Source organism: Eretmochelys imbricata, chromosome 11, assembly GCF_965152235.1.
Source record: "Eretmochelys imbricata isolate rEreImb1 chromosome 11, rEreImb1.hap1, whole genome shotgun sequence".
Taxonomy (NCBI): Eukaryota; Metazoa; Chordata; order Testudines; family Cheloniidae; genus Eretmochelys; species Eretmochelys imbricata.
The window spans coordinates 14,189,189-14,261,277 of NC_135582.1; the positions used below are offsets into that span (position 1 = coordinate 14,189,189).

Consider the following 72,089-nt stretch of genomic DNA (forward strand, 5'->3'; position numbering starts at 1 on the left):
ACCACACCACACGATCCATCGTCTACAGCCAAGCTCTGCGATACAACCGCCTTTGCTCCAACCCCTCAGACAGAGACAAACACCTACAAGATCTCTGTCAAGCTTTCTTACAACTACAGTACCCACCTGCAGAAGTAAAGAAACAGATTGATAGAGCCAGAAGAGTTCCCAGAAGTTACCTACTACAGGACAGGCCTAACAAAGAAAATAACAGAACGCCACTAGCCGTCACCTTCAGCCCCCAACTAAAACCCCTCCAACCCATTATTAAGGATCTACAACCTATCCTGAAGGATGACCCAACACTCTCACAAATCTTGGGAGACAGGCCAGTCCTTGCCTACAGACAGCCCCCCAACCTGAAGCAAATACTCACCAACAACCACATACCACACAACAGAACCACTAACCCAGGAACCTATCCTTGCAACAAAGCCCGTTGCCAATTGTGCCCACATATCTATTCAGGGGACACCATCACAGGGCCTAATAACATCAGCCACACTATCAGAGGCTTGTTCACCTGCACATCCACCAATGTGATTTATGCCATCATGTGCCAGCAATGCCCCTCTGCCATGTACATTGGTCAAACTGGACAGTCTCTACGTAAAAGAATAAATGGACACAAATCAGATGTCAAGAATTATAACATTCATAAACCAGTCGGAGAACACTTCAATCTCTCTGATCATGCAATCACAGACATGAAGGTCGCTATCTTAAAACAAAAAAACTTCAAATCCAGACTCCAGCGAGAACCTGCTGAATTGGAATTCATTTGCAAATTGGATACTATTAATTTAGGCTTAAATAGAGACTGGGAGTGGCTAAGTCATTATGCAAGGTAGCCTATTTCCTCTTGTTTTTTCCTACCCCCCCCCCCCCCCAGATGTTCTGGTTTAACTTGGATTTAAACTTGGAGAGTGGTCAGTTTGGATGAGCTATTACCAGCAGGAGAGTGAGTTTGTGTGTGTATGGGGGTGGGTTTTTGGAGGGGGGTGAGGGAGTGAGAGAACCTGGATTTGTGCAGGAAATGGCCTAACTTCATTATCATGCACATTGTGTAAAGAGTTGTCACTTTGGATGGGCTATCACCAGCAGGAGAGTGAATTTGTGTGGGGGGGTGGAGGGTGAGAAAACCTGGATTTGTGCTGGAAATGGCCTAACCTGATGATCACTTTAGATAAGCTATTACCAGCAGGACAGTGGGGTGGGAGGAGGTATTGTTTCATATTCTCTGTGTATATATAAAGTCTGCTGCAGTTTCCACGGTATGCATCCGATGAAGTGAGCTGTAGCTCACGAAAGCTCGTGCTCAAATAAATTGGTTAGTCTCTAAGGTGCCACAAGTACTCCTTTTCTTTTTGCGAATACAGACTAACACAGCTGTTACTCTGAAACCTGAAAACTTTCTCACTTAATCATGGACCTTTGAGCCCCTGTGTCCATTAAGAAAGGAATAATGTGTTTGTCATTTACAGTTACATGTATCCGGGGGTCTTTTGCTGTTGTTTTCTCCTCTTCGGATTTAAGCTGGTTTATTAGGAGAGGAGATTGACCCCCGCAAGCTAGTTTCCCTGCTCTGGTAACTCTTGCAGTTGCTGCAGCAATGGAGTATACCGGGTATCTGCAGGTGGGGAAAGAGGAGAGAGCTGCAGAGGTGCACTGGGAGTAGCATTAGTTGTCTCCCAGTCAGCTCTTTTAAAGGTGGTGAATAATTTTAGCCGCTCTGTGGGCAGTCCATTTATCACATCTCTGGGATAACCTAAAGCCAGACATTGTCTCCACAACTTGGCTCTAAGCTCCTTTTCCTCCTGGGTTGGCTCTCGCTTGTTTTTATGTCCTTTAGATGGTGCCCCCTTGTTTCCCTGAAGGGAACGTATCTTAGCTTTGCCTGTCAGTGCTCTGATGTCTCCGAATTCTCTAAAGTATGACACCAGAAGGTTTAGCAGTGCCCGAAAGGTACTGTTATGTGCTGCAGCTTCTGATCTAAGGGACAGTGCCATAGCCCTGTGGTTACTCGGAACTCCCTTAAGCAGGGGTCTGAGATCATCTACATCTACCTGACCCTCCCATGGGCTCTCATAGGCTAACTCTTGAGGGTTTTGGCCAAGCATGCTAATGACAGCCACAGTTAATAGAGCTGTTTTTACCTCATCTATGTTGGTCCAGTGCATTACTGTGGGTTCATCTCGGTCTGCTGGGTAAATACCTCTTGCCCATCGACAAGCCAGAGACCAAAGTGTTTTAGGGGTGTTCCCTTCTGAATGTTCCAGGAATATTCCTGCACCTAAGTTAAGGCGCTCAGTTTCTTGGGCTGTTAGGCGTATATATCCACCCGCAGTGTCCCAGAGGCGGACCAGCCACTCTATTATACCTTCCTCAGGCTTTTTAGCAAAATCTCCCTGGATTGTTTTTAACTCCATGGGAGTATATTGGCGGGTGGTAATTTTGGTAAAGTGTGTTGGACCTTTACTCCCTTTTCCCTTTTTACCTCCCTTCTTTGTTTTTGAAGAGGTGGATGGATAATTGTCATCCCCTTCTTCATCCAGCTCTGCCCCACTCAAATTTTCCTCATGTTCTTCTGATTTGTGATGTGTGATAGCTGGTCTTAATTTTACAGAGGGACCTTCCTCCTCAGAGGAGGGGGACTCATCTGCTGAATCCCAAATGTCTCCATCCCATTCCTCAGGGTCTAGCCAGAGAGCAGTCTCAACTTTAGCCCGGTTGATTCTGCGTGTTTTAGTCTCCAGCTTTTCCCTTCGTTCTATCCCTTCTTTCTCAATTAAGGGAAGTAATCTTTTCTGAAGATGTTCCATATCCCTATTCAGTGTTCTTACTCTGGTATCTAAATTCTGGCATTCCTTGCGCAGTGTGTCCCTTTCCTGTTGTAGCCTATTAAATTCTATTGCCAGACTATGATAATCCTTACAGGCAGCTTGCCAAATGTTAGTAAGCAGCCATATACAAGCACCTTTTCCTTTCCCTTTCTTCATCTTGCAGGCAGTTCTCCAGTTACAGAAATGCTGCCAGATCTCTGCTGCTTTTTCCCCAATATTTCTCCAGCAGTTCTTTGCTCCACAGAGGATTTCCCCATCCCTCTTGGGTCAAACTTTTCTCTAGCTCAGGGAATTCTGTGGTGTTTATCATGACTGGTTTCATTGTGTTACTGTAGTGCAGCCTATACAACAATCCTGTTCGTGACACCAATTTCTGTTAGCCGACGGCCAAGCATGTTTGGTGAGGTGCCAGCTATGCCCGTTTATACCATCCGTGACTTTAACCGCTAGGACGCACTGTCCCTTCGCGGCGGGCAGCCTGGGCTAGGCTGACGGATGCCCCAAGAGTTTGCCCCGTGGAGGCGGCACAACTCAACGCTAGGCTCTTAGTACTCTCACCTAATGGCCAGGCTTTAGAGCCAAAACGGCTGAGGTTCTTTAATTGTGTTGGCTGCTTTACAGTAAACCAGAGAAAACAAGTCAGGCTTATGCATAAATGGTTACCAAAATTTATTAAGCTAGATTCTAATCATGTGGTTACAAAATTGCTAGTGCCTACTTATTTAAATGTAGAGATGTTACACACACAAACAAGTTACAAAACTGAAGCCACAATCCCAAAGAAAGAAAACAAAGTATAGAGCTCTATTTCAAAATATGTGTACACTAAAGATAGGAGATCAGGTGTGGGTGCTTCTTACCCTCCTTGCATCTCTCGATTCCAGCGGTGCCAAGCCAGGATCGGTCACTCAATTCCACGGAAAGACGAATAAGGGACAAGGCGTAGGGACACTCTTAGCTGCAGAAGCCTTGGGAGGCTGTCACCTATCTGACCAGCAGATAGATAGTGAAAAGCACTCAAAAATCATGGTGCTGTAGGTCCCCTACTTATACCTCTGTACTCCTTTATTCTCTTTCTCCTTTCTTATGCCAAATTGAGGCTGGTCTGTCTGGGTGACGCCAGCTTTCGCAAGAGTAGTTTACACTTGCAAGGGAGAGAAACAATAAGTGTTGACTACTGGACATTTCTTTTATCAGGGTAAATATTTTCCCACCTAGGATGTTGGTGTGTGTGCATCACGCTATTTAGTAGGGGCTAAGAGCCATGTCTGTCACAGGGCCTCTGCCTGCTGTGAGCTTAATCGTTGTATCTGCTCCCAGAGGCACATTGTAGCAGCACACCTGTGCTTTCACAGCTTCAAAGGCTGTGCTGGAATATATGTTAAGTGCCCTGTTCCGGCTTCCTCCTGTGTTTCCAGCAATGCTGGTCTGAGGGGGGGTGGGGGCTGGCTGTCTGGCTACAGTGACTTACTTTGTTCTATCTGTTATTACTTGAAACCACTTAAATCCTACTTTTTATACTTAATAAAGTCACTTGTTTATTAATTAACGTGGAGTATGTGATAAATAGCTGGGGGCGCAAACAGCTATGCATATCTCTCTATCAGTGTTATAGAGGGCAGACAATTCATGAGTTTACCCTGTATAAGCTTTATACAGAGTAAAATGGATTTATTTGGGGGTTTGGATCCCTTTGGGAGCTGGGTGTCTTGGTGCTGGAGATGGGAGTACTTGCTAAGCCGTTTTCAATTAAGTCTGCAGCTTTGGGGGCGTGGTTCGGACCCTGGGTCTCTGCAGCAGGCTAGCGTGTATGTCTCAGCAAGACAGGGTTCTGGAGTCCCAAACTGGCAGGGAAGACAGGCTCAGAGGTAATTCCAGCACATCAGGTGACAGTCCCAAGGGGGTCTATGTGACTGAACCTGTCACAGATGCCTTATATCGGTTGTAATAGTAGAAAGGTGCCTTATGGGATATTTCACTTCCCAAAGCAGAATGAGCAATACTGGTATAAGCACTTTTTTACCAGTATACCTGACTCCACTCTGGGGTAGTAGGGCTGCTGTAACTTTAACAGTCTAGTTAAATCAGCAAAACTTTTCAGTGCAGACAAGGCCTTAAACGAGTTCATGCGTAATCAGATGTGTCATATTAACCCAGTGGCAGCTCTGGTAAGAAAAAGGCAGTGTGGTACACTTTGTGTGCATGGCAGCCATGTGACCACGATGTTAATATGCATGGAGCTCTCCTGCTGTTACACTTTGGCTATGTCTATACTACAGCTTAGGTTGGCATAACTGATGTCACTCAGAGGTGTGGATAAGCCACCCCCCTGAGCAATGTGAATTACACCAATGTAAGCGCTGGTGTGGACAGCCACCACTGCTCATTTGGAGTGGATTAATTAAGTCGATGGGAGAGCTCTCTAGTGTTGCCATAGCATAATTGTAATATTCTCTTGTGAGTGAAATAGAAACAATTGGAAAAAATTAACTTGGATCAAGAAGAACTTTCTTTGGTTGCACTGGTGCCATGCTAGGGTGGACTCCGACTTTAAGAAATGTTAGGTTAATGAAATTCCAAAACAAAGTTACAACAGACGTTATTTCCAAGGTTGATCTGTGTCCTGGCCAGCACTTGCTGTTGCTTCCCCTTTTCAAACAGTTAGCATCTTCTAGACTTTAAGGTCAAAAGTGACCATCAGGATCATCTAGTTCTCTCCTTTAAAGTTCTGTTTTTATCAGTTTCCTTCTCCAGGGTACTACTTATTTGCCACACTTTTGCCTAATTCTTCTTGAAGCAACAGACCACCATGACACAAGGACATTATAAGCAGCTGTGACTGAATTTCAACACAATAAGCCTAGTTTTCAAATGTGGGAGATTTAGTAGGATGTCCATATTCTGCACTGGGAGGCTGGACTTATCACGGAGACAGAGATGGGCACTTAACTCATCCAAATGTGATGGCTGGACATCCTGGGAGGATGCCCACAGTTGAATATGGGGTTCTTACTCAACTAGAGCTGGGTGCCTAATATGATAATGGATTTGCAAATGTTTTGGGCAATGGAAGCCAAGAATTCAGTTTACAGTTAACTTGTGGGGTAATATCAGACAGTGTTTGTGAGTATTTGGATGGCTGTTGTATAGCTGGGAAAAAGTTTGAAAATCCCGAATGTTTTGCACATTTTAGCCTGGGGATGATTAATCTAAAGATTCAGACCAAAGCGAACTATTCACTATCTGCTGTTATTAGTCGCTTGTTATTCTCTTGTTTAAACATTCAATTGGGGAGAAGAAATAATGCATTGTGACGCAGATCAAGAACCACACACCACGAGTAGCCAATAATAGATGATGATACCCATAGGCTGAAATTTGTTCCCATAAACTACTAGGCATTTACTTACAATTAAGACATTCATAGAAATAAGGATTGGTTCATGAACAATTTGAGAGTATTAAAAAGAACTAGATCTTCAACAAATGTTATACCCAACCAAGTGGCAGGATTCAGAAAGCAGGGTGAAGTCTTGGAAGTAGAGGTGGTTATTTTCCAGGAAATAGATTTGATAGACAAAGGCAGTAATTATATTTTTCTAAACACGGGTCCCACTAAGTAACATGACCTTTTCCCCTTTAAAAGTTTATCTGCCACCTGGAATTTAGAGGCAAAAGGGCTTCCCAGAAAAACTTTACAGGGGATATGAAACCGACCAATGTCAGCTTTTCAAAAGGCTGAGGAGAGAGGCATCATGCATAAAGACAGGAATTTGGGTTGAATTCTGCATAACACATATTATGAACTGGGAAGTCCAGATCTGAACATTTCCTTAACTTTTAAAGATTGAGTTCTGATGTGGCGAAAATAAGAACTGCACAAGCAGAAACAAAAATTAGATGAGCATGTGGGAAAAGAAAGAACTAAACGTTTGATTAGAAATCACCCTCTCTTCTGGGGCAGGGGAGTTTTTGCCAACTTGTCTTTGTTTGTTAAGCTCATGTTGGATACCATCATTCAATCACATATGCCTGTCAATAAATATTTGCTGCATTTTGACAAAGGCAGGGTTTAATCACTTTGATTTTGTTACGCCTCTCTCCCCATCTCTACTGAGCTTTCAGGGGCAAAGACCTTGTATCCATAGTTGTCTCTAAAGCATCCACTAGAACAATACTGGTGCTATATAAATAGTCAAAACTACTAATTGTGTGAACTTCTTTGAAGACCATGAGCTTAGGCCTTGAAAATAAAGTTTTAACCCTATTTTTGGCACAGCGTTTGACTGCTACCCCACATACCCAACACAAAGCATGTACGACACATGTAAATGTGTACTGGGATCTGGGCATATGTGAAAAGCTGTATGCCCTGTTACGAACAGAAAGTGAAGAGTTTTAAAAACATGTACACCTCTCGGATACAATGGTGATGAGCGCAGTCCCAAAGCCTAGATACCGACCTTAATACAGGCAATCCTTATGGCCCGTGTTCTACGGAAGGACAGACGAGACAATCACACTGCTGCCTTCTGGCCTTGGACTCTGTGGAATCTCCTGAATGAGAATTCAGCCTTTGGAGAAGGAACTTTAAACTCCAGCTGGGGCCCTATAAGAGCCATTTCTTCAGGAGGTGCACTGAGCCTGTGCCTCCAATGGGAACTGGCCTGAGTAAAAATGGAGTGAGGATCTCAGGATCTGGCCTGATCATTCTGAGGAACCTCCTCTCCGATGTCCGATTAACAAAATCAGAAAGCACAAGGACAAAGAGGTATTGGCTGATGCAACAAGCACAGATACTGTTTGTAAGTCCCTTCATTGCAGAGAGTGAGGGAGGCTTGATACATGTGGCTTTCTATTACAAAATGATGGATGAATTAATATCACACAGATTCACTGATTGCAAACGGAAACCCTAGGAGGAGCTACTTTAGTCCAAGGAGCATTATTTACCACACTGGTGAGACAGGCCAACTCCCTTAATTTATATATGTCATAAAAATAAAGGGAAGGGTAACCACCTTTCTGTATACAGTGCTATAAAATCCCTGCTGACCAGAGGCAAAACCCTTTCACCTGTAAAGGGTTAAGAAGCTAAGACAGCCTCGCTGGCACCTGACCAAAATGACCAATGAGGAGACAAGATACTTTAAAAGCTGGAGGGGGGAAACAAAGGGTCTGTGTGATGCTTTTGCTGGGAACAGATCAGGAATGCAGTCTCAGAACTTCTGTTAGTAAGTAATCTAGCTAGAAATCCGTTAGATTTCCTTTTGTTTAATGGCTGGTAAAATAGGCTGTGCTGCATGGAATGTATATTCCTGTTTTTGTGTCTTTTTGTAACTTAAGGTTTAGCCTAGAGGGATTCTCTATGTTTTGAATCTGATTACCCTGTAATCAGGGTATAACATCCTGATTTTACAGAGGTGATTCTTTTACCTTTTCTTTAATTAAAATTCTTCTTTTAAGAACCTTATTGATTTTTCATTGTTCTTAAGATCCAAGGGTTTGGGTCTATGTTCACCTGTACAAGTTGGTGAGGATTTTTTATCAAGCTTCCCCAGGAAAGGGGGTGTAGGGTTTGGGGGGGAGGATATTTTGGGGGAAGACGTCTCCAAGTGGGCTCTTTCCCTGTTCTTTGTTAACACGCTTGGTGGTGGCAGCATAGGGTTCAAGGACAAGGCAAAGTTTGTACCTTGGGGAAGTTTTTAACCTAAGCTGGTAAGAATAAGCTTAGGGGGTCTTTCATGCGGGTCCCCCCATCGGTACCCTGGAGTTCAGAGTGGGGAAGGAACCTTGACAATGCGGGATGTGGCACTGCTCTCACTTGGATGTGCCACTGCTTCTAGAGCAAGTTTTAAAAATGCTTGTGGCTGACGAGGTTTCAGCCGCCTGGTTTTGATGATGCATGTGCCTTGCCTCCTCTGAATCTGACCCAAGAAGGGAAACTGGATCTATCAGTCAACACTAAAGAGAAAGGAACCAGAGTGGAGACTGGAAAACATTAGCAGATTTCCTTCTCTTCATAAGGTTCATCCCTCTCTCCAATTATCTACTCTCTGAGTTTGAAATGAGTTGTGTATTTAGATCGCTTACGGGTGACACTTGCTGCACTTGAGCCTGCTTAAGAATCAGGGTCCAGAGAATCTTATTACATGAGTTTGGGGGGGACAACACCCCCTTGCCTCAGAAACCTCTCCTCCTCTGTGATGTGATCACTCTCAGGGGATGCCTACATGAGAAACGTAAGTCAACCTATATTAGGTTGACTTACAGCCGCTGCAGTAATTACTGAGGTGGTTCATGTCCACACTACTCTCCTTGGGTCACTGGTGCGCGTCCTCACCAGGAGCACTTCCCCTGACCTAAGAGAGGCAGTGTGGGGAGCTGAGAGCCTGGTCTCTACGCTCTGCTGTCAACTCCCTGCTGGGAGTCCGGCTACCCCACCAGTTCCCGGCGGGCTCCCCCGCAACTTCCCATTCCCCATCAGGAGCTGGGAGCGGTGGCTGCACAGGGCTTCTTGCCCTTGCTCCCAGCTGGGAGCAGGGTCCAACCACCAAGCTCTCCAGGGGCACGGGGCCTTTAGCTGTCTGGCTTTCTTGTCAATTTCACAGCTCCTGCCATGAAATTAACAAGACAGCCAATGTAAGGAATGCAGTGTCTACACAGACACTGCATCACCCTAACTACACCGACATAAGACTTACGCCTCTTGTGGAGGGGAATTTATGATGTCGGTGTAGTAGGGCATTTACACTGGTGGGAGGAAGGCTGTAGTGTAGACATTGACATAATTAGGATGACATAAGCTGCCTAACCATGTAGTGTGAACCAGTCCTAAAACTTTGTGGCATGGCTCAGACACAGTTCACTTTGTGTGTGACACTGTATTATTACATAGAAGAAAATTCCACAGTCATCTAAGGGAAACAAATGTAGCCAGGGTTGCACAATAATATCAAAGCACAGGAAAAGGGTTTTGGTAAACTTATTTCTTATTTTAAAGTAACATTCCTGTAAGCAAGATATACTGTACACAGCTCTGTATGTGCTACTGTTCATCCACCACTTTACAATATGTAAATGTATGGTGCAGGGGTGTGTTGTGGATCCTTAAAAAGAGAGAAAATGCTCAGTACAAATAAAAATCAATGCATCAAACATGGTTGTGTATAACAGACAGTAAAGTGTGGAAGCCGTTATGTATCTACATATAGGACAGTTAACTCTGCAAGCTTTACACTTAATCATCAGTGACTTCCTGACAGAATATTACTGTTGCTAATGCATGCTCCTGCTTTATATTTGTATATATTTCTATATTTCCATAGAGCCTTATGTCTGAGGATCTAAAAGGACTTTTGAATATGAACCAATCTTCATAATACTCCTGAGAGGTAAGTATCATTACCTCTGTTAATAGATTGGGAGGCTGTGAAACTGAGAAACAGAGAGGTTAAGGCCCAGATCCTCAAAGGTATTCATGTGCCTAACTCCTCACCTTTAAGGATCTGGGCCTTAGTGACTTTGCCACGGTCATGAAGGAGGTCCAGGGAAGAGCTAGGAAGAGTGCAGCGCATAGGTCTCCTACTCCTATGCTTTAACTTCCATTATCCTTCCACCCTGTGCAGAATACATGATTGCTGGATACCAGACCGGCCAGGTTACCCAAAGATTTACAAGTATTTGAGTGAGTTGGGTATTTCATTCCTTTTCTGTCTCTAATTGTTTTGTGGCAACTGGATTTCCTGGTTTACTTTTGGCCTTACTGGTTATTAAAGATTTAAGGAACAATTACTTGCCTCATTGATGCATATTTTTAAAATAGCTAAAGAAACCAACAGTTTTACAAACACCGAAACAAAGAAGCAAGTCCCAGCCATGGACAACAGCAGCGCAGTCTGTTGGAACTTGTGGAATTAAGACATCTTATGCCAGACAGCAGTGTATCATGCCCATTTCGACACCATCTTAGGCACATTCCACACCAGCATCTTCACCGTGGCTGCAGTTGTGGTCCCCCCAGTTGTTTTTTTCACAGTTCAAAATGGAGGATTCCATTCCATTGCACTCCACGTTATCAAGCCAAATCTGACCAGAACCTTTTTTGGGGGTGAGTGGTTAAAAAAAATAAATAAAAAGCAAAATAAGTCACTGTAGAGCATGGGAAACAGACATATACAGTCACCCAAAGAAATCTGTAATGTGAATCACAAAGACGACATTCTTTAGGTTTCACACTTCCCTTAGGGCTAGACTTAGCCTCGAGGCACAGCTCTGTGTCGGGAGCGGGTACCTGTGTCACCCCAGGAGGAGGCCTGGGAAGGAACTGTGACAGTTACATTTCCCCTCCCTGCTTTGCCACGGCTCCCAAGAGAAAGTAACGGATTGCAGCCTTTTACTGGGGGCAGCTGACTTCCCCTCTAACAGCAGCTTGACATTGCAGGCTGGCGCACTGGAGGGTGGAGTCAAAGCTCTACCTATTCCCGGCCCTCCCTCCATCCATCTACAGGTGAATGGGAACAGTGGGCCTGCAAAGGCTGCTCTTCCCAGTGCTCAGTGACCTGCAGTGCAGCTAACTCAGATGGAAGGAAAGGGCTCTTTGTACAGGTTATGTCCATTGTGGCTCACAGCGCGGAGTGAGGAAGAAGCCTTCCCTGGTGCACCTTTACCACCATGTGTGTCCTGGTAAGAGCAGGTCACAATTCTGTCTTTTGTTACCAGTGAAAAATAGAACAAGGTCCCCCGGCAAACTCCCCCCAAGGGAATACATAATGAACTCCTGAAACAAAACACAGGAGGGGAAGGAGCTGGCTGGATTGCAATCGAAGTTGTCATCTGACATGTTGGAGGTGGTCTCTCAGCTTGAATCTCATGCACTTTGCTTCACATATTGCCCATGGTCACTTCCAGATGGAAAGGGTAACACTTACTTAAGAGGCCTTTGGGTACCCCGCTGCAGAGAATTACACTTGCCACTAATATAGGGCATAACTAAGACAGTGCACAGATTTAGGTTAGACTGTTTCATCCAAATGATCGCTACCCTCTGGATCTGCAAAACTGGGCTGGAAATTTTGCAAGAGCAGACTTTCTAGTACTATTGTGGCACTTCTGCTTCCAGCTTTGGCTAGAAGAAGGAAGTGCAGGGGCACATGGAATTGAGAGATCAGAGAGGAAACACCATTGAGTGAACTTTTGTGAACTTTGGAAAAGTTGAGTGAGTTCAGGTTGTGGGTAAAACTTGAGGGTGGGTAGAGGATAGAAGGGTTTTCATTTTAATTATAATGATTCGCCTCAGTGATAGTCTCAATCGCTAATCCCAGCAATCCTATTTAACACAGAAATCTCTAAAAACCTTGCTTCTGTTGATTATCCCTATATCTGAATGGCTTGTGCCCAGTTGTCCCATAACACTTCCACACAACTGTTCTGTAAGTTCTTGATTGCTGGGTGATTATTCTATAGGTTATGATACTGCCCTCTTTACTTTAGCAGAACACCCATTTGCTTCAGTATGAGTTTTGTCTTGGTAAGAGTGGCAGGGTCTGGACAAGAGGGGATGTGTGGGGGTGGAGGCAGGGTCACCCTGAGATTTGTGCTTGGCTTGTACTGAGCATGCTCACACAGACTGAGCATGCTCTGTAACACTGCTGAAGCCGGCTGCCCTGACTCGGCCCCCCCCTCTTCCCCATCGGCAGGCATGGGTTGCCTCTGGTCTGGACCATCATAATTTCTCTTTCGGAGGCCAGTGGGGTGGGTGGGTATTTTGACAATCGGGAAATAGAAATAGCAGGTGGGAGGGAGATAAAAGGGACGAATGGAAATTCTAGAGTTATCCTCTGAGGAAGCATGTCTGCAAAGTTCATGCAGCTCACATGTGAATGCAAGTATCTCAGTATTCACCATCAAGAAACTATATATTTTGTACAACCTTAGACTGTGATCCTGCACTTGGAAAGAATTTTAGGACTTCCCGTGCAACAAGAGCAGCACCAAAAAAGTGTGGCACCCTGGACTGAAAAAATTCCAGCTCTGTATCTGAATGCCTGGCTGAAAGTGGCTTGGGTGCCAGGAGGCCACGAATACTGCCCCTGTAAAGGCTGAATCTTACACCAAACACCAGCCACACTATATAAAATCACAGATCACAATTTGGGATCCGGAATGTAGTTGGTGATTTGGGTGATTAGTTATTAACTTACCTGGGGGTGCCGTCATGGTGCGAACTGCGCGTCTATATCCCAGCATTTTGCAGACCACGGTTCCATCTCTGTCATCCCATTCATCATCACATATTGTTCCCCACTTCTCTTGGTACCTAATTTCGACACGGCCCTCCCTAGCTGTCCCATTGAGCCTTATATTGGGGTGGGAGTAGCGTTCCCCTGATGGATTAGAAGGTTATGAAATAATTGCACCAATTACACACACAGAAAATAAGACGTTTGCATAAGAAAAATGACACAGAAGAATAAGGTGCTAACCCCAATAACACAAACCAACGGCCACACCTAAATGAACATGGCTACATGGGAAACAAGGTTGCTGTTGTAGCAAAAATCAGATCAGTTCAGGACCCTGTGATAGATACGATGAACACAGGTCTAGCTTGAGACTCTTGAATCAATTTTAGACCTGTTATTCGTACAGGTTATATGTATTATTGTGGGCTCGGGATTGTATTCTACTCCAATGGGGAGGGTTACTGCAGCTCCTCCAGGAACTAAAAACAGTGGGGTGTGATTACTGCCGTCCCTGGGACCAGCAAACAGTTCCAGACAAGTACCAGTCTCTGTGGTGGTTTGCATATACTGGTTCAGAGTGTGTTCAAGAGACCTAGGAGACTGGGGTATAAAGAGACAGGCTTTCATTTTAAGGCAACAAATGGGCATGACCCTTTTGTCCAAAATGGGTGCGGCGTATCAAACCCCATGGAAGGACTGGAACATGCAGGGTCTCCATAGATGTCACGGGGGAACACTGGTAAGCTTAATTATGTGTTTAGACCTTTTATTGTTTTATACGTTGTTTCTGTAAGGCTCTGAGAGAGCTGTTGGTTACTCATAACCTCTGGCGCATGCCATTCATAGCCCTTGGAGAGAAAACAAAGCACAGAAGCTGGACATTAGTCAGGCCTGCTGGGATAAGCAAGGGCAGTGCAGGGAGGTGGGTTACAACCAAACAACCCTGCTCCGCAGGAAGAGTGATGCAGGTCCCTGCCCAGAGATTGGTGATGGTGAAAGGCCTCCTTGAACAGACCCTGGAAGGGCTCAGAGGTGCAATTAATTCAGAAGCATGATGGCCCTGATCCTGCAGGCTCTTAAACACTTGCTTCACTTTATGCACGTGGGAGCTTCTGTTGACATCATTGGGACTATGCAAATAGTCAAAATTAAGCATGTGTCCTGGATATATACTGGGTCCTATATTGTGCTGGTGTTACAGGGCAAGCTATGGAGACGAGATAAATGTCTAGTACCTGGTTCAGCCCTGTCACCTTTGCTCCCTGGCAGTCCTGTTCCAAATTAAAAAAAACAATCATTAGACACGCTTTCAAGGTAAAGTATAATGATTACCATTATGTCTTAAGCTGGTGTTGATCGGAGATGAATGCAAATGTTCAAACAAAACTCCAGCCCCCTCACACTTTTAGAATTTGAAATATACTCCTGGAATTAAACTCCTGATGTGGTTAAGCCCCTGGGACAGCTTTGGAACTCATGATAGCAGCATGTTAAAAGCAGCAGGAGTATTATGCACTGCAGAGTATTTGCAATGCACAACACCGGTGAAAAGGTCCCGTGATGGTGTATATATGTCAATGTGCAGAATCCTGCTATATTAAGTGGACAGTATTTTACTGGTGCTGCCATGCATATAATATGTATTTTAAATGTTATAAAAACAGCTACAGAGTATACATTTTAAAAACCTTGTTTTTTAAAAATACATTTACAAACAACCTCCAGCTCCTTATGTTCTTTGCAAAATATAAAAGTCCCTTTCTCTATTTTATGGTCAAATGGCCTACAGCAATTAATTTGACCAGCTCTTTGCTATCAGGCGCTGTCTCTCACTATGTGTTTGCACAGAACCTTGCACAATGGGGTCGCAATCTCAGTTCACATTACCAGGCGCTACCATATTACAATTAAAAAAAACCAATAACAATAAACGTTCATAATAATTATTTGCACTTCTACAGTGCCTTCCATCCAAAGATTTCAAAATGCTTTAAGGATCTCAGTGTCTTAATTAAAAAAACCCTACACGAATAAAGGTTTATTACCTTCCTTTTATAGATGGGGAAACCGAGGCAAAGAGCGGGAAAGGTCCAGATCCTCAAAGGTGTTTAGGTACCTAATTCCCATTGAAAGGTGGGACTTAGGCACCTAAATACCTTTGAGGATTTGGGTCTAAGTGATTTTTATCCAATGTCAAACAAGAAGTCAGTGGCAGCCTCAAGAATAGGAGCGGGGTCTTTTGACACCACAGTGCCACTTGGGCCCTCTTAAAGGATAGTTTAGTTGGAATGCACAAAGGGATCCCAAATGTACTGAAAAAAAAGCTTCCCACATCCTTTTTCTTTTGCTAAAAGCACTAAATATACAACTTTTTCTTTTAAAAAAGTATAACTATATAAATAGACATACACAACCTATTTTGTAATCTGGTAGGTGTGTTTTCTGCATCATTAACCAGAGTTAGATGCAGGAGAAATCTAAAACTACCAGGCTGCATATCGGCATCTGAGTCGGGTGTGGCCTAAAGCAGATTTCAAATACATGTCAGGAGTGAATTCAGAAATCAATTCTTAACGTACGAGCCAGTCTCCCTGTTCTGATTGGGGCCAAATCAAGTTGAGCTCAGTGGGAGTTTTGCATGTGTAAGGCTGGTTGGATGGGGGCCACGTTATATCTAAAAGAAAAGGAGTACTAGTGGCACCTTAAAGACTAACCAATTTATTTGAGCATAAGCTTTCATGAGCTACAGCTCACTTCATCGGATTGTAGCTCACGAAAGCTCATGCTCAAATAAACTGGTTAGTCTCTAAGGTGCCACAAGTACTCCTTTTCTTTCTGCGAATACAGACTAACACGGCTGCTACTGTGAAACCTGACTTTATAGCTAGTTCATCAGCAAAGATGCAGCCTCCGTCTAGGAGTGGTAGTGGGCAGGGACTGGTTAGTGTCACAGTGAAGTGGAGTGATGTCTCACTATAGGGCTATCTGCTCATGTTGATGTTCTGTGTTGTTACTTCTGGGCCAGGTAAGATGCTGTCTCGGCCACTTTGGGGCAACTGGGGACCTCGGAGCTTCACCCAAGGAGGAAAATATATTTCAGTCCTGTGCAAAGCGAGAGTTATTGATAAAAAACCACTAGTAGCTACACTGCTGCTGGAGCCACCAGAATAAATAAGGGCTGGACTGTGCCTTTACAGCTTGCCCGGTGTAAGGTAAGAGTGTAGCTGGACTATCCCAGAACCAGCCCAGGGAGGAATTGTGACTCTCCTCCTCAGGCTTCCCCTTTGCTCCTTGGCTTGTGGGCGTAATTTACTTCACAGGGCGCAGGGCAGTCCCCCTGTTTGGGCCAGCCGCAATATTACAACAAAAAAACTTCAAAAACAGACTCCAACAAGAGACTGCAGAATTGGAATTCATTTGCAAACTGGACACCATTCAATTAGGTTTGAATAAAGACTGGGAGTGGATGGGTCATTACACAAAGTAAAACTATTTCCCCATGTTTATTTCCCCACCCCACCCCCGCACTGTTCCTCTCACCTTCTTGTCAACTGTTGGAAATGGGCCATCCTGATTATCACTATAAAAGGTTTTTTTCTCCTGCTGATAATAGCCCACCTTAATTGATCACTTTCATTATAGTGGGTATGGCAACACCCATGTTTTCATGTTCTCTGTGTGTATATATCTATCTTCCTACTGTATTTTCCACTGCATGCATCCGATGAAGTGGGTTTTAGCCCACGAAAGCTTATGCTCAAATAAATTTGTTAGTCTTTAAGGTGCCACCAGGCCTCCTCGTTCTTTTTGCTGATACAGACTAACATGGCTGCCACTCTGAAACCTGCCTTAATGTAGTGTCCGAAAGAAATATCTCAGCTCAGATGCAAGCAGTGAATGAAATTTTCCTTGTAATGGCTGCGCTGAAATGCACTTGTTCAAGAGGCAAATTCATGAAACAAGACGAGGTAGATGAGTGACATTAAAAGAAAACGTGTTTGTGTCCAGTACAGAGTCACACAGGAATTGTTCAAGAACTGGGCATTTTTGCCAAAATACTACCACTGCAATGCTGGCATAATTGCTGGTCCTCCAAGTTAGGGGTGTCTATGGGCTGGTCTCATAATGACACCTAACTTTACTGATCAGTTTTTAAATGTTTTTTCCAGTCAGTCAATCTTTCCCTTTCCTTATTACAATTGCTTCCCTTTATTTTCACTCCTCATTGCATGCAGATAAATAGATATTGTTGAATTATTAATTTCTAAAAACTTACAGAGGAGACTTGCACGGTGTCTCTGCCGAAATAATACAAGGGAACAAAAATGAAGTGTAATGAACTGCACTGGCCACTGGGGGGACATAAAGGTGGCCGGGACCAGAGTATCTGGCCCCATGACTTTAATATCCTTTGCATAATTTTTACCAAAGTTTCCAGAAAGATGATACTATAGGATGAGATGTAGCACCCAAAATGTCAGGAAGATTGGTTTCTGTGTGTGGGAACTTGGTAGTGGGGTTGAAAATCAGGTTTATAATAGAAAGCTAGCAGCAACCTTAACCATGGAACAACTACTGCAATTCCATAATACACACACACAATGCAAAACATACCAACTACTCAACAGAAACCTTGATAGATAGTCTTACCTCTAGGTCCCATGTCTCCTTTGGCTCCTTTCATTCCTGGTTCACCTTTTGGACCTGGAGAGCCAAAATTCCACCTACTTCCCTTTTCACCAGGTAGGCCTCTAACCCCTAGGTGGAAAATATCAGAGAGCTGATGCCTTTGGCAATTTCTGAAGAAAAGAGCATGACAAGTATTACATGCAATCACCTTCAGAAGTCAGTGAAACATTCCATGGAAAGTACCCTATTGTGTAATCATCTCTTTGCATAATTTAATACAGCAAGTGCTTTACCCGAATCTCCCTGTTCTCCCTTTGGTCCTGGCATGCCATCAAAGATAATCAAAACCAAAATAAATAAGTAAAATAGATATTATCACACTTTTAAGCTCCCTCAAGCTTACATTTATAGTCTACTTTTCAATTCATGCAGATGGGAAGGCATGTTCGTTCTCCAGCTAATGATTAATGAAGTGGATAAGGCACATACAATATATAAAAATAAGAACTTATTCACCTAGGAAGATTGGGTTTTCAGATCCAAGGGCTTAGAGGATAAGTGGATCTTTCATGATAACATACCTAAATTGACCCTATGTGCCAGATACACCGCTGGGGTAAGTCACAGTAGCTCTGTTAATGTCAGCGGAAGGAGATTTGGAGTGGGTTATCTTAACCTGCTGCACTTTATGTTCTTAAGTTATATCAACAGGTGCCTATAAGGACCCTGGGCACAGCTACAGAAATAAGTATCCTGCCATGGCAGCTTGGCAGAGCTCCATGCCCACTACTGTCGGTCCACACTGCATGAGTCTGTCATGCATGGGATTGAGCATCCTGCCTCCTGGCTTGAGCTGTGTGTTCATTCCAGTGCATCCCCCTATTTGAATAACTTGTGTTGCTGATGCTGGACGTGTCTTGTTTTCCTTTACCTGCTTCTCCTCTCTGTCCCTTTTCACCTTTAGGTCCCCTCTCTCCTGGGATTCCTAATGTTTAAAAAAAGGGGGAAAAAAAGGGTACATGGGTAACAAATACTTAGCAGGGTATTATTTTACTAAATTAAAAATGCTGGTAGCTACGTACCCTTCTCCCCTCTCTGACCAGGCATGCCATTTAAACCAGGAAGTCCCGGGGCACCAACTTCTCCATTCAGGCCTTAAAGATGAACAACAACAACAAAAGTGAAGTACAAAGAACTATAAAGGAACCAAAGTAACATAACATTTCTCCAGGGGCTGATCCTCTACTGCCCCACACCTTGTGTAGTCATCTATTCCTGTGCAGAGTGAGAGCAAAGTGGATGTAAACCGCGTCCATGTTGGAATTCTCCACTCACTTTCACTAGTGGTATAATTTTATAACCAATTTTGCACTGTGTAAATGAGCATACAAAGTGAAAGGCAGTGGAGAATCAGGTCCACATAGCATTTCAATCTGAAGGATCCCAAAGCACTTCCCAAAATTTAGGTCAAATTCTGCCCTGGGATGCATACAAATGGTTCATATTGACTTCAAAGGGAGTGATGTGTATAGAGCCAAAAGGAGAATATGGCCCTGTACATACAGAATATGGCCCTGTAAACAACACACACACACACAAACACAAATTAGGGCTCTATGGAAATTTAATAGGATTCTATATAAATTGCTCTAAAAATCTATAGATGTTAACAGAAAAGAAGAAATTTTCTATAGATTTTCTAAGTCATCCCATAGAATTTTAGAGAAGGGATATAATTCTGTAGGATAGTTCACAAAGCCCAGAGAAAGGATAGCAGCTTCTACTAGGACTTTTCCATAAGGGGTGAAGAACACTCCATCCATATGCACCTGCAGGGGAAATGTTCATAGACAGAAAGCAATTACCCGTGTTGCAATTTTTCCAGGGTACTATGGGACAGATTCACCTTTCATTTACACTGGGCTAAATCAGGAGCAACTCCATGGAATTACTCTAGTGTGAAACTGATGCTCAGAGGATACTCAGTACCAATATCTTCATATCTAAATGACATGATGAGTCAGGCCGTGAAGCAGGGGAGACACCATATGAATTTAGAATTAGACAAAAGGGTCCTGATTCATCACTGCATTATTCCAGTTTGACACTGGTGTTGCCTCAGTAGAATGAAACTGGTGTGAAAGTGGAGTAATACAATAGTGAACCAGGCCTTAGAGGATTAGAAAGGGACTTACTGGGTGAAATTCTGGGACTGGTGTAACAGACTGACAATTTCCTGCAATATCGTAAATGAACTTCATTGAATGAAGTTAAACCTTATTGAATTAGTTTTAAAATCTTTGACATTCCTTGTGTTAAACATGCAATGGTGCATGTGTTACTGTGTAATTGTATGTATTTTCATACAGCTGGGGGTGATTACACAAATTCACTCAGGTTGTAAAGATCCCCACCACCCCCGGAGAGATACGTGTATACTTGTTCAACCTAGATTCTCCAGGGACTGACAGACAAAGGAAGGATTTTTGAATAAATAGCCTGCTTTTAAACTGGCGTAGGGCCTTTTTCCTGATCCAGCAAATGGACTGGACCCCCTAATCCATAGCAGACCCCAATCTTTCGGGTAGGGTTGGAAGGACTGGCCCTGCAGAATCCATGTTCGGGTTGGGGTTAATTCTGTTAAACTTATTAGCATGTGCGTAGGTTCTTCTATTGTTTTAATATGTTTTCTCTGCAATGCGTTATCCCTTAAGAATAAAGTGGGCGTGCATAGGAAGTGCTGCATGGTAACTTATAACTATCGACAATCATTCTATCATCAGTCTCTCAAGAAAAAGCAAGCAAGTGTTCTTGGCCAACCAGTCTGTGATGGGAAATACACCGTGAAGGCAAGCAAGTGTGCTGTCTGGAAATACGCGAGTCAGAAGGGAGAAAGATGCCGGTCTCCGCCCAGAAAGGCAATGACTGGGGAACTGAAGCCAGAGAGCGGATGCCCTTGCAGAACCACCGAGGGGAGACAGCGGTGCAGTTGCCCTGGACTGTGATTGCCTATGATATGCAGGAGGGCAGACAAGATGGTCGTACTATGCTCTCCTGACTTTAAAAATCTATGAAAAATATAGAACAAAAGATCCTACTTCTCCTTTCACTTACACCCATTTACAGCAGTTTTACACCAGTGTAACTCGACTGAGTTCAGTGGAATTACTCTTTGAGTCCAGTGGTGTACGTGAGACAACAGGCCTTGAATCTGTAGCTTGCTGCGGGATTGGAGGGAGGGCAGATATTGTGTTTATAATATTCTTCCTTGGTAATTGAGACAAATGGACATTTCTCAGTTACAATCACAGTGGGTTTGATTTAGTTTTAAATTAGACTTTCAGGGCCAATCCACTGTGGCTGTTAACTGACTTCAATTAAATCAGAGCCGATTTACACCAGCTGCCCCTTTTTAATGAAATGTACCTTTAAGGGAGATCAGTGTCATACCAATACGAGAAACTTTTCTTTTTGCCTGGCTTACCTGCCTCTCCTTTCTGTCCTGGAAGCCCTGGTGCACCCTCTGTACATACAATACAATATTGGTGTTAGCGTTAGTGATATTTGTACAAATTATTAAACATGGCATCTCCCCTTGCCTCCACCAACCCCCAGCCAGATTTGGCTTTTTGCCTTATTAACTTACCCATTTAAATCTGACTGACCTGCATCTCCCTTGTTTCCAGGAGCACCAATTGGTCCTCTGGGGCCCATCTCTCCCTTCTCACCCACTTCACCTTTACTTCCTCCAAGACCTATTTAACAATACAATGAATGTGTATAAATCAAAGGGTTGGAGTCAAATCTGTGTCTCTCTCCCATTGGCTCTAACAGCATCAGCATCTGGCCCTGGGTTTGCATTTCTAGATCTCTGACATTTGCAGTTGGTAATCAAGATACTTATGACAGAATGCAATAAAATTTCAGAAGGGATTGCAATTCCCTCCTTCCCTTTTCTGTTCCAGGATTTTCCTAAGATTCCTAGAATTTTTTAAGATCCGTTTTGCCATTCATGAGCCAGACCCTCAGCTGGTGCAAATCAGTGGAATTCTGTTAAATAAATGGAACCTCATTGATGTACACCAGCAGAGCAGTAATGTTACATTTCCAAATGTTCTGTGTATAATCATTCTCCGCTCATATGGACCACTTCCACAACATGTTTCCACTTTCCATCCTGTTTTCGGCTCATTCTCCCTGTCCACATCTCAGATGTGGCTGATGAATGCCAATGTAATGCAAGTTACACAGGCGAGAGACACTGCATAATTCTTCTGTTTAACTTACACAAAACTCTAGTTTATATGGGATATAAACCACTCAGAGGCAGGCTTTACTATCTCTCTAACCAACCAAACCTGCACATGATTGTGCATTTAAATGGTATTGTATTCGTTTATACCGTATAAATCCTTCTATAAACACCACTGCTATAATCAGGGATGTGCTGATAATTAAGTACCTGCTTCTTTCATTACACGTACATATCCCAAAAGAGAATATAAAAGCTCATTGCTCTGAGTCAGCATTTCTGGAGAACCACCCTTCTTGATGCACTGGCATAGCAAGAAACAAATAAGGCAAATAACCTCATTCATCCAATCCCTTTATAGACTGGTAACCCTATGGTCAGAGATGTCTGAATCTTTGTGGAAACAACTCATGGAGTAACAATACATTTTACACTGTAAACGGAAAAGACTTAACTAGGAAGGCATGTGAAATTGTTAAAATTGCATAGGTAAAAATAAGCAAATTGCCTTACCTGTAGGTCCCCTATCTCCTTTCATTCCTGGTTCACCTTTTGGACCAGCGAGGCCACTGTCCCCTTTACTTCCATCTTCACCCGATGGTCCTCTTAAGCCTGGATGAAAAATACCAAACTTCTGATGCTTTGTTGCTTTGAACATCCCATGAAAGACCCATCACGCACACACTACAAAATGCAATACCAATATAAGAGTCAAATTTTGCTCTCGTTGTAGATCCAGAGTGACTCCGAAGACGGCAGTGCAGCTATTTTGAAATAGGTATCTGTCACTGAGGGCCAAATTTGGGTCTATCTGTATAAATTCAGTACTGTCCGCTGGATTCTATTCTCATCCACTGGTTTTACTTTGGTTTATTTCTGCTAACTTCAATGGAGTTATTCCTGATTTACACAGGTATGAATGAGAGCAAAATCCATAGTAGCAACGCAATGAAGGAAATGCATTACCTTGGACTCCTTGGTCTCCTTTTGTCCCCTTTGGTCCTTCTATTCCTGAAATTCCAATACATATATATTAATAATAACGATTAATGGACATGAAAGGTAGATATTTTTGAGCCTATGCAATCCACAGGTATTGGGCCAGATTCTCAGCAGATGTAAATGGACAGTCACTCCACTGACATAAATGGAGCTTTGATGATTTACACAAGCTGTGAAACTGGTCCAACTGTCTATGAGCCAAATCCTGCTGTCCTTGCTCAAAGACTGATGTCAGTGGGAATTTTTCCCTGAAAAGGCTCTGAAATGTATAGGTAGTGAACTGCAGGATTTGGCTTGAAGTTGTATTTCATTGTTGTAAGTCATGCTGCACAGCAAGGACGACACGGATGCTTGATGTTTAAAATGCTTGCTTAGCATAAACATAGACAAGCACTATGGATGGATGAGATAAGGGGAGCAGCAGAGCTGACTTGCTGCCTGACTGGCTGTGGGGGCCCTTACCTAGTGAGACTGGTGTGATTCCAGGGCAGAAAGCTTGCGGTCCCCAAGCTGGGGGTAGCAGTCTCCCTGCATGTCAGGAAAATCTGATGTGCGTGAACATTCTGCTCCCCAGCTAGGAGCCTTGGGGAGAAGGGAGGGATGAGGGAGAACCTGGTCAATCCATGGTTTGACATGGTCCTAAATGGAGAATGAGGGCATTGGCTAGGGGACTATAACTGTTGTGAATGCATAGCACAGCCTGAAGGATAATTCCTTCCCCAGCATGTACCATAGTCCAGCCATTTGGGCTGTGCAATAGCTCCAGGATTTAGTCCTAATGAAAGGCCACATTCCAATCTCATTTACACGAGTGAAAAACTGGGAATAAATGCATACACGTTAGTAGAGTTACTCCCAATTTATCCTCTTGTAAATGAGACCAGAAACTGGCCAGAAGACTGGGTCTCCAGGAACAGGACACACAGGACAACTGGATTGTATGTTGATTACAAAATACACATTTTAGTGTGAATCTTATAGAGCAGTGGCTGATCAAATTATGTTGTATCAGTGTGGCTCTATCAGTAGGAATGTCATCTTTGACACAGAAAGTTAAGTTACCCTCCAGTTACTACTTATGACCCATAAAAAACCCACATAAATCACTCTGATTGCTGCTGCGTGTTCTGGTTTTACTGAACTTTGGGTATTCAGTTCTTTGCTTAGCTCTTCATTTACTTGTTAGGAGGTGCTGCTACTAATACTTCCTTACCTGCTTCTCCCTTGGCACCTGGAGCTCCTACTCTTCCGGGTATCCCTAAAAATATCAAAGGAAATATGTGGATTGAGCATTATGTACGATAACATTTGTGCAGGGCTGTAAAGGTAAGTAACTCAGTACCTGGAGTTCCATCCTTTCCAGATGAACCTTTCTCCCCTTTCTGAGCACCTCCAGCACCCTCTTCTCCAGGATTACCTTGAAATTGAATTGACAAAAAAAATTAACATCAATTCTTTTGTGAAGACTGAAACCATAGCTCCCAAACAAGTAAACTAACTGCAAGACACACACAAAACCTGCAGCTACGGAAGCTCATCACACCTATCTACTTGTTTTCTACAAGTGAATGGGGTGAAAGTCAGAGACTATCACAGGGGTTATAAAGGACATTCCTCAACAATGAGTGGGATGTGTTCAGAGGCAGATTACAGTTCTGTGGGGCCCTGGGCCAGAGCAAGTGGCTCATTCTCCCCCTGTACTCCTGCCAGGGAGCAGAGTTGGGTCCTGGGGGCTTCCCCCACTCCCTGGCAGGAGTGCTGAGTGGGTGGTACAGGTTGGGTGCGAGGGGGTGCCCATTTTTCCTGTTGGCCCAATTGGCCAGGGCCCCGGGGCATGGGCCCCATTGGCCCAGTGGCTAATCTGCCACTGGATGCGTTCACATCTCTCCGAGTCTGCAGTGGGAAGCATGTGCTTAAAAAACTTTTCAGGTTTAAATACAGTGGCCAAAATGCTCACATCCAAAGTGCTTAACACTGGGTATCTCAATCCATATTTAGGCACCAAAATCAAAGTGCCAATGGGAAGTCTGAGAATCAGGGCGTTTTTATTTCTATTTGTTTTTATGATGCAAGGGAGGGTTCATTTCCATGACTTACCCTTCTCTCCTTTCTCCCCAGGAAATCCAATACCTAAAATACAAATACATCCACTTTTGTTCTCCTCTGCTCGTCTACATTGTTAAATATGTCCCCACCCCTCTCTGAGTTTTATGTTATTTGCTTACCTTTTGACCCTGGTTCTCCTTTGCTTCCAGCTGGTCCTCGTAGACCCATGTCTCCCTTCTCACCTTTTCCTCCTAGAAGATGGATTTGATGGCATAATGAACAAGTGTAAACTAAGGGCTATGGCTCACGGAATTGAATAATAAAATGTCCATTGGTTGTAATGGGACCAGGATTTGACCATAACTAGGACCAGATCCTCAGATGGGTGTAAGATGACATAGCTCCATTGAGTGCAATTGAATTATGCTAATTTACACCCAATGAGAATCTGGCCTTGTGTATATTTCAGCATGTAACCAACATCCTTTGGGTGATAGAGTAAAAAACAGGAGGAGTAAGCACTTGAAAACTTGAAATCCTTTTCACCTTGACTTCCTTTCTCCCCCTTGGCACCTGAATTGAACAGAATAAAGCCTTCATTTCAGGCAGGCTGAGATAACGTGGCTAAGAAAAAAGACTGAAATTGTATGCACTAGTTCGGGGGTCGGCAACCGTTCAGAAGTGGTGTGCCGAGTCTTCATTTATTCACTTTAATTTACGGTTTTGAGTGCCAGTCATATATTTTTATGTTTTTTAGAAGGTCTCTCTCTATAAGTCTATAATATATAACTAAACTATTGTCGTATGTAAAGTAAACAAGGTTTTCAAAATGTTTAAGAAGCTTCATTTAAAATTAAATTAAAATGCTGATCTTACGCCGCCGGCCCGCTCAGCCCACTGCCAGCCTGGGGTTCCATTCATCTAGGCCGGCAGCAGGCTGAGCAGGGCCTGCGGCTGGGACCCCTGGCAAGGGGCCAGCAGCCAGAACCCCAGACTAGCAGTGGGCTGAGCAGCTCAGCCCGCTGCCACTCAGCCCGCTGCCGATCTGGGGTTCCGTCCCCTGGCTCCTGCCAGCCAGGGTCCCGGCTGCCGGCCCCTCTCAGCTCGCTGCTGGTCTGGGATCCCAGCCCTGCCTACATAGAGTGGGTACCTACCTTCTCCCTGGTTCTAGCCCATTCTCTTCCTCTCTCTCTGCATTGAGCTGAGGATGGGAGTGCACTGAGCACAGGGCTGGGGGGGAAGGAGCAGGCTGGGGGTTAGGGTGCAGGGTCTGTCCAGGAGATAGAATGAGAGAGGGGGCTCAGGATTGGGGCAGGAGGTTTGGGTGTGGAGTGCTTACCCGGGCAGCTCCCATTTGGTGCAAGGCGTGCAGGTGGGAATGGGGTGGGGGCTAAAGGGGCTCCCGTTTGGTCCTCTGGGTGGGGGTGGAAATGTGGGGGGTGCAAGAGTCAGGGCATTGGGTGTGGGGGGTGCAGAAGTCAGGGCAGGGGGCTGTAGGTGTGTGAGGAGGGTGCAGGAGTCAGGGCAGAGGGCTGGGGGCATGTGAGGTGGGTGCAGGAGTCAGGGCATGGGGTGTGGGGGGCTGGGTATGTGTGGGGGGTGCTGGAGTCAGGGCTGGGGTCATGGGGGCATGCAGGGGTCAGGGAAGAGGGCTGGGGATGTGGGCTAGGGTCGTGGGGATGGTCCCAGCCCCCTGACCAGAGCGGCTCACGGCAGGGGAATGGAGGGGATATGCCCTGATTCCACCCCCTTCCCCAAGGCCCTGTCCCCACCTCTTCTCTGCCTCCTCCCTGGAGCAGCGAGCGCGCTGCGGCTCCGCTTCTCCCCCTCCCTCACAGGGGCCATCAGCTGATTGGCGGCTGGGAGGGAGAGGAGGAGGGGCAGGAACCCAGCATGCTGGGGGAAAAGGCAGGGGAGGGGACCAAGCTTCTTCACCCTGCCCCCGTGGGGGGGCGGAGAAGAGCGGACTGGGGCAGGCAGGATTTTTAATGGCACGCTGCTGCCTGCCGGGGTCCCAGCCTGGGTTCGGCAGCGGGCTGAGTGGGGCCGGCGGCTGGGACCCGGCAGGCAGCAGCGTGCCATTAAAAATCGGCTCGCGGGCCGTCTTTGGCACACGTGCCATAGGTTGCCGACCCCTGCACTAGTTGGACACCAGTTTGAAGTATAAGTCTTGGGGAAATTGAGGAACAGAAAGTCAATGTCAGAAAAGGGAAGCTGGGTGTCTCTTAAAATGGCATGTGAATCCAACTAGGAGAAGTAACCTTCACATCTGGGGAGTTTTAGGGCTTGATCCTGAGCATGTGCAACCCCCACCCCCCACCATCAAGTCAGTGGGCCCAATCCAACTCCCACTGAAGTCAGTGGATGTATTTCCATTGTTTTCAATGGGAAATGCACGAGGACCTTACGCAGCTATTCTATTGCAAGAACAAGTGCCACAATTTGGGGTGCAATCCTATGAAAGGCTGAGGCCCCTAGTGCCATGTGGGAGCCGCTCAGCACTTTGTAGGATCACACCTTAATCATATAGGAAAACTGACATATTGTATTACTCGTTGTGGACTAGATTGAGCCTGTAGGCTCAACCCTGAGTAAAAGGTGCTGTGAAACTTCTCTGCAGTTGTGGCTCCCACCCGTTTCCCATCAGTTCCTCCCTTGGTCCCATCCAGATTCAAGGGAGAAAGTAAGTTACTGATAAAGCTCTTGATAAAATACAATTTACTTCTCCCCAGCTACCCTGGCTAGTGAGCAGCAGCGGAGAGGGGAGACTGAGTTGTGATTCTACTAGCTCCCTGCTTCTCCCCACCCACTTACTCAGAATGGGGAGTATCCAGAGAACAGGGACTATACCCTGCACCAAAGCCAGACTCCCAGCAGGCCATGCAAGGGGGTGTGGGAGGAGCTTGACTTCAATGGGACCACCCACGTGCGTAAAATTATGCAGGGTAGAATTACGTCTTTGCAGGAGTGGGGCCCAAATGACTTATTGAATAGGGTTCCAAAATCTAACTTCCGATTCTGTACAGAACAGGGGAAGGGAGGGGGAATGAAAGAGAGGGGAAGCTGTTCATTGCTCAAATATTTACTTACCTGGAGGACCAGGTTCTCCTTTGATTCCAAGTTGCCCTGAAATGGATATTTGATGTGCATTTTTAAACAGTCAGCACTCAATCGTTGATTGAACAGTATGTTAACAAATTTAGCTCTGAGTTGAAAATGTCACCCTCCCTGCAGGAAGACTAGAAGTCCTAGAGAGGCCTGAAAAAAGTCTGAGCAACATTGCGTGGGAGTCCTGGGTGGGGGGCCTGGGTACAGGGAGCCCACACCCATTCCAGCCCAGGAAATAAACTCTAGCTGCAATAAAGTGGGACCCCGAAGGGATATGCCAGCCTGGGCTCCATACTGCCACCCTATGCACAATCTTATCCAATTCTTCGGGCCAGATCCTCAGCTGGTACAGATCATCATAACTCCATTCATTTTCTGTGGCAGCCACTGTTTACTACTCTGTGTTTATACAATGGGGCCCTGTTCCTGGTTGCTCCTTAAGTATTTATTATATTTTCATAGCAGTGGCTATCTCTCACATCGTGCTTTTCCTTGGTAGATTTCAAAGCACTGCACTTTGCAATCTTTAACATATTTATCTTCACCACACCCCTGGGAGGCAGGGCGGGACTGTCACCCGCATTTTACACATGGGGAACTGAGGCACACAGAGGCTAAGTGACTTGCCCAAGATCATGCAGAAAGCCTGTGGCAGAGCACTGAACTGAATCCAGGTCTCTCCAGTCCTAAGGCTAGTGCCCTAACCACCGGACCATCCATAATAATATGTCAAGTTAATGGAGCTACACCATTTAGATGAGCTGAGGATCTGGCCACCACCCTTCAATCTTAGAGAAGAAAGCTGGAGTTTCCCATAGGGACCACTGAATTGTGCATTTTCTATTTAAAGAAGGCTTTGACTCTTGTACTCCTTGTACAGCACCATCAGGCTTTCAGATTATGTACAAAATATGACAGTCAAAAAGATAAGGTGAAGCAGAGAGATACCTGCAGCCAGCGTGATATTGTTCATCCTCATCAGTAAATTGTGGTTGCTGACCCTAATGGTGTTGATTTCCTCTTCTAAGCTTTCAATCAATGTTTCTTCACCTCTAGTGTTCTTTCTATAAAAGTTGCTTTCTGGAAGAGTTTCATTGTAGAAGGGGCTGACCAGTTCCTCTGGTATATATGAGTCGTCTTCTCTTTGGATTTTGCGTATTTCCTCCTGCATGTTAAACACTGGGAAAATGGAAGGCATCATGGAATAAATATTCTCAAGCTCCTTCTATCATCCTGGGAAATTCCTGCTCTATAGGGCAATTTCTATTGACTGGCCCTGAGTTCCTGTAAAACAGACACTTCTTTCCTGCATGACAGGTAGAATGTTACCTGAAACCGGGGCATTCGTACTGGGCACAGCTCAGCCATGCCTCCGCTGCTAATCTGGCTACACTGCTATTTATACTCACGCTAGCTCAATGAGAGTACATTAAGCAGGGGAATACACCCCTAATTTATAGTGTAGACATAGCCATTGGCTCTCATCTACTTATGCAGGCATTTTTAGTATGCACTTCATTATTGTATCCAGGTGCCACATATGCCTGGCTATGTGGCCAGATATGACAGCAACATATCTAATATGCATCTGGGGAAAAAAAACAGTTTCTAATAGAGGGAGCCTTAATTCTTAGAGTGCTCAGGATCATGTACTTGTCCTCCAAAAGTTTCTCTGAGGAACTGAAGGAAAGCGTACTTATCCTCCTCTGCTCTTCATGGCACTCATCTCTCACACCCCTGAAACACTGAAATCAGCTTCCTGGCATGAGAAGAGAGCGTGCACAAAACTCTCCCCACCCTTTCTGTGTGTATGCTTTCAGAACCAGCCCTGAGTGACAGATGGGCATAACAACCATTTATAGGAGTGATATTGATTGCTCTTGGATCTTAGCTGGATAATGCTTAAATACTCTACCAGGATGTCTATTTATAATGCACCGAGCATCACAGTATCTTAACTGGCTGAGTGAAGGGGGACTCTCCCAGGCAGAAAGAAAAGATATGAGAATGGTGGGAAGGAGGGGGAAGTGAGGAATGGGGGACACACAAAGCACTCTGAAATGTGAGACAATGGTATGGAGGAGGGACGCATGAGGGACTCAAAGAGCCCCCTGGCAGAGGGAATGGGGGGCACACGGAGCCCTTGCTATGGTGGGGAAGGGGAGAATGAAGAGGAGAATGAGGAATAGTGGTATGGGGGCACACAGAGCCCCTGGCATGATGGGAGAATGGGGGACACTTGAGGAAGAGGGAAATGGGGAATCCACAGAGCCCCTGGCAAAGGGGATAGGGGAACGGGGGTTGCAGAGAGTCCCTGAAATAGAGGGGTGGAAGGGTGACACACAGGAGCTTGCTAGGGCAGCGACTGGAGGGATGCAAAGAGCCCCTTGCATGTACAGTAGGCTCATCCTATTGAGGCATGAAGCCCTCTAGGATGGCGTATTGCAAAAGCATCAGGCACAAACACGTTGCCAACCATTACAAGGATTTCAAGGCTACAGTAAATGGTTATTTAGGAAAATTACCTTTTAGCGCCAATAGTCCCAGGCCTATAGTTAGCATCATTAAGTAGATTGCCAGTGCAGTCAAAACACAGCATGCAGAAGGCTTCTTCTTGCTTTGCGGTTCTAAAGTCCAGCAGAAACAAGACAAACATCCTTTCAAATCACACATTTCTTTGGCCAATTCTGTGCAAATAAAGTATTTGTAACATTCTTGAAACCCGTGCCTTATCTACACTTGCAGGGGTATGTGGGGTACACGTAGCTACACTCCGCTGGGAAAAGCAAGCTGTGTGCACACTACAGTGTGTAGCTACATGCAACAGTGAAAAGCTCCGGCACCGGGGAAATAGCAGGAAAAGAGTCTGGCAGTGGGGAGCTCCTGGAGTCTTTCCCTGCTGCCTCCCCCTGCCAGAGCCTTTCCCCACTGCTAAAGTCTTTCACTGTGGTGGGGAAAGGCTCTGGCAGCATAAGAACATAAGATCAGGAAGATTCCTGTGATAGAAGGCACTGTACACAGAGTTACAGTAGGAGCACTCTGTTGGTACTAAAGGGGAGGAATTCCTGTGAAAGGACTATAATTCTAAAGCTTTCACTTAGAAGCTACAATATTTTTTTTTAAAAAATCAAACTTTCAAAGAATTGTTCTTCAAAACAACTCTTCTGTCCCCATATGCACACACTGAAAGATCCAGAAGCACATGATCCTGTCAAAAATCTACAAACTCTTAGTGAAACAAGAGTTTCATGCAGTGAGTGCTAGGATTGTACAGGCTGTAAGTCAAGGCAAACTTAGAACATAAGAACATAAGAACAGCCATACTGAGTTAGACCAAAGGTCTATCTAGCCCAGGATCCTGTCTTCTGACAGTGGCACATGCCAGGTGCCCTTAATTGAGTTTTGCAAAGTGTATGATGCTGAGTCATAACGATTAAAAAGAGCATCATCTTCATTAATGTTACAATAGAATTGTTTTGAGTCAGCAACAGTGTTTTTATATTCACCTGCAATTCATAAATTTACATTTTCAGTTAGCTTTTGGTGATTTGAATATCTGAAATATTTTAGGCATTGAAATTTTACACAATGGAAATGTATTTAGGTTATTTAAAAACCACTGGAAGAAAAAATGGTTAGTGTTTGCTGGAGACTATCTCCTCAGCATTTTTGGCTGGAAGAGATATGTCCCAGATACATCTCTTCATTAATGTTCAGATACATTTAGGAGCAAAAGTCACAGTAGAAAGGCATTGCATATGAAATGCAAATAGATCAGCTATTTTCTTCATAGATCAGCCTAAACACTTATCAATCAATTTAATTAAGCAATAAAGTACTTTACCATATAGTTCAAATGTGGTGGTAGCAGATGAAGCAAACCTAATCTTGTCTGACATGGTGAACATTTTGCTATCACTCGAAATTTCATCTTCAGTGTAACTCTTTGGATTTTCCATGGTGAATTTTTTATAGTTAACCTAGAGTCCTGTCTGATTACAGACACCGAGGAAATATGGAACTTTCCACTTCATCTGCTGAATTTATGCCATCTGCTGTGCATTCTGATTAACTCGATTTTTCTAGACTTGCCAGATACTTTTGATGTGGTAATTTGATCAGTTCCTCAAAAATCCTATAACTAAGATGTTTAGCTTCTCCCTTGTGCTTATATTAGAACACAATCTGGATAGACCCTGCAGTTGGATCCTGCAAGGTGAACTCAATAAGAATAATGAATGCTCAACACCGCTAAGAGTTGCTTAGCACTTTGCAGCATTTGAAGCCAAAGTGGCCAGCCCGTATGCAGGTAAAACTCCCACTGAAGTCCATATGATGTTTGGTTGAACACAGACTTCAGGATCGTTCCTTAGGGACAGAAGGCTAAATGTTGAGTGTTAACACAATAGTGTAGCTTGCACTGAAATTACATTTAGTAAGTGCGCAAAATGAGAGTGCCTGGGGGAAGGCACTAACAGGAACATGTAAGGGTATGTCTACACTGCAAATAAAAGATGTGTTCTGACCTTGGGTTAGCTAACTCCGGTTAAAATAGCAGTGAAGAAATCGCAATTCACCTTTTAACTCCTTTAAGGTTAGACGCTGGACTATAGGCCTATAGAGGAGATTGGGGTTGAACGCAAGCTGCTAACCTGAGTTAAAAGCTGAGTTGCTGTGTCTTCACTGCTATTTTAACCCGAGTGTATTTATTTTCAGTGTAGACATACCCTAAAACAAAGCAGGTCAGAGCAGGGGACCTGAAGATCAGTGGGGTGGATTTCAAGTAAAAGGAGTATGTACAAAAAGCTGGCAGGGCCGATTTCTCTTACACCCTCCTTTTAGGCCTTGTCTACACTTGCAGGAGCATGTAGGTAAATGTAGCTACATGCTGCAGTGAAAAGCAGGCTGCATCTACACTGTGGTGTGTAGCTACATGAGGTGATGAAAGGCTCTGGTAAGGGGAGGCAGCTCCTCCCTGCAGGTGGGAAAGGCTCCAGCAGTGGGGAGCTGCCAGAGCCTTTCCCCACTGCCAGAACCTTTCGTCATGGCGGGGAAAGGCTCTGGCAGCAGGGCGCTACGCTGCTAAAAATAGCAGTCTACAGTCTAAAATTAACAGTGTAGCCATGGGAGGCACTGCGTGGGCACGTATCGGGCCTGGGCACATGGAGAGCCGGTAGGGTGTATATCTAAGGAAGCAGTGCCTCACCATCCACACTCCTAGTGCTAGTTTGGCTTGCAGCGTCTGTACTCCATGTGCTTCTGTAAATGTAGACATGGCCTTTGTTGCTTTTTCTTGCTACATGCATTCCCCCTCCTCCGCAAGGAAACTGCATTCATTTCCCAAAACCGCTGAATGGCAGATTGGTTCAAATCATGTCACTTTACCACTTACCCCCATTGCTTGGACCACTTACACCTTCACATCACTTCACCCCTGTTCTCATCACCACTGAATTTGACATTTTGGCCCAGAAACTTAAAGGGCTGCCACTTACTCCAGGATTGATTTTGGCCCAGTGAAATAACTTGGCTGAGTTTGCATATGAAGGTCATTGGGAGAGCCAGGCCAGGTATTAGAACATGCTCCCAGCTCCTGGCATCCTCAGCCAGGCTCAGGTATTAGAACATGCTGCCAGCTCCTGGCATCCTCAGCCAGGCCAGGGATTAGAACATGCTGCCTCTTTTCAGAAATAGAAAAACTGAACACCAGACAGTTTACTTGGTGTGTATGTGATAAGTCCATAAAAACAATGAGGAGTCCGGTGGCATCTTAAAGATGAACAGATATATTTGGGCATAAGCTTTTGTGGGTAAAAAGCCCACTTCTTCAGATGCATGGAGTGAAAATTACAGACACAGGCATAAATATATATTGGCACATGAAGAGAAGGGAGTTACTGTAACTCCCTTCTCTTCACACTCCCTTCTCTTCATGTGCCAATATATATTTATGCCTGTATCTGTAATTTTCACTCCATGCATCTGAAGAAGTGGGTTTTTTACCCACAAAAGCTTATGCCCAGATAAATCTGTTCGTCTTTAAGATGCCACCGGACTCCTCGTTGTTTTTGTGGATACAGGCTAACACAACTACCCCTCTGATATTAAGTCCATAAAAGCCAAGGTCCTCTCTGCTCTGCATGGACATGAAAGAGCTCATGGGACTTTGCCTAAGAGAAGGGGTTTGCCCACACTTTGCCCCTCCCTTTTACTGTTGGAGATGGTGCCATGTGATGGCTGGCTCTCAGCTGTTGCCCTTGTAGCTCACAGGAATGGATTTCATTGGTAGGTGCAATGATTCTTATTATATCTGGGATCCAATTGGCAGAAAATTGTTATGTAAATAGTAAACTTTTAAAATTACTTGACTAAACCTCAGCCATGCATCGGCTGGAACCCCAGATACTAACTCCACCAGACTTTGGAGGGGTGGATATTCAGAATCCAAATTTTGCTGCAAGCATGTATCTTTATAATGGGCCTAAACAAAAGCACAGAACCACTCCCCCTAAAATTTGAAGGGAGTTTGAAATCCAGACCTAAATTTTGCAGCTCAGCCCTGTCCCTGCAAATCTGTGCCTTAGCTGGGCATCACACCACTGGAAAGGATGCCCCTCCATAGTTCTAATGTGGAGAATAGCAGAACATTGTACAGAGAAAAAGGTTAGTGATTAACTTGCTTCAGTCGGATGGTATCAGTGTTTGCTGTGTGAAGCCATACGATAAACATGCGTGCACTTTTTGTTGCCAAAGAGGTTTTTAGGAAAGCCATGTGGACTGGTGGCTAATTCACATTCAAAAGACTTATAAACTTGCATGCAGGCAAACACATTTCACTTAAAGGAAGCAGCAGCAGCTTGTTACTGCAGTTTTCAATTACCTGTATTTTTTAAAGACCGGGGTGAAACCGAACCAATAGATTTTTGTGCCTCCCACCCCAAAAAAGAGCTTTGGGGCCCAATTTATCCTCTCAGACACACCAGTGCGTGTGACTTTAATTCCAACAGTTACCCTGGTGTGCAAGTGGTATAATGGTGCAGGGAATCAGGTCCCAGGTTTGACACGCCCAGTCAATTTACTCCGGCAGTCTAGGGTTTGAGGTGCAATTCTCCAGTGTGAATGTTATTTCTGAAAGACCAATAAGCAAGGCAGTGACTTCCACCTGACTTTACTAGGTACTTTTCTTTTTGTTCTTTGATTGTTGCCCTGGTAATGTATATTTACACCCACGCATGTATGTGCAGACACAACCTGAATGTCCCCTCATTTACACCTCTTTCACACTGGGGCAGCTTCATTGTCTTCAGTGAAGTCCCCCTGGATTTACATCCATTCAGCTCAGGGCTGGAACATACCCTCTAGATCCATAGGTGGAGACTCCTCTCCATACAAAGATCTCACCCCTTCTCGCGCAGAATGTGGGACTAAGAGGCCCCTATGGCAGTCTCAGCCATCCTGGTCCTTCCCCAGGACTCTGCATTGGGCTCTCCATGGGTAGAGCGGGGAAGCACATGGCCCCACTGGTCCTGCAGAGTTGCGGGTGGAATTGTAACATGGCCCTGGCCCCAGATGTGCTGCATTTCCATCCTCCTCTCCCAGCTAGATCAGTCTGCTCTGTCACTTTTATGGCAGGGAAATGAAAGTTCCTCACAGAAACAATGCAGGGCATACAAGGTCTGTGCTGACAACTCACAGATCTCTCTCTCTCTACTCCAGACCTGTCTTCTTCTACCCAGACAAAAATCTGGGCCTGTCTCTCTGACATCTCCTCGTGGGTGTCTACCTTGCTTGCTCTCCATCTTTGCTCTGAAGGGGAAGATGCAGAGGAGTTAATGGTTGTCAGGCCAGCAGTCACTCTCATACTGATCATCTGTCAAGTCCCATGGCAAGAAGAGCTGCTGCTGTCTGGCTCTGTCCTCCCAACCTCCCAGATCCACCACCCAGTTGCATTTATGAGGGGTCTGTGTAGTCTTCCAGGCTGTGCTATAGAGTGGCTGCTTCCTTCCTTTGTGATACACTGGGGCAGGCTCTTTGCTCCCTTTCCTCCCTCCCCTCTACAATGCAGAACCGAGGGTTAATTAACATGGTGATAAAAATGTGTCCAGCTGTGGAAGCCTTATTTAGAGTCAGTCCCCCACCAGTGAACTGATGGTAGCAGCATCAGTGTAAAATTATTTTGTGTAGACCAGGTGGATCTGTGTTGAGAGCTAAGTTAGGTAAACAGGGCTCCTGGTTACCTACAAAAGGACAACTCTTATCAGCAAATATGAAACTGCTGAGGCATTCTAATTACGTACTGAACTTCACCCAAACCACTCCAAGGAAGTCCACATCATCTCTGCTAGTACTAATGCATTAGTACATTACTTTGTGAAAGTTTAGCCTGATGGGAGCAGCATCAGGCATTTAAGTAATTACTTAAATAAGAAATGACATTAAGAGAAGGGCCACAGGGCACAAACAGATCTTTATATGAAGGAGAATGCTGATCAAACCTTGCAACTGAGATGCCAGTGAAAGAGAAACATAATAAGAAAGTGATTTGCTAAAGGCTGCGTCTGCTGAGAATCACAAAACGTCCTATTTTTCAAATTCAAATTACAACATCATCGAATCAGCACTACAAAAGTGGATCCTGAAAGCAAACGAATGGCAAATGCTTACGCCTTCCATTATTCAAGAGCATTACAACTCATTATCAGATAATAAGCTATTTAACAATATGTTTTAAAACACAAGCACATTTAAGTCAAAAATGGAACTAGAAGATAGACATTACTATAGGATTCCCAACTACCTGATGAGATTTTGCAGTACTCCTGGGAGGAGAAATAGGTTAGACATTATGAGGTGCAGTCTCATATACTATGGTGATAGGGCCACATAAGTACCACAGTGAGAACTTCTCTATACACTGCTAGCCCTGCCCTAGGTTTGACCCCCTTCTTTTCACCTATATCTCCAAATCTCCCCCTTTTCTGAATGTAACCTAGGCTCAGGGCTTTGCTGTATTTTTTCCTGAGTCTCCTGTGTTCTCTCTTAGGGCTTGGCTACACTTGCAAGTTAGAACGCATTAAAGCAGCCCCAGGCACCCTAACTCCTGACCCGTCCACACTGGCAAGGCACTTAGAGTGCCTGGACTCTGCAGCTGGAGCACTCCTGGTAATCCACCTCCACAAGAAGCATAACGCTCGTTGCGTCTCAGCTGAAATGCCCCAGTGTCAGTGTGAATGAGGTGTTGCATTACCGCGCTTTGATTGGCCTCCGGAAATGTCCCATAATCCCCTTAAGCCGAGTGGCCACTCTTGTCATTGTTTTGGAATCGGCTGTAGGAACGCGGATATCCCCTTTCAAAGCTCCGTTTCTGACAGCCGGCTGCTTATCTGCTCCAGGACAAAGCAACCATTACTGTGGAACGTTGCTTGCTCTGAGTGTGTGAGAGCGAGGCGGAGGGGAGGCAGGTCTGAGCTTACAAGACACCATGCTGACACACTCTCAGCCCCCCCAAAACCCCCTCTCTCCCCCCCACATACACACAACACCCTCCCTGTCACACCCCACCCCACCCCTGCATTTGAAAAAGCAGGTTGCAGCCACTTGAACGCCGGGATAGCTACCACAATGCACTGCTCTCCGTGGCATTGCAAGAGCTGCTAATGTTTCCACACCAGCACACTTCCAGCTGAGAGAGTAAACAATTGGCACAGCGTTTTCCCTGCTGCGGTCTCCGAAGGCTGGTTTAACTCCCAGCACTCTACATCTGCAAGTGTAGCCATGCCCTAAGACAACCCCTCCTCCCTCTCCCCCCTCCACAGAGGGATTCCTCTTTTACAGGCTGAACTTCCATATCTTTAATTTAATCACCAGCCCTTTCTTATCTTAATCACTCTGCCTCTGTTTGTAAACCAAATACTGACTCCCTACCCCAGGAGCACCTCTCCTCTGCAGAACTTACATTTCACACTAATGCTGGGTTGTAGTTAAGAGCTCCACTTGGGAGCTTCTACACCTGTACGAAACTCTGGGGGAGGGTGGAGGGGGGCTCCTGCCCTCCCCTGCCCCCCTAATTGCTGCCTTTGGGCCCCGTGCCCCTGCCCTGTGGCTTCTGCCAGGGGGTTGGAGCTAGGGCCATGAGCCCATCCCGTGGCTTGTGGCGGGGGCTGCAGAAGGGGCTGTACACCCTCCTCACAGCTTCCTAGGGCTGTGTGCCCCCCCCCCTTCCCACAGCTCCAGTTGGGGCTGTGGCTGTCCCCCCACCCCCCTCCCCATGCGTCCTGGTATTTTATTCTTGCGATCTGGTCACTCTGGTTGTGAGAATAAACATATTAAAGATTACTTGTGGCACCTTAGAGACTAACCAATTTATTTGAGCATAAGCTTTCGTGAGCTACAGCTCACTTCATCGGATGCATACTGTGGAAACTGCAGAAGACATTATATACACAGAGACCATGAAACAATACCTCCTCCCACCCCACTCTCCTGCTGGTAATAGCTTATATAAAGTGATCACTCTCCTTACAATGTGTATGATAATCAAGTTGGGCCATTTCCAGCACAAATCAAGGTTTTCTCACCCTCCGCCCCCCCCCGCCCCAAACTCACTCTCCAGCTGGTAATAGCCCATCCAAAGTGACCACTCTCTTTATAATGTGTATGATAATCAAGGTGGGCCATTTCCAGCACAAATCCAGGTTTTCTCAACCCCCCCCCACTTTTTTTTCCAAAAACCACACACACAAACTCACCCTCCTGCTGGTAATAGCTTATCCAAAGTGACCACTCTCCTTACAATGTGTATGAAAATCAAGGTGGGCCATTTCCAGCACAAATCCAGGTTTTCTCACACCCCCCCCACCCCGAAAAAAAAAACAAACACACACACACAAACTCACTCTCCTGCTGGTAATAGCTTATCCAAAGTGACCACTCTCCCTACAATGTGCATGATAATCAAGGTGGGCCATTTCCAGCACAAATCCAGGTTTTCTCACCCCCCCACTCCCATACACACACAAACTCACTCTCCTGCTGGTAATAGCTCATCCAAAGTGACCACTCTCCCTACAATGTGCATGATAGCACTCTATGTAGAAGTCCAGTCTGCTGTTTCGAACTTCAGGAGGAGTCCACCTAGAATCCTGGATTCTAGGTGGACTCCTCCTGAAGGTCAAAACAGCAGACTGGACTTCTACATAGAGTGCTTCCACCGACGTGCACGGGCTGAAATTATGGAAAAGCCACATCACTTGCCCCATAACCTCAGCCGTGCAGAACACAATGCCATCCACAGCCTCAGAAACAACTCTGACATCATAATCAAAAAGGCTGACAAAGGAGGTGCTGTTGTCATTATGAATAGGTCGGAATATGAACAAGAGGCTGCTCGGCAGCTCTCCAACACCACTTTCTACGAGCCATTACCCTCTGATCCCACTGAGAGTTACCAAAAGAAACTACAGCATTTGCTCAAGAAACTTCCTGAAAAAGCATAAGATCAAATCCACACAGACACACCCCTGGAACCCCGACCTGGGATATTCTATCTACTACCCAAGATCCATAAACCTGGAAATCCTGGGCGCCCCATCATCTCAGGCATTGGCACCCTGACAGCAGGATTGTCTGGCTATGTAGACTCCCTCCTCAGGCCCTACGCTACCAGCACTCCCAGCTACCTTCGAGACACCACTGACTTCCTGAGGAAACTACAATCCATCGGTGATCTTCCTGATAACACCATCCTGGCCACTATGGATGTAGAAGCCCTCTACACCAACATTCCACACAAAGATGGACTACAAGCCGTCAGGAACACTATCCCCGATAATGTCACGGCTAACCTGGTGGCTGAACTTTGTCACTTTGTCCTTACCCATAACTAGTTTACATTTGGGGACAATGTATACCTTCAGATCAGCGGCACTGCTATGGGTACCTGCATGGCCCCACAGTATGCCAACATTTTTATGGCTGATTTAGAACAACGCTTCCTCAGCTCTCGTCCCCTAACGCCCCCACTCTACTTGCGCTATATTGATGACATCTTCATCATCTGGACCCATGGAAAAGAAGCCCTTGAGGAATTCCACCATGATTTCAACAATTTCCATCCCACCATCAACCTCAGCCTGGTCCAGTCCACACAAGAGATCCACTTCCTGGACACTACAGTGCTAATAAACAATGGTCACATAAACACCACCCTATACCGGAAACCTACTGACCGCTATTCCTACCTACATGCCTCCAGCTTTCACCCTGACCACACCACATGATCCATCGTCTACAGCCAAGCTCTGCGATACAACTGCATTTGCTCCAACCCCTCAGACAGAGACAAACACCTACAAGAGCTCTACCAAGCATTCTTACAACTACAGTACCCACCTGCGGAAGTGAAGAAACAGATTGATAGAGCCAGAAGAGTTCCCAGAAGTCACCTACTGCAGGACAGGCCTAACAAAGAAAATAACAGAACGCCGACTAGCCGTCACCTTCAGCCCCCAACTAAAACCGCTCCAACGCATTATTAAGGATCTACAACCTATCCTGAAGGATGACCCAACACTCTCACAAATCTTGGGAGACAGGCCAGTCCTTGCCTACAGACAGCCCCCCAACGTGAAGCAAATACTCACCAACAACCACATACCACACAACAGAACCACTAACCCAGGAACCTATCCTTGCAACAAAGCCCGTTGCCAACTGTGCCCACATATCTATTCAGGGGACACCATCACAGGGCCTAATAACATCAGCCACACTATCAGAGGCTCATTCACCTGCACATCCACCAATGTGATATATGCCATCATGTGCCAGCAATGCCCCTCTGCCATGTACATTGGTCAAACTGGACAGTCTCTACGTAAAAGAATAAATGGACACAAATCAGATGTCAAGAATTATAACATTCATAAACCAGTCGGAGAACACTTCAATCTCTCTGGTCACGCAATTACAGACATGAAGGTGGCTATCTTACAACAAAAAGACTTCAAATCCAGACTCCAGCGAGAACCTGCTGAATTGGAATTCATTTGCAAATTGGATACTATTAATTTAGGCTTAAATAGAGACTGGAAGTGGCTAAGTCATTATGCAAGGTAGCCTATTTCCCCTTGTTTTTTCCTACCCCTCCCCCCCAGACGTTCTGGTTAAACTTGGATTTATGCTGGAAATGGCCCACCTTGATTATCATACACATTGTAAGGAGAGTGGTCACTTTGGATAAGCTGTTACCAGCAGGAGAGTGAGTTTGTGTGTGTGTATTTTGTGTGGGGGGGGGGGGGGGTGAGAAAACCTGGATTTGTGCTGGAAATGGCCCACCTTGATTATCATACAAAAGAGAGTGGTCACTTTGGATGGGCTATTACCAGCAGGAGAGTGAGTTTGTGGGGGTGGGGGGCGGAGGGTGAGAAAACCTGGATTTGTGCTGGAAATGGCTCAACTTGATTATCATACACATTGTAAGGTGAGTGATCACTTTAGATAAGCTATTACCAGCAGGAGAGTGGGGTGGGAGGAGGTATTGTTTCATGGTCTCTGTGTATATAATGTCTTCTGCAGTTTCCACAGTATGCATCCGATGAAGTGAGCTGTAGCTCACGAAAGCTTATGCTCAAATAAATTGGTTAGTCTCTAAGGTGCCACAAGTACTCCTTTTCTTTTTGCGAATACAGACTAACACGGCTGCTACTCTGAAACATATTAAAGATTGTAAGGTGCTCAGATACTGCAGTAATGCAAACCAGGTAAGTGCCATGGATATATAGAGACTACAATTCAACACCACCTGTGTTTAATCCAATATCCCAACTCACTAGCGTGTGTGACTTTTGGAAGCAGGCGGCAGGCCCTCTTCCATCACTCATAAGTGCCAATTTTCTGGCAAAAGTGGTTTTCTCGGAGGCTAGTTTGTCTATAAAGTAGCTTTTACAATATATGTCATCAAAAATTTGGAAATTTCATGACATGATTCCAACAGGGTGTAAACCAAAACAAATGACAAAATGTTTCATGAAGAATCTTTCACCCGGCTCTAATATACATTTCGAGCACAGTAAGGATGAACGAGCGATCATTTATTGGATTTGCTTCCTTAGCCTCTGCTGCACATTCACTATAGCTGCTGGCGCCTCTCCTTCTGTGATGCTTTGGATCCTGCTGTGCTATCTCTGGCTGTACCAACTGATTGACTTTGATTGTGCAACAGAGTTACTAAATAAGGGGAAAACATGAATTCCGAAGCAGGGTGTGTGACTGGGTGGAGGGCTTGCTAAAGCAATGTGATTATTAATAGAAGAGCAGCTTCCAGCACATTGTATGGGCAGGAGGAGGATGAATGGCTACACCTGTGATTCCTTTCATTTACGGTAAGCAAACGGACCCATTTGTGATGCTCACCATCTTCAATCCTTGGGCACATCCCTTCCAGAAGAACAGGGAGGCCTTAAAGACAGGGGCTGTCTCTCAGTGCCAGCAACTGCTGCTGTTCTCATTCACCACCTCCACCAGATAGACATCATTTTCATTCCAGCCAGGGGTCAGTGTAGCCAGACAAGCAGGGAAGCCACCCTCTCAGAAGGAGCTGACAGCCCGCCTTTATCCTTGGTGGGTCACACCAACACCTGACAGGCCTGAGAAAGTCCTTATACTTTGTCAGCACTTGCATAGCTTGTCATGCCAGTGAAGTTTTACTGATCTGAACGGACTGACTCCAGGGACTTCACCCACATGACATTCTCATAAGCAAACTAGGGAAATGTGGTCTAGATGAAACTATCATAAGATGGGTACATAACTGGTTGAAAGAGCATACTCAAAGAGTAGTTATCAATGGCTCATTGTCAGACTAGGAAGATGTATCTAATGGGGCGCTGCAGGGGTCAGTCCGGGGTCCGGTACTATTCAACATTTTCATTAATGGATTCGATAATGGAGCAGAGAGTATGCGAATAACATTTGCTGATGACACCAAGCTGGGAGGGATGCAAGCACTTTGGAGGACAGGATTAGAATTCAAAATGTCGTAGACCAACGGTAGAACTAGTCTAAAATTAATAAGATTACATTAAATAAAGACAAGTGCAAAGTATTTCACTTAGGAAACAAAATCAAATGCACAACTGCAAAATGGAGACTAACTGGCTAGGTGGTAGTACTGTTGAAAAGGATCTGGGGGTTAGAGTGAATCACAAATTGAATATGAGTCAACATGATGCAGTTGCAAAAAAGGCTAATATCACTCTGGGATGCCTGAAGAAGAAGATCATACGTAAGACATGGGAGGTAATTATCCAACTCTACTAGGTCCTGATGAGGCCTCAGCTGGAACACTGTGTCCAGGTCTGGGCACCATACTTGAAGAAAGATGTGGACAGAGACAGATATGGCAAGAGTCCAGAGGAGAGCAACACAAATGATAAAAGGTTTAGACAACCTGACCTATGAGGGAAGGTTAAAAAAACTGGGCACATTTAGTCTTGAGAAAAGGCGACTGAGGAGGGACCTGATATGTTAAGAGTTGTTATAAACAGGATTGTGATCACTTGTTCCCCATGTCCACTGAAGCTAAGGCAAGAAGTAATCAGCTTAATTGGCAGTAAGAGAAATTTAGCTTAAATATTAGGGGAAACTTTCTAACTATAAGGATAGTTAAGTCCTGGAATGGGTTTCCAAGGGAGGTTGTGGAATCCCCATCACTGGAGGTTTTTAAGAGCAGGTTAGACAACATCTATGAGAGATGGTCTAGGTTTTCTTCGCCCTGCCTCAGCACAGGGGGCTGGACTTGATGACCTCTGGAGGCTCCTTCCAGGGTGCCCCTCCCCCAGGCCCCAAGTCAGTGAGCCTGCGGCCCAGACCTCCCGCAGCCGAACTGGGCCCAGGCACGGCACGGCCAGAGCAGTCCTCGCACCCACCCGCAGCAGGTTGAGGCCCAGGCACGGCCGGGGTGGTGTGGTGCGGCCTCACTCCGGAGTGGTCCTGCTGGGGGCCGGGTGAAGGGTGCCAATCCTGCAGCCCCAGAGCTCCCACGGCGGGGGCAAGGCACCTCTTCCCCCCAGCCCAGGGAGAGCTGGGAGGCGTCCTCTCTCCCTGCCATAGCCCCAGAGCACCCTCCTGCACCCCAAACCCCTCATCCCAGGCCCCACCCCAGAGCCAGCACCCACAGCCGGAGCCCTCACCCCCGGCACCCAACCCTCTGCCCCAGCTCTGAGCCCCCTCCCACACTCCGAACCCCTCGGCCCCACACCCACCACATGAATTTTGTTATGTGCACCAATGTGAAGGTGATGTATCACACAGCACCTCCATATTGGTGCACATAACAAAATTCTTTCCGCATATGGGTGGGAAAAATTAGAGGGAACACTGGGCCCATGTAGTTGGGCTCCTTACTTCAGCCATCTCACCAAATCACTATTGTTGGCTTCAGATATTTGCCAGCTGGCCTACCATTAAGATTCTCCCAGCTCATGTCAGAACGAAGGGTCACAAAGTCAAGCTCTCACTCAGAACTAGCCAACCACAGCCCCACTCAGCTCCCCTGCTCCTGAGGTGTCCAATGTGACATTTGCCTGTATAGCCCCTCAAGAAGGAGTTTACAACAGAAGGGAATGAACTTCTTTACACATATATAGGGGCCTTTGTAAAGGGAAATCATGTTTCTCCAGCCTATTAGAATTCTTTGAGGGTGTAAACAAATATGTTGACAAGGGTGATCCAGTTGATATAGTGTACTTGGACTTCCAGAAAGCCATTGATAAAGGTCCCACACCAAAGGCTCTTAAGCAAAGTAAGCTGTCATAGGAGAAGAGGGAAGGTTCTCTCATGGGTCAGTAACTGTTTAAAAGATAGGGGAAAATAAAGGGTAGGAATAAATGGTCAGTTTTCACAGTGGAGAGAGGTAAATAGCAGCTTCCCCAAAGGATCTGTACTGGGGCCAGTGCTGTTCAATGTATTCATACAGGATCTGGAAAAGGGCATAAAGAGTGAGGTGGCAAAGTTGGTGGACAATACAAAATTACTCAAGATAGTTAAGCCCAAAGCAGAATTCAAAGAGTTACAAAGAGCTCTGACAAAATCGGGTGACTGGGCAACAAATGGCAGATGAAATTCAGAGTTGATAAGTGCAAAGTAATGCACACTGGAAAATGCAATCCCAACTATACATACAAAATGATGGGGTCTAAATTAGCTGTTACCACTTAAGAAAGAGATCTTGGGGTCATTGTGGATAGTTCTCTGAAAACATTGGCTCAATTTTCAGCGACAGTCAAAAAACACGAACAGAATGTTAGGAACCATTAGGAAAGGTTTCAGAGTAGCAGCCGTGTTAGTCTGTATCCACAAAAAGAAAAGGAGTACTTGTGGCACCTTAGAGACTAACCAATTTATTTGAGCATAAGCTTTCGTGAGCTACAGCTCACTTCATTGGATGCAAAGGGTGAGATAATAAGACAGAAAACATCATAATGCCACTATATAAATCCTTGGTACACCCGCACTTTGAATAATGGGTGCAGTTCTCAAAAAAGATATATTAGAATTTGAAAAAGTACAGAAAAGGACAACAAAAATGATTAGGTGTATGGAATAGCTTCCATATGAGGAGAGATTAAACCCACTGAGACTGTTCATCTTGGAAAAGAGACAACTAAGGTGGGATATGGTAGAGGTTTATAAATTATGACTGGGGTGGAGAAAGTGAATAGGGAAGTGTTATTTCCCCTTCACATGACACAAGAACAGGGGTCAGACAATGAAATTAATAGACAGCTGGTTGAAAACAAATGGAAGGAAGTACTTCTTCACACAATGCACAATGCACACTGTGGAACTCAGTGCCAGGAGATGTTGTGAAGGCTAAAGTATAACTCCCGCTCTGCCCAATGCGAGGGCACTATTTACAAACCAGCAGTTGCCAGACGCACAGTGGCCTTCCCAGCCCTGTGCTGCCAGTGTGTCCCTTCCCCGAGGGGGTAGGCCCATGCCATACCACACCCCCCCCCCCCGCCCAACATTCGCTGACTCCCTATGGCTGGAGGCCCCCTGGATCCACTATGCCCAGCACCCCCCCAGACCCACCCACAAATGCACAGCACCCTGCACAACACCACCCCGGCCCACAGCTCCACCACAACTGCCCAGCATCCCCCACAGAACCCCCAATTCCTAGTGCCCCAACACACACAGATCCTCCCCACCCCTTTACAGCCCATCACCCCACCAGAGTCCCCACAGACCCACTCCCACAAGCCCTGTCTCCCGGCTGCATGTCACTGGCCCTGCTGGGAGGCAACTGTGTTTGCCAGGCTGAGCCAGCAGCGCAGCCAGGGCTGGTCCCAGGGCCGTGAATCGCTCCGGCCCCCCGGGAGTGGCGTGATCAGCCAGGCCAGAACCTGCCCCGGCTGGGGTCACTCAAGATGCAGTTGCCTGGAGGGGCCCAGCTAAGCCCCCCACACTGTCTCCCCCCTCACACACACACTTGGCTGAGACTGGCCTGGCTTCTGCACCAGTCCCAGGTGGCTCAGCTCCAGGGAGACAGGTGGGGCCTCTCAGGTGGCGGGAAGCAGAGACTGCCTGGAGCCGGAGGTGCACTGGGGTCCGGCCAGGGGGCTGAGAGGAGCAAGGGGTGGGTGGGGGGATCCAGTGGGGTCTCGGGGTGCAGTCCAAGTGGAGCAAGCCGGGGCCCCTTCCGAGCATGGGCTCGGCTCCATGGAGCCACTGGAGCCATTGTAAACCCGGCACTGCATGTGGTGGATGTGGGAGAGGAGGATACAGAACCCCTGGCATGGAGAGGAGTGAGAGGGGATTGCAGGGGGGTCCCTGAAATAGAGGGACTTGGAAGGGTGGTACACCTGGAACTTGGGGGGTGGGGGGGAATGGAGGAATGCAAGGAGCCCCTGGTGCGTGCAATGAGTTTGGCCTATGGAAGCCACAAAGTGTGAGCCCTTCTAGTTCAGTAATGTTACCTGCTCCTGACAGGAACCCCATGTCTGCATTTCCCTGTTAATGCACTGCTCTGCTAGGCTTTGGTCTGACAACCAACTCTCCTTTAAACTTCTCTAAGAAGCTCGATAAGCAAGGTGCCCCTGCGCTACAGCTTCCGCACAGCTTTCTGACCAGGATAATTGCATCCAGAAACCTGAAAAGCTTAAGTGTGATTTGCTTCCAGGCCTTTTCAAAAGTCAGACCCTGGCACTGGCTTTACAATATTTACACACAATATTCTGCTCCTCTCACTGAGTAATCTCATTTGTTTCAGTGCAATTACTCAAAGAATAAGGTGCAACTCAAAGTGAGAAATGCTAAGATACTATGGTGATGGACAGCAGTATGACACCCTAAGGTAAGATAGCAAAGGGGGCTGAATCTGGCCTTAGTTTTATGCAAATGATGTGCTCTAGTGTGTGTAGGGGAGTGGGAATTGGGTTTACTTTTAACTCCTTTGCCTTCTGACTTTCAACTTCCAGTAAGGCCCATCTACACCAGAAAAGGTTTGCTACTCTTGCTATACTTGCAAACTATCCTAGTGTAATCTCAGTTTATACCAGAAAAAAACAAGTTATTTTACCAGTATGGTTTACACTGGTTCCCTGAGTGAAATAAGCTACACCAACAAAAGTACTTTTATGCCAATCTAGTGGTGTCTACCCTAGAGCTTTGGCTGGTATAAAAATGGTGCAAAAAGTTTGCCTAAGTGACCCTGTTTTATCGGCAAAGGTTTCTAGTGCAAACCTGTCCTAAAGCACAGAAGGCCATGAGAGTGGGAAATGAGAGTTTTATAGAAAATAGGAGGTGATGGAGCTGACTGGATAACTGATTGGATGCTAATAACTTTACAGCAAACAGACTTTCAGCCTGAACTTCAATAGTGTAGCTACAAGATTGTTCATAAATTGGCTTATTTATCCTCTGATTCACCTAATTAGTGTGTTTCCTGTCTCGCTCCCTTTTTAAAAAAAAATTTCTTTATTGAAATGAGTATCAAACAGTTCTGCCATGTGTCAGGTCTTCAATTTTACAAACACGGGGCCTGATCCTGAAATCACGTAGGCACATGAGTAACTGAGAGACTAGGGGCCCACTGCATGCCCAGTGAAATCACTGGGAGCCTGTTGAGTACAATGGGCATTGAATGGGGTCCTAAGTGATTTGTCCATGGTCCACAGCCAGTCACTGGCAGAGCTAGGAATACTATCAATCGGGTCTCGGGGCTCCCAGTTGAACACCACATTCACTAGACTACACTGTCTACTGTGTTCAGTTCTGGGTACCCCATCTCAAAAGCAATACAGCAGAAAAAGAAGGGTTCAGATAGGAGTGAAAGAAATCATTAAAGCCCCTGCAGAGACATTCACATGCGGGGAGACTGAAGAGACTAGGCTGAGCCAACGCCCTGGATCTGAACACCAGTGTGTCGTGCTGGCCCTTGTATTAACACAAAACACTTGGACTCAAATATCTTCAGACTCTGAGTTTTCAAAATCCAGATCCAAATTTTCCTGTTCGGGTCCATTTTTTATAACAAGACCCGGCAATTTCCCTGGAATTGGGGAGGTGTGTCAGCAGGAGATATCTGCAGCAGGCAAGGCCCCTTTACAATGCAATACCTTACTCCAAAGAACGTCTCAATGCCCAAGGGAGGGATCGTTTGCGTTGAATATCCTTGGGCTGAGTATGGACTGGCACCACCCTCCCTGCTTCCCTTTGAGACCACCAGCTTTACTTTTCTCAGGGGAATAGCTGTGAAATGAACACATTGCTTTGCCCATCTCTTCTTCCCCTGCCCAGGATGCAGATTCTCTTATTCCCCAAAGGGAGCCAGGAGTCAGCATGGAGTCCATCAGTGGCGTCAGCAGCTGCCGGAGGGAGGTGTGTGTGTGTCTATGGGAGACAGAGAGCGAGCCTGCCACTGCTGTGCAACACGAGAAATGGAACAAGGCACATCCTGAAAGTTTGCGTGTGTGCATACAGGTTCCACAGCTGCGGGCAGCAGCATGCAGCTGGCGTCTCCCCTGGGACCCATGAAGAAGCACTTGTGCTAAAGCAATAAAAGCACAGATGCTGGAGGGCTGACATTTCTCCTCCCGAGCTTTGTTGTGTAGAGATTGAAACCAGATTTCTTTTCTGTGGTGAATTACGTTAATTTGTGTGCCACCAGAATCTGCTCCTCTTCAACCCATCTCTAGGCCCAGCTGCATCACAAATTCAAGGAACCACTCTAAAGTATTTTAGAGACTCAGACCTGCTCTTTGAGGTGAATTAACACCACGGAGGCCCCCTTGGCCCAGGAAAATGGTCAGGGTGGCCTAAGAGGGCCACCCTCAAAGAGGAAAAACATGCTCTGTAAGAAAAGAGGTACCTCTGACAAGCAACATTGTTCTCTAAAGATCCTATACATCATCTGGTCCCCCCCATCTGAATGCACAATTGTTCCCTACACAAGTAATATCTGAGCCCAAACATTTCCCGGGTCTAAAAGCCAAGTTGGAAATAAGATCATGAGATATCCAAAACCATGAGCTCTATAAAAATCAGCCACATTCAAAATGGGCTAGCACTTCTAATGGTCTAGTGGAAACAACATAATTACAGCTGGCATGATGCATCTTCATGGTGCTCCGCACATAGGAGCTCTGAGCTGGAGAGGAGAAGTAAGCTGATCCCTAACTGTGTCATGTTTAACTTGGCTGTTCGAACTGCTGCCCCTTTGCATTTCATAAAGAAGCTCAGCAGTTTGCCCTAAGCACTATTGGATCATTCAGGAAGACACGCAACTGTCAGATTCCTAAATCAGACTTCCAGATTTACACTGATGTGACTAAGATAAGAATCTAACCCATGGTCTTCTGCTTCATGGATGGCACCACACACCAACTTGTCCTCGTAAGGATCCTGGCCTGAAGTGCTGCTCTCAAGAGCCACCAGCCTCACTTCCACATCCTGAATGCTGCTGGCAAACATTTCAACTTGAACCACCATGAACCTCTGGCCACCCCAGTCCCACGTCACTTGTCTGGCAAGCAGATGGAGCAGATATGTGCATGAACAAAGTTGAAATATTTCATCCAGTGGCAGGCCATGGTCCATACATAGTAAATGCTTTACACCTATGTATAAAGGACAGTATAAAAAACCGAGTGTGCACGGTTACTGAGTGCTGGGAATTCAAAGAACATACCTCAGACCCCACTGTCTTGTGGCTTCCTACTGAGAGCAAAAGCCAGTGCCACAATTCAAACTGTCCCCCAAATTATGCCCCTTCACCCATTTAGCAGAAACCAGATCACTCTTATGTGTATGCCACAAGCACACTCAAACAGGCTAATAATACTCTGGGTTCAGCTCTCATTCTGAACAAAGCAGGTAGCTGCCTTTTATTGTCTGAAAATGCACCTTCCATTTTTACAGTAAGGCTTGGCCTTACATCTCAGGCATCTGGCGACACGCAAGCTGGTTCAGGCTGACTCCCTCTCAGAAAGAAGGCTCACCCTTGGCTTGACTGGAACCTGAAAACACTAGCATTCCTCAAAGCTGTGCATTCATGCAGCTTCTCGCTGCCAGCGATCCCCAGCCTTGACTGACTTGGGACCATTTGCAACACAGGTATAGCTTAAAGCAGTGAACTGTACCCTAGGCCGAGGACCAATCCAGCTTCAGGACTGGGGAAACGAAAGTGGTTCCCCTTCTCAGCTGCACCAATCAGATAATGGGCACATCTGAGGACCGTGCCTTGAATTTCCTATCCTGCTATCAATGCTAATGGTTTTTCCTGCTCTTTCCCCTTGCAGGTCATGGGGCATTCTCCCATTCTGCTCCTGTAGGGGTCTGATACTTATAGGATCATGGTGTCACTGGTCATCTCAAAAGTTGGCAGTTTCAGTCTGCTTTACATGACCTTTCAGTTCTCCTTTCTCATCTGGCAGAACATTTTTTGTTTTTTGGCAATGACGGACATTCTGGACAGATCTTGCTCAATCTAATTGCTGAGAAATGGTAATGCTCAGTGTGACTTTACCAGTGTCAGTACACACTTTTATACATGTGTAGTGGGGTGGACACCCGCTCAGGCCCAGAGGGGTTTAAGATAGCCCTGGGAGAGGGCTGGGGCAGGGGAAGAGCTGGGCTGATTGGCAGAGCAGCTGCAGCTGGGGGCCTGACTCAGCGGGCCTTATAAAAGCCACGGAAGCCAGGAGCAGAAAAGCACTCTCTAGCTTCTGAGAGGGAGGGATCTGGCTGCAGGGACCCAAGCAGAATACCTAGATTGGGGAAGGGGCTGGGGAGCTCCAGCCAGGAAAGCCCTAGGCTGCGGCCTAGTATTAGGTCCAACAGGCACTGGCATTGCAGGGACAGCCCAAGGTTAGATAGAGGCAGCAGGTCCAAATCCAGCCTTGCCTGTGATGAGTGGCTCGTACTGCAGTCTGCCCCAAGGTGCGGGGGCTAGCTGGTGACTGGCAGGAGCCTATGACTGAGGCGAGGTAGGGATAGTGGGTGGGGGGGGTTCCCCTGGAAGGGGGAGACCCAGAACTGTGGGGTACTGCCAGGGGGCAGCACCCAGTGAAAGGGGCACTGGGGTCCTGGGAGGGACACGGTAGCCGGCAGCAAGGCAAGACACCGGCCTGAAGAGGGCACTCCGGAGGCTGGAACGCTAATTCCCAGAGATGACCAGCAGGGGGCGCCGCTGGTGAGTCATTGCCCGGTTACAACATGTTAACTAGCACTTTCTTGCAACTCTGTAATAATCCGTTGCTGGAAGAAATCTTAGCACATTTTCATTCATTGAATTGCTCTTCACAACTTACTGAAATCAGGCCATTGGAGTTATATGGGGTTTTAAATACAACACTATAAAGGTCCATCTGAGTTTGTTCAGTTTCATCTTCCAGCCCATTTGATCTTGTCAATGCCTTTGTCTTCTAGACTGAAGAGCCTTCTACTGTCAGAAATCTCCCAGTAGAAGACTACATCGTGCCTAGGATAAATGTTACATATAAGCATTTAGACTATGGCACCACTTAGTATGGTAGTACGGTCTGCTCCACGCTAACCTGTCTAATTTGTGTAACACAGTTCAGCACAGCCAGCCAGTCGCTGCTCTCCAAATGCTCCAGGACAAATGCCTTGTGGGTCAGTTGAGATACCTCACCCTCTATTCCTGACACAGCTTCCTGAATTGGGGGTTTATGGGAGATCCTGCAACATACTATGGGACCAGAATAGAATTCTGGGAGATCAGATCAACACTGGAGGACACCCTGCCTCTGGGGATTGACCACTTTCTGCACTTACCCCAATACGAAGCACACCTTCGAGCTGTGCTCAGGGAGCCCAGTTTGTGATGGAAATGCTGGCAAGTCAATGGAAAGGCTGTTGAGACTGGAAGATGTGGCAGAAGGAGTTCCATCAGAGAATGTTGTCTGTCAGGACCAACCTGGGTGCCTGTTGGTTAGCAACCCTCACTGATCAAGTGCCACTTTGGGAGCAGGGGGAGCACAGCCAGTGACTGGTGGGGAAAGGCTGTACTGTAGGCCTACAGAAAAGAACATCTGAATGAGGGAAGAAACCTATTTTGATCTCTGTGGGGTATAGAGCTGATTCAAGACACTCACTGTGAAATCACTACATGGACAGCACTGTACCTTCTGTGAAAGATCCTTCTTCTCCGTCCCTGTTGGTGACAGAGTTCAAGGCCAGGTTCACAGAGCCTGGGAGCTCCCTGTCCTTGTCCTGCTCAAAGCAGCAAGCCTCCTCCTTTCCTCCAGACACACCATCACACTACCAGGTGTCACTCCAAATGGTTGCCTCAGGGCTCAGAATGTGCAGAAGAGGCAGATGCAACATCCTACCCCAGACATCCAGTCATCATCCATCACTTTGAGGCTCTTGATTTAGAGCTAGCACTGCTTGGTAGTTCAATTTACACTGCTCTCAGCCACATGCCTGCATACTTTTAAAAACATCACAGTGTTCAAGATCCTTGAGCTCATCTCACTTCATCTCATCACCCCAGGTCCTCAGAAGAGCCCTAGCATCCATTTAGGGCCAGCTGGCAACATGACTGTAGAAGAGCTTGGTTATAGAAACACGGCTGGGAATCTGAAAGTTTCAGGTAGCTTGCACACCACCACAGCTTCCTCACAGAAAGATGCGAGCTGTAGTTACCTGAGGTGGCAGCAAAGCATTATGTCTGGGGAAGGAACTTGCTGGAGAATTGCTTCCAGGGGAGGGCACAGAATCCAGAGGGCGCTAGTCTAAAGTGCTTGCTGAATGGTCAGCACCAGGAGAACCAATTCAGCAGGTGCTGCTGCAACATTGGGGCTTTCTATTGGCCCCAGCACTGAAGTGGTTAGAAGGGACATTCTGACATTAACAAGACTCACTCAGAGCTACTCTAGGTCTAGCAGCACTGTGCATGCTAGGGAGCTGTTTGGACCACTTGTGTGTGTGGGCAGAATGCATTCTAAGTGCCTGAGCTGGTGGAGCAGACAAGCATTCACAAAGCCTCTCACTTTTCTAATAAAGAAGTAAATCACGTAGAGCATCCGCACACAGCAGCTTCCTTCAGAGCACTCATGACAGCTCCTTCCTTTCAAGCCAGAAAAGGAAGCAAAAATATATAACGTGCTGTAAAGCATATACTCTGGTGCCCCTCTAAGCAGGATAGACACTGGCTCAGCTGATTTAACAGCAGGAAGGAATCTGTACCGTGCGGTTGCGGGGGGAGGGAGTTGGCAACTAAATGACATGTTGTAATAGGGCCTGGGCCCTCTGCTCCTCCTGACTTACTGCACCAAAGGTGCTGACACCTCTGGTTTGTAGCCACTGCTGTGTACTTTATTTGTGTTTTATCAGTCACCACCCTCTTACAGTTCCGGGCAGCAATTCTACTTACAGAATCAGACAATCATCAGAGAGGGCAGAGATCTCCCCAAGGCCCTAGTTGCACCCGTGTCCCCGCACTTCCCGCCTGCATGCCTCTTCTATTCTTGCAGTTAACAGGCTCTTTGGCTCTCCCCAGCTCAGGCTGATCTAGTACTTAGCCACTCCTTCCCTCAGTCAGAGGAGGGGTGCGAGACTTACTGGATTTACAGTGGAGAGTTCAGCAGCTGGTTCTCAACACTCTGTCACACATTTCAATATACACATTTTGATTTTCTTGCTGACCTTTCTCATCTGAATGAATTACGCTGAATCTTGCCACTAGCAGGTCCGGTAACTAGCTAGAGAAAGGTAATTAATTGTACTAGTCAGAGTTGGACATTTCCACCTGGGCCTATCCTTGCCAGCTGGTATCTTCCATTTTCTACCTGCAGCTAGCTGATCAATGTATAATTCCCCCATCCTGCACCTTTCTCTCTGTCAGATTCCTGTTGTTCTGATTAACCTGCTAGCAATGAATGAAAGATAATTTGCAATGCAGCCCTGCACCTTCTATAATTACATCCTTCTGTATAAAACTTGATTTCTGTGAATGGAAATAAAGCCCATCTTAAATAGAGGAACTGATGTAGAGCCCTGAAGGCTGCGACATTCAAAAGTACCCAAGGGAGGCAGGTGCTCAACTCCCATTGGTTGTAATTCCCTTAGGCACCTTTGGCCAAGCCAACCTATGTTCGTTGCTGAGTTGATTATAATTTAGATGGTAAGATCTCTGGAGCAGGGACCATCTTTTTGTGCTGTGTTTGGATAGCACCTCACATAATGGGGCCCAGGTCCAGGGCTGCAGCTCTGAGTACTGAAGTAATCCAGAAATAAATAAAGTAAAAACGTGGTTCAACGCACAGAGGCTGACAGCTTAAAAAAGAACCCAAATAAAGTCCCTCTGTTCTAACAAAGAAAACAAGACTTAAAAAGACACATTAAAGAAATTGGGGTGGGGAATCATGTTTTCATTATTGGTCAAATATTTAACTCTAGCCCCATAAAATAATAAGATCTGACTGTCATTATTTACCTTTATTAACTGGAGTCTGATATTTGTGATTCAGTACAGTGCTTTTGATGGGATTGAGAAATCCGACATGGAAGTAGCCGATTTATATTCACCGTTGTGTTTAAATTAGCTTAGCAGATGTAAACACCTGCACTGCACAGTGTTTAACCTTTCCAAGTCACGTGCAGCCCCAAGGATTCAGGGCCTGATCCAAAGCCCATGGATGTCAATGGGAGACTTTCCACTGTCTTCAGTGGACTTTAGATCAGTTCGTTGGTGAAGCAGAACTCTTTTAAGTGTAAGTCACCTCTTCGCACACAAACCCCAAGTGCTCTGGCTTGGTGCAGGGGACTCAGTGTGGGGGCAGAATTCACACTCTCCTGAACCGGATGTCCCTGGTGGCTTGCTCTCTGCATCCCTTATGTGTGACGAGGGGGATTGGGCCACTAGATTCACGTAGCTGTGGTGGTTCCTGCGAGCTCTTCCCTGACCCCCTGCAAAGCCATCTCCACACCAGCCTATTCAGCACCATTGCATAGTCCTCATTTGCAGTCAGCATGGGGTGCAAGAGGCATCTTGTTTGCACTTGCTCTGTCTACATCCCCTCAGTCAGCCCATTGTAGGACCTAAATGGTGCAGAGGGGCCAGCACCCTGTGCACCATAGTGAACTCCCTGAGCCAGCCAAGCATTTAAACACTGCAATCAATAGGAGCACTCGTGTGCTTGAAGTTCAACATACACCCAAGTCCCGGGCCTAAATAAATGGAATATCTGGATCAATGCAGTCAATTGGATACAATGCCAAAAGCTCAACTCTTACCACTTTTGCATCCACACCCCAAGTGGGTTTGCAAGGAATTCAGGGCCAGGCTGTAAGTATGTATTAATGATCAATTATGTATGCCCATTATCTGCTGTTTTGTGCTTTGTTAATTATTTTAATTAAATTGCAGAGAAACCTAGCAGGCCAGTAAGCAGCTTTCACTGGTGTGTAGTTGAGGGAGTATGACCAGCACAACACGTGTTAATCATTACAGGACTTTGGCAGCATAATGCCTTTAAATCTCAGGCTTGGAAGAGTCTGCTTATGAAATCATGCTAGTCCCATTACAAATGGATTGATTTTCAGTGGATAGATTGAGATTTGCTTGGAGTGAATCTCTGCCGAGAAATGTGTAGAGATGAGAAATCAGATAATCCTGTAAGATGTGGTCCCACTTTCGGGGAAAAAAGTGATTTTGATCTCCCTTCCCCCTTCTATAAATTAGAGTATTTAAATGTTCTGTTATAGTGATTTCAGACTGTTGGAGTAGCCCTACTGCAGGCAAAATAAAAAGAGATGTCAACATGCCAATAAATGTATGTGCCAGACATAAATATAGTCAATGTCAGACTGACTGTCTAAACACAGAGAATAAAAGAGAGACTTTCTTTCTGTATGGACAGTAAAGCCAAATCACTCACAGGAGATATACTTCCCCCCAAAAAACACCATATGTAAGGCTCAAGTCACAAAACTTAGACCCTGATCTAGATTTCAGACGCTCATGCATTCTGGGGAAGGCTGAGTGAGAAATTAGAACTAGGGTTTTAGCTCAGCCCATTATAAAGATTTGCACGCAAATTTTCAAAAGTGTGCACTCATTTTGTGTACCTCGATTGCACACACAACCGGAGACACTAGATTAGAGGCCACTTAAAGGCTTTAATGCCACACCTCCGTGGTCCCTTTTGCTGTCCATTTGCTCTCGAGAGCTATCCAGTGACCCAAGACCTCCTGATGGGGATTAGTGCTGAGTCTAATCTGAAGACTTGTCTAGGTTTCCACTGAGTTTTAAACTGGTTTTGTTAAAGCAGTGCAAACCCTTCTGTGGACACTCTTAAAGCAGTTCCGTAGAGCTCATGTTCTAGTTTTATCTCTTTGGTTTGAAACAGAGTACACTTTGCTTGGAAAGTGCCCAGAGACAACTAGTTACTGAATTACTCACTGTAATTGCATCCGATGAAGTGAGCTGTAGCTCACGAAAGCTCATGCTCAAATAAATTGGTTAGTCTCTAAGGTGCCACGAGTCCTCCTTTTCTTTTTGCGAATACAGACTAACACGGCTGTTACTCTGAAACCTGTAATTAAACACATCATTACAATACCCAAGCCTACTCCTCATGTCCAGGTTCAGTTCCTCTCTTTCAGACACGGGCCCATAAATGTCCCAAATGATTTTGGGACCCGGTGTAAGTGCTCTTAAACAAAACTATATTTTACTGGCAATTTTACAGAAACTAGGACAAGATTAATAAAATACAAAATAAGTAGAAACAAACATGTCTAGTCAAATAGTACAACAGTGGCTCTAGGCTGGCACAGAGTTTATATTATGCAATAATGAAATGTTTCTTATTAGAGTAGGTTGGAAAAATTTTGTCAAATTGCTTTTCGCTGAAATTCATACATTTAGAAAAACTTGCAGATTGACAACATTTTGTTTAGAAAAAAATGACTCAAAGCATTTCAGGAATATTGAAATATCCTATTTTGACATTTTCTGAATGAAGTTTTGAGTTTTTTTTAAATGAAACTCATTGGTTTTCCTTTATGTAAAAACATTTTTAAAGGATGAAATTGAAATAAAATGTTTTAATTTGATCAAAACAAAACATTTTAAGTGACCCCCAAACAAACAAATATTCAGAATTTGACTTTGTGAGACATTTCAATTTATTTTTTTTTAGTTTTGTTCCATTTCAGAATGAACGGTTTTTCAGAATCACAGATTTCTCACAAACTGGAAAACTCAGTGTCCCGCTCACCTCTGCTTAATATAGCAGAGAAGAAAAGTCGCCTATTTGCCCAATCTAATGTGATCTTTTTGTGCCTGGCAGCTATTCTGGTGGCATGTATCAAAGAATTGGTGCCCCGCTGTAAATAGAGATGTTGTAGATATACTCCTGTAGAGACAGGCCGTGGCAGTTAAGTCTCAATTAGCATTTGGCATTACCTCAGCTATATTCAACACATAACTATCTTTTTCCTTTTGCAAACCCGTTTTCTTATTCTTCAGAAGCAAACTCAGTTATAATTCTTCCCAGGCCAGACATGAGATAATTTTCTCTTCCCCTCTCATCAATGTCCATCAGCCACTCTTTTGTCTCTCTAATGATTTCCAATCAATGTTCTGGAAACAGGCCTGGACGTGGGGCCTGGGCGCTTGCCAGCAGGCAGCACTTGAAGGCTACATGCCAATAGAAAGATTTAGTCCAATAACAAGAGGAGAATTATCAGGTGACATCAAAAACCTGGAGCAGCTTGGTCTTATTAGTCACTAGCTCACTCTCCCATTGTCCCGTTCTTCCTCCCCCAGACAAAGGGCTCTGTTGTGCCATCAAGACGCTGTCCTGAGCTGGAGGCAGGATGGAGAAGCAACACACTGGGAAGGCACAAGGAGTCCAGCTGCTGCTCCTCCTTTTAAGGGAATGCGGCATGTGCTGTCCTTCTACATCCAGCCAACTCTGCTGGCCGGTGCAGCACAGAGGAGGTAGAACAATATTTACACCTTTTCCCCACCCCTGCATGTCTCTTCTTTGCCTGGGATCCATCTAAAAGGGGAGCATGTCACCGCCTGTCCTTGCCCTCAGGACACAGTAGGGTACCATGGTGCCCTAGCCCAGGTTGTTTCTGAGCAGCCGTGATCAGGCTGAGAGTGCTGAGTGGGGAGCATGGTGCCATTTGCACTGGCCCTGATACCTGCCCACTGTATTCGCATGTTACCTGGCTAATCCACACCGTGTGGCCTCTTATCTTTAGGGCACTTATGCTATTGGATAAATCCTGGCCTCAGTGAACATCCTATGCAGCTGGCTTGTGTGTTGGGGAATTCCATAGGGGCCAGTGGGAGAAGGAATCCAGACAGAAAAAGGTTTAAAAATTGCTAAAATTCCCCAATCTGGCTTATCAGTTCTGTCTCCCTAAACTGCTGCCTTTCCCCGAGAGATTCAAACCATCATGGCTTCTTCAGTCCTTATTATAGGCCCTGAATCTCACCCAGCCAGGGAACAGAAGTAATATCATGTGATGTATGTGGCCAGTCACAACTAAGCAGCTCATCTTTTATATTACAGGTTTCAGGTATCTGAAAACTCACGGGGAACTGTTTCTCACCAATTACTGGAGTAAAAACATACTCCCAAAATCTTCAAATAGCAGCTTGCTATCAGCTTGAGGGTATTCCGTGAGCTGAAAAAGAGGCTGAATTCACTGAATAAATGATTCACTGCAAATGATACACTAAACACTAGTAAGACCTTTCAGCCACTGTGGACCACTTGGGCTGGTTTTGAAATGGCCGAGGTAAAAGCCTTCAGGCCCCTGAACTATCCAATCCCATAATTTTCTATCATATAAATCAAAGAGATGTAAATCACAAGCTAATCATTCTCTATAAAATCTGTAAGCTTGGGAAGGAAGGTGCCATTCATCAGTCTAGGATGGTTTGCGGAGCACTGTATCTCTACTGCATGAAAAAGACACATCGTCACAGTGGGCCTGGTCAGTGCCGTGATGTCTGTGTGGAGATGTTGCAGGTGTGCAGTGACATTGCACTGTGTATGTGCGGGCCTTTAGAACACACATCCTGTCTCTTACAGCGTGTTTGTATCAGTCTATAGTACAAAGGCTCAGACCCTGCTTGGGGACAATGGATGCTACTGCAATGCAATAACACCAGTACTGATCAGCAGAGAGCTAATAAAACTGAAGTGATTTCCTCAGAGAAAAGGAAATAAAAACAAGACTGGGGGTAAAGACACCCTTACAGTATGGTCAAATGTAGATATCGTATAGATTCTACTCCAGCAGGGATGCAGCACAATAAATAATATGGAGTTAATAAAATAAAGGCTGAAAATAGGATTAGAGTGGCATTTGAAAGGAAATATGCTTTCCGGGCTGGATTTCCCACTGTAGCATGGAAGGAGTTATCCACATAAATCCTATTAATGCTGAGTGCATTTGTCAGATAACTCCGTGCTTGGTTCTTAGAAAATTTACCTCCTGATGTCTTTTTTACTTTAAGAAAATTAAAGAGTTCAAAATGTTTTCTAGTAAAGTGGAAGCACATCAAGTCAGACTCAGTTGTAGAAGCTTAATTTTAGTGGAGGATGCATATGTATTTATTTATCTAATTTACTGTAGATTTAATAAAAGTCCATAGAGAAGCTCTGAGCATCCTAACGATAATTAAACTTATAACACCAACCATAAGCACGCAGTGGAAATAAATACTATTATACAGGTAAACAAACCCCACTAGCAAGCAGCAGTCAATAAGCCAATTTACCTCAGACAGCCGATTAATCAAAATGGAGAAGCCCTTTAGCCCCCATCCTTCGCAGGAACTTACCCTCATCCTTCCTCAAAAGCCTGGGTCAAAGAATTTAACAGCATTCCTGGAAGGTCAAATGTGGGCTATTCTGGATGCAGCAGGTAGCATGTTCTAGAGCCTAGAGTTGTCACAGAGAACCCCTTTATGGCAGCTCTGGTCTCTTTGATAACAAGGGAGATCTAGCTACAGCACCCCTGCTGGCTACTGTGGCAGTATGTCATGGGAAGAGAGTTGGTCTCTAAGGCAGGCAGGACCCAGGTCATTTAGGACTTTATGACCAACACATCCATGAAAACTGTTCCTTCTCTGCAGCAATACACAGTATTTGTGGGGACTGGGGAGAGCTCCGTTAAAGTGTCTTTAAGTTTCCCGAGTCAATAAACTTTATAGGCTGGCTTTGTAGCTGCATGGCAAAGAAAACCCAGCCCTTGCCGCTGACGTTAGTTCCAGCATTTCACAACACACAAGTGAGTGCAATAGTAAAGCAATAAAGAAGAAACTGCTGTATGTGATGTTTCATTTTGGGGTGGCTGGGGACAGTAATAAACCAGTCACAGGTGAATGCTTTCATCTCCTAAGCTATCTAGAAATAAAATGCCAGGTCGGGCACACTTTCTTTACTGATGCTGACTGTAGTTTTTCTATCACAGTCTTAAAATAAAAAAGGTACCACTTTACCAGTGTGAAAATGCGCATGGCTTTGCTGCTTCTGCCCAACTGTTACCCCTATTATCTTTGGTGACTTCAAACTGACTGGACATCTGTGGTCTAATTAACTAGCTGCTCTATGTGACTGCAATGCAATTCCATTCTCTTCTCTAGCAAAATACTGCCCCATAGATAAACAACTTGAGTAATGCGGGGTAACAATTGTGAGCTGTTGAGTCAGGATGAAAATTACTGACAACATTGAATTTGTCCACAAATATACTCAATGACAAATCATTTCAATGTACATCTTAGGGCATTTTCTTTTCTTCCTCTTTTAGGGCCCAATCCTGCGAGCCACTGAGCTGCCTTTGCTCCCATTCAGCATCCTTCTGGAGGTGATCTGCATCTCAATTCTTGGCCCTTGAACTTCCACTCAGCAAAGCACTTAAACAAGTGCTTAATTTTATGCACTTTAGTAATCCCATCCCTATTCCACAAAGCACTGAAGCAGGGTGCTTATGTCGCACTGAAGTCAGTTCAGACAATTAAGGTTAAGCATGCGCTGAAGTGTTTTGCTGAATCGGGATGGGATTACTCAATGCTTAAATTTAGCTCATACTCAAGTGCTCTGCTGAATGAGGGCACTGATGCAGAGCTCCTGTTGACTTCAGGGACGCAGGACCTGTGCCGTAATGCTTTCACCAGCCTATCTGAAATCTTGGAAGGGTGGATGGGGTCCACCACAAAAAAAGACCCACTCCTTCAAATGCGGGAGGCCCACAGAGTGATGAATCAGCTAAACAAGGGGTCAACCAGTGATAAAACAGAAATGGGATCCAAGGTGTGAAACAAGGGAATGTGATGGGGACACTGAGCAGAGAACCCTGGACAACGGTCACTGCTCTGCTAAGGAGCCCAAAGAATCCATGGACACTGTCCGGAGGACCTCTGCCTGGAGACATGGAATGACCCGGGAACAGACAATGGCTCCACCATAGTAGAAAACCTCCTTCTTGAGTTTCCTCCTCAGAGGAGATATTCAAGAGAGGGAGGAGACAGGGTGTCCTTCACCTCCTGGAGCACAAGGCAGGGGAGACAAGAGGTGGGCAGTCCCACCAGCCACAGTCTACGAGGTCATCCAGAGACACCTGTCAGGAATTATGGTCTGCAGCAGAGTCAGTCTCTGGGCAACCCAACAAACACAGCTGGCCTGTAGTAAGCTGTCTGATCAGCTACACCACCTGACTGGTGGTAAGAGTCAACAGACCGGCTCTTAAATCCAGCAGCAGCAGCTCAGCGGCTGTTCAAACCATTCGCCCACAGCTGCAATAGCTCCCACTCCTACCTTGTTCCAGCCTTGCCCCTGCCTCATACCTGACGCCAGGTAACCCGGCTCTGACCCTCAGCTCTGATTCCTGACTTCAGCTCTGGCATCTGCCCTCTGACTCTAGTTCTGACCCTGGGCTCTGATTCCTGGCTGCTGACTCCTGTTGTACCATTGGGCCTGATTCCTGCTCTGACCAGTAGGCTTGACTCCTGTACCAGCCACTAGGCATGACCTCCTCACCTTGGTCAGGCAGCAATACCAGCTGGGACCAACCTCCTGAGCATTGAGGAGTCTCCCCCAGCACAGGAAAACGTGGATTTGCAGCAGGGTTTCAGTGAGGTCCTGAGGATGTCCCAGTAGAAGATCAGCAGCTAAGAGGAGACCTCTCTGGTGGACATAAAACAGTTGCCAGTCATAGGGGAGCCCTCGGAGGAAGGCGTGGCAGCAGGCTCCATGCCGGACTAGGAGCAGGACGAGCACCTTAATGATGTCACCAGTTTGACAGCCCTTGGGGCTGAAGTCTCTGATTTTATCCACAGGGCAGGTACCACATAGGCAGCAATTAATGCCATTCTGCAACCCTACACAATCTTTGGATGATACCCCAGCTCATCGCTGAGCCAGGATACTGTCAAGGCATCGACAAGTCTGTGCTCTGAGAGTCCATCCGGGGAGGCCATCAAGCACATCTGTACTCCAGCAGACCATCCCCAGAGGAAAGGCAGCAGAAGGGAATTGCTATGAGCAAAAGCCAGGGAAGTCCCTGTGTTCGCTGATCCCATTCCTGGAGTAAGGGCAGCAGCAGCAGATCAATCACCTCTGCTTGGGGCCAACCAAGATGAGCCTGTGCTCAGAGAATGGGCTCCATAGGGAGGACAGCCTTTTCCTCATAGCGGCGTCCAGGGTGAAAGATACGCTCCAAAAACTCATCCCTGAAGCACAAGCAGCAACATGCTACTAGCTGCATGAAAGCAACCAGCTTGAAGACCATGTGTTCCAGGAGTCCACCCTGCAGTGCAGGTGGTAGAAGGAGTATGGCCACATCTCCATACACTCAGCCATGAAGAACCCAAGTCTCCAGGTGGTGTGGAAGTGGTCTGTAAAGAAGCCCAGACTTGGAGCCTGGAAAGCAGAAAGAGACAGGCCACTTTTCCATTCTCAACAAATGCTGAGTGATACTGGGGGCGGATGGAGAGGTCATAGGGTTTATGGTCAGAAGGGACCAACAGATCATCTAATCTGACCACCTGTATGTCACAGGTCACCACCACACACTAAACCCAACAACTGAAATTAAACCAAAGTATTACAGCCCACAGGAGGCCAGACTATTATATGCCACAGTCAGAGAATAGGAGGGACTGAGGTGCACCAGTGCTCAAAGTCCCCATAAAAGCAGGGAATTTAAGTAAAATATACCCTGATAATCCTGGCAAGAAACTTGCACCCCCCCCTGCAGTGGAAGGCAAACCCCTACCAGGTCAGTGGCAATCTGACCTGGGGGAAAATTCCTTCTCGGCCCTGAGCGTGTGAGCAAGAGGTGAACACAGGAGAATAGGAGTTGCCTTACAAATTACACCAGTGGTCCATCTAGTCCGCATCCTCTCTCAGACAATGGCTGGTAACAGATGCTTCAGCAGAAGAAGCAAGTAACGGCAGTGGTCAACACCTAGAAGAGATTTCCTTCCAGCCCCCAGCAGTCAGTGGTTGGCTTATGTCCTGAAGAATGAAGGTGTATAACCCTTATTAAAAATTAAAATAAGACATTAGTCTATCGCATGTAAGTGTAGGATGTTCTCATTATAATGTCTACATCTTTTTTGAATCCTATTAATTTCCAGTAATATGTGGTAGTGAGTTTCTTAGGTCAATTACATGCTGGGTAAAAAGTGTATCCTTTTATTTGGCTTGCATGTATTGTCTTTCAGTTTCTTTGGATGTCCCCTTATCTTTGTTTCATGGAGAAGCAGGAGCACGTGATACACTTTCTCTCTACCATTCATTACTTTGTATAGCTCTACCATGTCTTTTCTATTCATCACCTCTTTCAATGACCAGCCTCTTTCTTTTCATTCTCGCCCTCATAGGGCATGGGAGTTAGGTAACTTTGAGGATCTGGGCTTTCGGGCCCCATAACTTTATAAAACGTTTAACCATAGAGTTGCTGGGGAGAAAGTTAGATGGAGAAAAAGACCGAGGTAAAAGGGAGAAGAAGATAGAGAGATCAAGAAGGGAAGGAGGAGTAAAAATATGTAAGAAAGGGAAGATAAGTGAAAACAGGGGATGGGAAGAAAGAGTGGGATGAGGCAAACATGAGATAATGTGAATGAGTGGGGCAGGTGACAGGAGAGGCATGGGACTGGGGTATCTTCTATTTGCCTTCCTGGGATATTGTTATTTATTTACTTAGAGGGTGTCCATTGAAAGAGATAGCAGCTTCTCCCTGAAAGTCCTATTCCCAGGGAAGGAGTCAAATACACAACTTCCTATCCTAAAATACCCAGCTGAATGAAAGCAGCAGTGGCAAATCAGTGTTCGCCACACTGCCCACCATCGTGTTTCATCCCTGAAGTGGAGGGATCATCTCTGAGGGAGGAGAAAAGGTCTCTGGGCTCATTCACTCCTTCATCTCTCTGCTGGGACTGTCAGCCATGTACATCAGTGTTGAATGGCATCATCTGACAATGGAATGGGCCGCTGGATGTCAGCAGAGAGCTGTATGGAGATATTCGTTGGCCAGCGGTGTCATTGCGTATATGAGCAATGACATACTTGACAAATATAGATGAGAATTCCCAAAGAACTTGCGGTTCTCCCTGAAATTGAGCACATGTGCTGCTCGATTCATCTCGCAGGCCATCAGCACGAGCACTCTATAAAAATATGTACTATGTGTATCACCAAACCTACCTTACACTGTGAGGATACGAGCTGCTGATTGCCAGCCACCAAGGGCTTGATTTTCTGCTGTGGAGTCCCAAAGGGGATGTGCAGGTTTGCATTGTACTCTTGTTTGGCATGAAGTATGTTTCGGTGTGGATGGCTGCACAAGGTGCAAAGCAGTGGGGAAGGAGTGGCTGAGCTGACAGACAGAGTGGGGCTGCTCCCCCAGCACCCTTTTGTTCACTTTCAGAGCCCAGGTCCATTGACTCAGGGGGAGGAGGTGAGGAGAGGAATTGGGCTGTGGGGCGAAAAACAGCAGTGTAGATGTTCGCGCTCAGGCTGGAGCCTGGGCTCCAAGAACCTTCCTCCTCACTGGCTTTCAGAGGTCAGTCTCCAGCCCGAGCAGAAACGTCTACACTGCTATTTGTAGCTCCGCAGCCTGGTCCCCAAAAGCCCAAGTCAATTGACTCAGCTCTGTCAAGGTTCCTTCCCCTCTCTGAACTCTAGGGTACAGATGTGGGGACCTGCATGAAAGACCCCCTAAGCTTATTCTTACCAGCTTAGGTTAAAAACTTCCCCGAGGTACAAACTTTGCCTTGTCCTTGAACAGTATGCTGCCACCACCAAGCGTTTTAAACAAGGAACAGGGAAAGAGACCACTTGGAGACGTCTTCCCACAAAATATCCCCCCCAAGCCTACACCCCCTTTCCTGGGGAAGGCTTGATAATAATTCTCACCGTTTGGTACAGGTGAACACAGACCCAAACCTTTGGATATTAAGAACAATGAAAAATCAATCAGGTTCTTAAAAGAAGAATTTTATTTAAAGAAAAGGTAAGAGAATCACCTCTGTAAAATCAGGATGGTAAATACCTTACAGGGTAATCAGGTTCAAAACATAGAGAATCCCTCTAGGCAAAACCTTAAATTACAAAAAGACACAAAAACAGGAATATACATTCCATTCAGCACAGCTTATTTTACCAGCCATTAAACAAAAGAAAATCTAACGCATTTTCTAGTTAGATTACTTACTAACTTTACAGGAGTTGTAAGGCTGCATTCCTGATCTGTTCCCGGCAAAAGCATCACACAGACAGACAGACCCTTTGTTCCTGCCCCCCTCCAGCTTTGAAAGTATCTTGTCCCCTCATTGGACATTTTGGGTCAGGTGCCAGCGAAGTTACCGTAGCTTCTTAACCCTTTACAGGTGAAAGGGTTTTGCCTCTGGCCAGGAGGGATTTTATAGCACTGTGGATGGAAGGGTGGTTACCCTGCCCTTTGTATTTGTGACCGGCTTGGACACTCAGTGCCGCAGGTTTTTCTTTGCAGTGTGGGCGCCTGGTCAGAATAGGGCATGGTACATTAGAGAGTTTGCAGCGGCGCATCTGCACTGAAGCAGCTGCGCTTCTCCAAGCCGAGGGGAGAGAGCTCTCCTGTCAACGTGACTATCCCAGTCCCCGCGAGTCACAGCAGCTCCACTGGCAGGAGAAGGTGACATAGCACCGTCCACACTGGCGCTTAGGTGGGTGTAACTTATGTCGCTCAGGGGGTGATTTATTCATAATTATGCCAACATCAGCTGTAGTGTGGACACAGCCCTTGATTCGTACTAGAACTACATGCTCGCACAAGGGGATGTGGTGGTGGGTTTTACCTCTACATGGACTACGTCGATCTTGGGTCCAGGTGCGGGGGGAGAAGCAATTAAGCCTACTAATGATTCTGGGATCATTAGCAGCTAGAGACAAATGAAAACAGCTCCTCTGTGCCTTATGGACCAGCGATTCGTTTAACAAGCTGCCTGACATGTAGCATCATAATTGCTCCATCTTGTGGTACAATACCAGATGGCCGTTTACCTGTAGCTACACATAGAGGGGATCGAACCACACAGTTTGGATCTGGATGTCAAATCTCCCCAGACCACACACCCAAAGTTTAGGGATACTAAGAACTAGTGCTTTGGTTTGGACCCATCTCTAGTCACAGCTAGATTTTTCACTGCAAGCAGGTCTGTGCACATATGCCTTGGCTTTTCTTACAGACAGACATTGGCAGGAACTGAAAAAGCACAGCACGGGCATGTTGACTCTTACCATGTTCCTCTGATGCTCTGATAAGTTTTAATACAGAAAAGTTCACCCCTGCAGTTGTGATACCACTATAGACTCTTTCTATACCACAACCTTCATACAAAGTCAGTAACATCACTTAACTAGCCAAAAATACCTGCCAAATTATATCCTTTGTGGCTACTATGGGGAGGCATTCTGAGGATGGCCAATCAAGGTGGCAAATGCCATTATTATGGAAATGATAGTTGCAGGTAAAATATGTAGCCAACTGGTGGCTCCTCAGTTAATGCTGTGCGTAGCCCCTGGTTTTTGGAAATGCCAAAAGTTTTCTGAGTTTATTCATTAGAAAACCCTTCCAATTAAGTTCTTCATGTTCTCAGTAATTAAGTGTCTCTCTCTAGGTGAAAGTTTCTCTATGGAAAAACGGGTCAGAAATAAAACTGTATTTTCTGAAGGTGAAAACCTAGAGATCATTTTTAATCTTCATCTGTGAAATATCACTGCCCAAATACACGGGGCAAATGGAACTATAAATAAAGCCTAATTCCCTTATTTTAAGGGGCCCAGTCCTGCAAAGCGATGATTAATTCACATTGGTTTCAATGGAAGTTGAAGGTGCCTAGTACTTGACAGGTTTGGGCCCAAAGCATGGAGGTGAACAAATACAAGGAAATAATACATTTGCCTCTACGTTGGACTCTTAAATCAGCTTTGCTGAGCTGGGCTGGAATGGGTTTAACATCCATTCTTTTAGGAAAGCGGGCATTAAAAACTGACTGTACAGCTTGCACATTGTTAAATGCAAACCTGTATTTAAATACAAACCCAGCTGTCAGTGTCCGAATCCACTGAGCATAATGGAACCACGCTGATTTACACCAGCAGACGATCAGACCCTGACTGTCCAGACTTCTTTTCCTTTAGCACGATCATCATCATCTCTATTTCCAGAGATCTTATTTTTCGAAGGCTTGACGCCACCAGGCTCCCAGAAATGAATCACAGCAACGTACAGCAAGTAAAGTCAGCGGCTTTAACTAGGAGACGCCAGACCTACAGTTGCATTCTCCCCAGTTCTTTTCGCTTGTATGAAGCTGTGAAGTTAATCAAGGAATGAAGCTTATTCATAATCATTTTCAGCAGGAAACCATGACGAGGAGAAGCAGGCTGCAGCCTCCTTCTTCCCTTCTCTTCCTGTGGCTCAGCAGTAGACCCATTAATGCAGTGACAATCTGCAGGTGCACTCTTAAAATCTTACTTGCTCAGGCACTTACTTCGCACCATACTGATTAGCTGATGTGACTCAGGGACCTTGAAAATGCAGGGGAAGAACAGCAACACAGAATACGGGATGGATATTTCATGTGGAAACCAAAGAGGATACCTCAAAAAGAAAATAAAGTGGGCCACATTCAACTGCAAAGCAATAAGAGGCGTAAGTCATTCCTTATGTTTACTGGTGGCATTGATTAAGAACTAGTTGGCATTTTTGTGCATTACAAATCCTGTCTTCAAAGCATTTCTGTCTCTACTGCCTAATGAGCTAAATGCCTGATACAGCTGTCTAGTTGGTTCACTAACCTTGGTAAGTGTTGGGTTGAGAATGTAATTCCCAAAGAAGATATACGATATACTACTCTTCCAGGAGTCGTACCATCTGAGTCTTGCCATTCCCAAGGACTCTGTGGCATATTAGCTCAATAGGTGGTCAGACTCAGGAGCCAATGGAAGGATTATTTATGGAGGGCAAACTGGGTTCCCTTAAATTTCAAACTCACTGAAATCCTGTGAGGTTTGATATTTTTACTTGAACATTACTGGTGTCATGTTCTACTTAGGTGAGATTGTGAAATGAAGGAGAAGGAAATGGGGAGAAGGAAAAATCTCCATGAGGATACTCTTACTCCAGCAGCAGTGGGTCTTTCTATGGTTTAGTTTGTATCACTTGGGAAGGGGCTCAAGGTCAACCAAGACCTATATATAACTACGTAGACAAGACCTTAGTCTGAGAGTTTTGCAGAATCTTGAATTGCATAAGTTTCTTCCATCCCTAGATTTAACCCATCCAGCTTACTAGATAGAAAAGTTTCCTCCATAATATTAAGCAAAACCTGCGTGTGGCTTTTGTGTCCCTTTATGAGGGCTTTTTCATGGATGGCATGAAGGTGAGGTGTGATGAACATTGATGAGGTTGTAGCAGGGCACACACACAGCTCAGAGAAAAGACAGACAGACATGAGGCCAAAGTGCTGGAGATATTCAGTACATGGGGTCCAAGAGTCTGACCCCTTGTTGTATGTTCATTATTGATTTTGTGATGTCGGTTGATTGGCATAATTCTGAGCTATGCTTTGGTAGAGTGTACATAAGCAGGTTATATCGTTGCTATGCTGTGAATAATAGGAATTATTATTCTCTGGCATCTCCAGAGACCACAGCGTTAGTAGAATGAGCTCTCTCTGGACTGTAGGCCCAGCAAAGAGACTCACCCAAATTCCCCTGGAATCTCATCCTGACCAGGGCTGTCTGCAGAGGTTCTAACAAGCAGCCAGACACAGATGAGGAAGCCAAGTTGAAGCACAACTTTCCAAAGAGCCTTTTGCCAATGTTTTTCCCTCTTGTCACTGGTTAGTGAGCCACTCAGTATGGATCCTGACTAGAAGGAAAGAGTGAGGAGGTTGGGGGGGAGGGGGTGTTTGTGTTGACAGAGTAGAGCTGTTCCATCTGAAAAGGGGTTGGAGGAGACGGAATGAGCTGAATGGGGCTCACAAGGTGGTGAGCTTGGCTGAAATAAAGGATTTCCCCAAAGGATTTAAACATAGTCCTTCTAACTAGTTTGTAGCAAATTGTGACTTGGCTGCCTTGCTCAAGGGAATACAATACCACAGAGATAGCCAGGGCTGACGAGAGGTAGGGACAATTGGTACGAGGGCCCCAAAATGTCTAACATCTGTGTAAATAATGTCACATTATTGCTAAAAGAAATAAATTTGACTGATGAATACAAGTAAAGAGATGATCATTAGAAGGCAGAAGTAGAGCAGTGTTTGCCTTTAACAAGCAAGACACGAGGGGTCACATGTGCACTGTGTGAAATGGTGATGGTGCTGCTACCTGGTGCATAAAAGTGGAACAGCCGTGAAAAGACTGACAAAGGCACTTCTATCATGTGGTATCTAGGATTATATTGTAGCATTATTAGCAAGTTAGAAGCAGTTGCAGTAGTTGTGGAAATGAAGCAATGTTTTTAAGTCCCCCTGCTGATGCTGATACTGCAAACATAATATGAAGGAGAAAAATATGTTGACTATAAACTAGGTAAGGAACTACACACAGCAGGTAGCCTAAATAGGCCAGTATACAGATCAACTCTCCCATGAAAGTGCGATTAATAAATATGAAGTTACTGCAGTGAGGCATAGCGCTTATGCTGTTCTGAAATATGCAGAATTTCAAATTCAGACTGAGATCCAGCTGACAGAAGAAATGTTTTTAACATACATGTCACCCAAATACTGAACAATGGAAGGACGATGATAAACAGCGGGCTATAATGTTTGCTTTCCAGATACAAAGGAAGACACATGCCTTAACTGAAAGAATGCTTTAAAAAGCAAAGGGCATGATATATTTTGGTCCATCCCAGAATGAGTGTTCCTATAAGAGACATGATAGCTAATTGTGAAGTTAGAATTCAGTTCCCCTTCTCCCTTTTAATAACTGCCTCTGCTTTTAATTGGGACCTCTTAAATGAATATTTCACTGTCAATTTTGCGTGAACAGAGACAAAATAATAAATTAAGAGGGAGATAGAGAAAGCATCTTAGGTTGGCCCTAAATTTAGCTACAACATGTGGAAATATTCACCCAAACCTACTACTTGACCTTTTCTCTGATCAGTGTCAGAGCGCAACATGATGACCTCAGAGAAGAAAAGCACACACAGACAGTCCACATCTGTAGAGGGAGACCTGCCCAAATTTATCCTTGGTGTTGGAGTTACCCCAGGGATTAATTTGCCCTGATGTGTCAAAAGCTTCCATTAGCATTTGGGATTACATCAGCTTGCAGTCCAGCACAAGATGATTACTCCCCTTCGGTGACAATCACTTGTTAGTGAAACTACAGTTCCTTTGGATACCAGTTAAAGTTGACCAACAATTTTTCCTGTTCCCAAATAAACACAAACATTCACTAATATTCTTCTTAACTACTCACAGATGTATCCCTTAGGTACCAACTTCCAGTTCTGCTGAAATACATCTGTTCTCCCACCCCAAGGAATGCTGTTGTTCCATTCTTAATATATCATAGACAGTCATCAGTCAACTTTAGTGATTCATCTAATAACATATCAAAAGCCAGCCTTTGAGTTAATGGGATGGTCCATTCCAGCTGACAAAACAAAACAATAGACTGATTCCGTAGGTTTAATAGGCAACACTACAAGGTTTCATTTGGTCTCTTACAGTTCATCAGTCTTTATAATAGTTAGTGGTTGTAATGGAAAAAGTATTTGTTGTATTGAAAGGATGTGCCACTGTAGTGGATTTTCTACTTAGTGGATTTTCTACCATCTAATATATTTCAAAATGTAACAATAAATAAAGTTATTCAAGGAATATAGATCATTAACACAGATACAGCAGGTAAGATTTGGATCTGAAAGTCTGGACACCATCTGTAAATGGTGCGCACCTTC

The 72,089-nt window shown here is 45.4% G+C and overlaps 1 protein-coding gene across 1 annotated transcript; it reads right to left on the bottom strand.

Annotated features, from left to right (window-relative positions):
* Window positions 1–10,811: 10,811 nt before the first annotated feature.
* On the bottom strand, window positions 10,812–32,083 carry MARCO (macrophage receptor with collagenous structure). The gene is given in 18 exon segments (XM_077829384.1): window positions 10,812–10,942; window positions 13,046–13,228; window positions 14,323–14,358; window positions 17,738–17,845; window positions 18,648–18,701; window positions 18,799–18,870; window positions 21,201–21,237; window positions 21,359–21,471; window positions 22,482–22,580; window positions 22,935–22,979; window positions 24,184–24,228; window positions 24,313–24,387; window positions 25,068–25,100; window positions 25,196–25,267; window positions 28,107–28,142; window positions 29,073–29,303; window positions 30,650–30,751; window positions 31,969–32,083. Coding segments are annotated over 18 exon segments (1,587 nt in total).
* Between the last annotated feature and the right edge of the window lie 40,006 nt (window positions 32,084–72,089).